At 44.3% G+C, this 71,314-nt stretch overlaps 1 protein-coding gene and 1 pseudogene across 3 annotated transcripts; one reads left to right on the top strand and one right to left on the bottom strand.

Moving 5' to 3' along the window:
* Positions 1-19,671: 19,671 nt before the first annotated feature.
* LOC132646146 (U6 spliceosomal RNA) lies at positions 19,672-19,772 on the bottom strand (annotated as a pseudogene).
* A 13,612-nt stretch (positions 19,773-33,384) lies between these two features.
* Positions 33,385-70,846, top strand: Ssx2ip (SSX family member 2 interacting protein). 3 transcript variants are annotated; one of them, XM_021653143.2, is made up of 15 exons: positions 33,402-33,525; positions 42,809-42,981; positions 46,426-46,580; positions 47,039-47,208; positions 47,896-48,108; positions 52,105-52,215; positions 54,489-54,624; positions 55,938-56,013; positions 56,090-56,267; positions 59,701-59,851; positions 61,236-61,372; positions 61,650-61,823; positions 65,648-65,762; positions 66,284-66,449; positions 67,445-70,846. In XM_021653143.2, exons 3-15 carry the CDS (start codon positions 46,538-46,540, stop codon positions 67,617-67,619), a joined length of 1,845 nt encoding a protein of 614 aa, XP_021508818.1. In that variant the 5' UTR covers positions 33,402-33,525; positions 42,809-42,981; positions 46,426-46,537; the 3' UTR covers positions 67,620-70,846. The 3 variants fall into 3 exon arrangements, with proteins under 3 accessions (XP_021508822.1, XP_021508817.1, XP_021508818.1); XM_021653147.2 differs by lacking the exon at positions 42,809-42,981 and having other exon boundaries at positions 33,385-33,525; positions 61,653-61,823; XM_021653142.2 differs by lacking the exon at positions 42,809-42,981 and having other exon boundaries at positions 33,385-33,525.
* The last annotated feature ends 468 nt before the right edge of the window (positions 70,847-71,314 follow it).

Here is a 71,314-nt window from a genome sequence, read left to right as displayed (position 1 = left end):
CATTTGGTTGGCTGGTTTTTAGGAACAAGAACCCCTGCTTATTTTAATGGGAAGTAGTATTGCAGAACTCCAATCTGGGCACTCAGGAGCTGATAGGGACCTGGGCTGGTCACTGTGCCCCGGATTCACACACAGAACAAGGTTTCACATTGCTGCCCAGGTGAGCCTGAACGCACTGTGGAGCCCACGCTTCCTTTAAGTTTGTACCGATCTTGCATTAGACTCCAGAGTGCAGTGATTATGGATGTGGGCCACCATGCCCAGCTCAGATTTGGTTTTTAAAGATAAAAAAAAAAATCTTCACTTGTTCCTACTGACAGTTTCCACTCAAATACCAAGACTACCCCTGTACTGGCTAGTTTTATGTCGACTTGACACAGCTATACGTCAACTGAAGAGGAAACCTCAGTTGAGAAAATTCCTTCATAAGATCCAGCTGTAATGCAGTTTCTTAATGACTGATGTGAGAGGGCCCAGTCCATGGCCGGTGGTGCCATCCTTGAGCTGGTGGTCCTGGCTTCTATAAGAAAGCAGGCTGAGCGAGCCATGATGAGCAAGCCAGTAAGCAGCACCTCTCCGTGGCTTCTGCATCGGCTCCTGCCTCTAGGTTCTTGACCTGTTTGAGTTCCTGTCTTGACTTCCTCCAATGAGGGGCTGTGGTGTTGAAGTATAAGCCAAATAAGCCCTTTCTTCCTCAGCTTGCTTTTGGACATGGTGTTTCATAGCAGCATGAAACCTTAAGGCAACTAAACCCATCAAAAGTCCTTTCTTACATAGTAAGAAATTGGTGTCCGGGGGGACAAAGGATCATAGGATAGATGGGATAGAATTAAGTAGCATTAGCTCTGTGCCACGTTACCTGAAGTGCAGTGTGAGTGTAACAATTCTGTCACCAGCAACGATGGTCACTGAAAATGGTGAGATCGATTTTTCATGTCGTGCACACTCTCTGTCTTCATATGTAGTGGCTCCATGTCCACTGAGAACCGTCTCTTCAGTGTTCACAACCAGCTGCTGAGGTGATGTCTTTATATAATGGGGTGACTCATTTAGGCTGTTAGATTCATGGTCTCAGAGTTAATGTCTGACAAATGCCTCAGGGGAATGATACGCCTGGTTCCTCGTATGTTGATAGCAGCTTGTATCCTTTAAGGTGAAGGTCTTTCTGCTGGGTATGAATTCTTGGCTTACATTTTCTTTCTTGGAGTGTCTTAAATTTGTCGTTTAATTTTGTTACATCTCTCTAGAGGTCTGAAGACAGCATCCCTTCCCAACCCTTGTAAAGCACATTAGGACACTGCTGTTTGTCTTTATTTGCACTGGTACTCTTCTTGATCCAGACTACTTTTTCTTTATTCTTCACTGAGTTTTTATTCAATCATTTCACTTCTGTGTTCTACTACTTTTAACTCATTTTCTTATGTCTGACATTATTTCATTACTGTGTTTTAACTTATTTCTAATAATGCCATAGCTTTGACTTATTTTTAAATGTACTAGCTGAGCAGGGTAGCTCACACTTGTAATCCTAACACTTTGGAGATGGAAGCAGGAGGACCAGGGACTCAGGGTCATCCTCAGCTATAGAGAGAATTTGAGACCAGCCTGGGCTACCTACATGAGTGGTTATCTCAAAAAGACAAATAATAAATAAATAATGAAGATACCATGTTTCATTTTAATTGTTTTTATACATAAAATAACTTTATATGTTATTTGAGCTCAGTTATTTTGTGCTGTTCATTTTTATTTGAAATTATTTCAGGATAGCTCATATAACATCTGTGACTATTTTCAGGATCAAAACAGAGTCAGCTCTAAAAGAACCTGAAGCCAGGAGGTCATGATGAAGTGTTCTCACACACAATGGCTTGATAATAACTGTCTCAAAGAATCTGCCAGAACCACAATCCTTCAAAAAGTCTGCTAAGCTCTTGAAAATATGTTTTTGTGAGAAACAAACTCAACTAATTGATATTGGAGTTGGCGTCCTCTTGTTATTAGTCCTCATGATCAAGGACCGTTGCTGTAACTATGATATAATCCTTCTCATTTTAAAATTTTCTCCTTCCTCAAGCTTCTCAAGGCATTCCACTGTCCGTACATTCTCTGCCGTCCCATTGCCAGATGCTGCCCTTAGGTTCAGCTGCAAAGAGGAACACAGAGAGCAGATCATTTTCACTGCTTTGTTGAATATTTTTTGCTGAATTAATCTACTTTAGGATTCCTTATGATAAGCAAGAGAATAAAACCACAAGTGTGCACGTTTAATTAGAAATATCATGCCACAACTTTAACTGCCAATATGCAATGGGCAGAAACAGTGCATCTCTGTGCGTCTGAGGCCAGCCTGATCTACATGGTGAATTTCAGGTCAGGCTACATAGAAACAAATAAGCGAACAAAAATATTTATTTAGCCAAGACTGGTGAATCATAATTCTCCATGCTCTTTTGTGTTCACTGGAGACTCACACACCCGGAGAGCTGATTTCCCTGGAACATTTTCCCTTCTACTTGTCTTCTGGAAAATGCCCAGTCCTGTAACTAGTTGAGTTTCTAACTCCCACACACCACTAGAAATGCTGGAGCCAAATTTATAGCGTGCCACTAGCAAACACATAAAAATGTCATGTTATGTTTTATACAATAATCTTTCCTTTGAGTCTGCTATCCTTCCACCTTAGGTTTTTTTTTGTGTTTTTTTTTTTCGTATTCTGCCTATTTTTGCAGGAGAATCAAAGCAATTGACACACGATTGACTATACTCTTGGGGGAGGGAGCGCCCAGACTGTGAGTTAAAGACAAAAACCCCAGGGCCACGTGAGAGCTCCGGGAATGAAAGCCATATTTTAACTTATGATTCTGAAGACGGAAAAGGGATGTGTGGTGCCACATTCTACACTTAGAATGTGAGGCTTATGGCAGAACGTTAAGCTCTGCTGTGATTCCAAGTGGGCATCCTTGCTCTGGGTTTGTAACAATTTCAACCTGCTGCCTTCAGATTCAAGGGGGCATTGGGTCAGGGGTTAGGGGTGGTGAAGTTTCGATAAATATTTTGGCTGTGCTGGGTCCAGATGTTTTCTTAGAGCCCAGGGTAATGGGATTACTGTTAAGAGATAATTATAATTCATTTTTAACCTTGAGGCAGGGTCTCATGTAGAGCTGAGTGTCTTAAACTCTATCTAGCTGGGACTTGCCGAGAACTCCTGGTTCACCTGCTTCTGCCTCTCAAGTGCTGGAATCGCAAGCCTGTGGCTTTTGTTTTCACGCATCCAGAGAAAGATAACCAGAGTGATTTGGAAATAATATAAAATATAAGAATATATTATATTTATCCCTGCCAATCTTTGCTAACAAAAGTGAACAAACAATCCCCATGATCACTAATTACCTGCCAACTTAGAGAGCCTGTTGGGATGAGAAAGACTTGAAAATCAGTGCATTTTGAGTAAGAAATATTCTCTGTCATGAGGACAAACCTCTTCTAACCTAAGTCAGGAGCCTAAATAGAACAAAAAGTCGAACCACTCTAAGCACCAAGGAATTCTCTAGGCTACAAGCCACAGATAGAAATTACACCATCAGCCTCCCCACCCCGCCACCATTGCCACCTCTCTAACTTCCTTTCTCCTGGTAACATTTTGATAGCCTCTGTGATTGCACTTAGTTAAGAAAGTAACTCATAGTCTCACACATAAGAAATTATCAATCTCACGAACGTAGAGACCTGAGGATCATAGAGTGAGGAGGAGCAGAAAAGGAAGTGGTCCTCAGATCCTGAATCTCACTACAGCAAGTCTACAGCTTGAGGGAAAGAGCATACCTGGCTCTTTCTTTTTTTTCTTTTAATTTTTTAAAATTTTATTCACTTCACATCCCAATCATAGTCCTTTTCCTCATCTCATCCTTGTCCCACCCTCCCTCCCTCTTTCCCTATCCCCTTCCCCCAGTCCTCAGAAAGCCCTTCTCCCCTACCAACTGACCCCAACCTATCAAGTATATCAGGACTGGCTGCATCCTCTTCCTCTGTGGCCTGAAAAAAACACCCTGCCAGGAGGAAATGATCAAGGAGCAAGCAACAGAGTCCATGTCAGAGACAGCCCCTGCTCCCCTTACTAGGGAACCCACATGGAGACTGAGCTGCCTATGGGCTACATCTGAGCAGGGGGTCTAGGTCCTCTCCATGCATGGTCCTTGGTTCATGCATCAGTCTCTGCAGGTTCCCATGGGCCTAGATTTGTTGGCTCTGTTGGTCTTCTTGTGGAGCTCCTATCCCCTATGAGTTTTAAGAAGAAGATCTGGGTGTCAGGTGTGGTAGCACAGACCTGTAATGTCAATACATCAGAGGCTGAGACAGAAGGGTTGCCATGAGTTAAAGGCTAGCCTGGGCTACGTCATGAATTCCAAGACAGGCTGGGCTACAAAGTCATATCATGTATCTAAATTAGTTATTTAATTATTTTAAGAACAAAAACAGAGAATGACAATTTGGAAACATCAGTGGGAAGGGGAGCTGAGTGTTGCTGTTGAACAAGCCGGTGGAGACTGAGGTCACTATGCTCAGGCTTGCAGTCACTTGCCCTCCTTTGACCTTGTGTTTGTAGTAAATTCTTCTTCCTCAGATCACTCCTCTGGCCTCTCTGGAAGCTGGGGAACAGGCGTGTGGCCGCGAGTCAGCCCTGTAAAATCAAACCATAGCTGAAGTGAGGAAAATAAAAGAAAGGTGCAGTGAAGAATGGCTCAATTGGCAGGAGATGTGGGAGCATAAGCACAGGATAGCCTGATTCCTGGAGTCTTGTCTCTTCCCTGTTTGCATGAGCTATAGGGACTCCCTGCTCCAGCACTTCACTGTGGTTTACACCTGATTCCTGACAGCATGGCCTACGACACTGATCCCCTGATATTCTGAATATCCTTTGTTAAATAGTTCTCCTAAACTAATGATCATGCTCTGATTTTACTAAGAGCCCTCTCTTATTCAGAGTAAGTATATGAAGATCTTTTGTGTGTCTACAATGCTCATATAGCTGTTTTTAGCTGAATAACAGACCTCCGGGAGCTTACAAACCTGATTTACTTTTCTGAAAGTTTTCAATTTTTCTTTTTTCTGGAAAGAGCAACAGTGCTTGTTCTTAAGATAGTTGGTTTCTGAAAATACCAAGATGCAACTAAAATCAGATAAGAACATGAAGTATGGAACTTTGAGGGTTAAATTAAGAATTCTGTTCCCATCAGCCCAGGCTAACGCTATTATATTTTGTAGTATCACTCAGTGGTTTTCGTCAGAATTCCATGAATGCAATTTTTTTCTTCTAATATGCTGAAAGTCATGAGTCAAAACAATAACATGAAATTAAGTAACTTCAGGTTTGCAAGAGCACAGCTACCAATTTCGGGTCCGACATGTGAGGTCCACTCCAAGCACCTTTGGCTATGTTTTAGAACTGATTAGAAGGGCAGACACTGAGGGGTACGCCTAAACAAAGACATTTCATTGAAGAGTGGTGTTAGTCGGGAGTGCACAGACTTGGCATTTTCTAGGGGCTATTTACCAGAAGCGAGGTTAAAGAGGGCCGGGCCTTCTTCATAGGGCCCAACCAAGCCTGTGTTGTTAGGCTGGCCTGGACCACCAGCCAAGGGAATCTACACCCTCTCTTGAACTCTCTCAGCAAGTGTGCTAGGGATGGATACAGTCCCATCTCCCACCCACTCTTCACATGTTCACAGAGAGAAAGAAATTCTCACCTCCTTCTCAAAAGAGGGGAGTGGGGGATACACTCAGCTGCCTTCTGACCCTTTCCCTCCTCTTCCCTAAGGCAAAGTGGGGAAGCAGGAAGGTGGACCATGGTGGCAAACAGTGTTGGGAGAGAGAACTGAGGATGCCAACTCTCTTCACTCCAAGCAGCAAGGGTCCAGAGATAGAACCTGTCATTTCTCCCACGCAGTCTCTGCTCGGTTCTCTAATTGCTGTTCCAGGCTGTGTGCTTGTGGCAGAGACTCACAGCCAACAGTGACTCCATGGCTAGGTCTTTTATAAGAGACAGGTTTGGTGAAAACTAATTTGCCACAAGTCAAAAGCCTGGTCTTCCCCTACCCGTGTGTGTGTATGCCATGGTATGCATGTAGAGGTTAGAAAATAACTTTGAGAGAGTCTATTCTCTACTTCCACCATTTTCTCTCTCTCTCTCTCTCTCTCTCTCTCTCTCTCTCTCTCTCTGTGTGTGTGTGTGTGTGTGTGTGTGTGTGTGTCTGTCTGTCTGTCTGTCTGTCTCTCTCTCTCTTTCAGGTTTTTGAGACAAGATTTCTCTATTTTTAGTCCTGGCTGTTATGGTACTCTGGCCTCAAATTCAGAGATGTGCCTGTTTCTTCCTCCCAAGTGCTGGGATTATAGGCACGAACCCCCATTTCTTAATCGTTTCAGCTCTGGTTGGACCTAATGCAACGACAGATCTGGGGAGGAGAGGGCCGAGATAACATGCTCAGCAATGGTTGAGTTGGTCAAGTGAACATCTCAACTCATGTTCAAACTGCTAAAAAGAGACCGGCTGGCGCACTGTTGTATGCAGGGTGTGGGGAAGGGAGGGAGCTCTACCAGATGGATGAAGAGAGATGGGCAGAATTTCAGATTTTCAGCCAGAGAACTTGACTTCCTGTATCTCAACAAGCTTAAAGCAATATTATCAAAGGACCAGCTGGCTACAGAGAGGTGATCTGGGGACTGCAGCTGCCCAGGACAAACCGTGCAGAGCCATCCGCAGGTTGATATGAGCACACTAAAGGTGTCCTATCTGTTTACAAGGTCCTCCAAAGATGTACATAGTATACAGAGCAGAAAACTAGGTTGTTGGCCTTTCCTTCATCCACTGCCTTTGACTAGAAAGAAGGAAGGCTCACCACCTCTCCAGTAAAAACTAGAAATAGTAAGAGAGGACTTCCAGATTTTAATTTAAATCTGGTAGGACCATCCCATGCAAAGCCCCTGTTTCTAGTCAAAAGCTAAAAAGAAACTGGAGGAAATTCTCAGGAAGACATAGCCAGCCGCTGAAAATGGAAGCCAGCATGGAGTGGGAAACCCAGCTAATTGGAAAATTAGAAATAAATTAATTTGTTGCAAAGAATCATTGGATGGAACCCTCTCCATCAGGACACCTATGCTTATTGGTGCCACAGCTCTCTATTACTTCCACAGAGCAGTATTTCACAGCTTCTAATTGAAGCAAACCCTTCTTCATTTGCATGCTTTTGTCAACACAGAAACCACAGCTCTCATTTGAAAGGGAATAAGAATAGGTTATTCTGAAGTAACCAGAATACAGAAGCACAGAAACACAAATATAGGCAATCTCAAATTCCAAAGCTGCTAATATGGAAGCAGCTTTATGAAGCTTCCTAGTTTTACAGAAACAAGAAAGCCATGAATCAGGGCACATTTAAAATACATTGGTGTACACATCAGAAAGGCAGGCCCAGTGAGATAGGGGAAGGTTTTCTAGAGGCCTAAGATGCTCTCTGGCATCTTAGCTTCCCGGTTGGGGAAGCTAATGGTCTGCGAAATCAGTGGATTCTAAAAGGCTTTCCACCTGTTAGTCACAGTATGTTAGTTTTGACACAGAGGTGGGCAAGGAATGGCTGTTCTGGAGCAGCTAGAACCAGCCCAAGATCAGGAAATTAGCCTCTCAACCTGCAATATTCCAATCTCTCCACAGAACTAAAATTCTGATTAGTCCATCAGTCTCTGCAAACACAGTTTCTCAGGAGTTTTCCTTCCCACTTTCCTCTGAAAGTTTGCGTAGACATAGCCTTTGCTACAATGTGATCTGAGTAAAAGAGTGATGTGTAAAACAAATAATCTCATTTGCTGTGCCCACAGTGTCATGATGAGGGGAGTCCTGTTTCTCTTTTATTTACAAAGTTCCCCATCTCTAGAAGGAGCTCATTTGAATACTCCCTTTGTTTATATTTCATTTGAAAAGAACTTTGACCCAATAACTGGTCTGTAAATAACAAAATTATAGCTGGCATTGGGGAGTAAAGAAAGAATGACCCTTCCTCTCCCAAAACAGGCTATTTAGCCAATGATTCAATTCAACTGCTTACAAGCTCTGGAATTATCACTAGCAAAAAGAACTTAGCTAATAGTTTCAGCATCTTATATTTCAAAAAGAATATATTTATTTGGAAAGAATCCATTATGTGTAGGGGTGGAGAGGGTTATTTTTTTTTTCCTAATCCAAATAAAGGAAAGTAGTTTGTTTGCCATCAGTGACCCAGTGCAGGTGAGCTCAAGGCCTTCAGACTCCTGACCTAGACTCCTGACCTATGAGAATACAATTAGCGCTTTTTCTTCAGGTTCAAAGAGATGTTTGTTTTGAGTTTTTTTATTGGACTAAAAGTGCAAGCCAGCCTGAGTGTGTGCAGGTTAGAAAGTACAGGAGGCAGTGTGTTTGCAGCAGAATTTCTCTCCTTGCTACTCACCAGATTTGCGTTTGAATGATACTTTTATAGTTCATTAGACCAGCAATAACTCAGTGGCAGGCACAATGCTGCCTCGTTACTGTGCTCTGTTCGCACAGTTACACACCGATAAAAGGCCTTTTCATTCTGTTCTCCGCCTGCGCAATCAAAAGGCATGAACAGCATTTCCTTTCCTCAGTCACGCAGCTCCCAACTACCATCCCGCTAATGTTCCCAGCCACCGTGCTTGATGATTTAGTGGTTTTACAAATGCACAGCCACAGACTGATCAAGTAGAATTAGGAACCAAACTGCTGCAAAGCCCACACGTCCTCAGACCAGTGGCTGGTGGCACGGCGACTCCTGAAAGTGTGGATGGAAAAATGAACAAAACTTCAAGTGTGGTTTTTAAACATGCAGTGAATGGAATAATATGAATCTTAAAGTACATGTATTTACTAGCTGCTGCTTTGTCATTTAAAACTGATCTTCTCATTACTTGAGCATTCTAACTAAAATGATTGGAGATTGGTGATTGGTTCAATGATTGGTGATTCTAACTGGCCACCTTGACACTTTTACTCATTCATTTGGAATAAATTGTATGTTCCAGTTGAATTTGTGTATACTCCAATTGTATATTTCCAAAGGTTTTTGGGAAAACCTTCGTGTACTGTGGGAAGATTGAGCTGTGCCCTGCTTTAATTCCCTTCATATTTTTGTGAAACAGCAGCTTCCTGGTTGTGCCTTGACCCGGTGACTCCACGGTGTAAGCAACATATGGCTCTGTTTTGAGCAGGAACACGGAAGCAGGATGTCACTGCATCGAGCCTGTGTGAACAGACACTGCCGAGCACCACCCGCGAGGCACTGACTGCTAGCTCGCTCCTAAAGGTAGAAGTTGCCACCTGTAAACCACCAAAGTAGGCTGGAACACATGAACACGTGAGTGTATCAAAACCCTATCAAAGAAACCAGGCCCGGAGCCTGTCAGACATAGCACACCAGTGACGGGTCTAGCACCGTTGCTTGGACCCCACAATGAGGACACCTTATGATATGATGGTCACGGCCCCCTGCCAACCTGACCATCTAGTGTGCACATCAAGGGACAGACAGGCCAGGAAAAGAACTCCCAACAGTCCCAGAACTTTGACCCAGGATAGTCTCCACCGCTATCCGTTGTTCATTCTTCCAAACCCATTCAATGCTTTGCATCTGTGGTTGGGAACCTCTATGACTCAGCTTGACCATGCGGCCCTGCTAACTCCGCTGCTTAGCTCTGTAGGCATCTGGCATCCCTCCACTGGGTTCCTCCTTATCTTACCCAACCACCTGCCATGACTGTCTTCTCTACTGCTGCCTCCAGTAAGGCCTCTTTGAACTCTTCTGTGGCTACATGTACACCAATGGATACGTGGGTATGTCAAGCTGTGTGAAGCATAATGTGTAATCTGGGTGCTTATATTAGTGATTAAGACTGTAATCAGAGAACCTGCATTTGCCAAGCTAGATATCAAGCAAATGTATCCTAAACTGGAGCCAACCAAACTGACTTAGCTTGTGATTTATTATTCCACAAACCCTGATATTGTGGAAAGACACAAACGTGTCCATCTATGTTTCTGCCATAGTACGTTGGCATCATTGGCGTGTTTATCTGTGTGTGCCAGGGGCTGAGTGAAGGCATGGCACTCACCCACCCCTCATTCTGGATGTTCTAGAACTTACACAGTTGTCTTATCCATTACAAAAACTTGAAGAATGCCGAGTCACTCTCTTCTGTACACTTTTTCTCCCCTTTGGAGCACTGTTGTGACTGAAGGAGTTACAGATAGATTTCCCTCGTACTTCCTATCTCCATTACTCTGACACACTTTTTCTAACCATTGTCTAGTATAGTGGCAGGTCAGGAGAGAGCATAGAAAAAGGCATCTCTTCTCATTTTACAATGCCTCCAGCACCACCTAGCCTCATTTGAGTTTCAAAGGAGCAGAAGAATAGTCCAGGCTCCATGGCTGAAATGGAGGTAGAATTTTCTTGTTGGAAGGGAAGGCAGGATGGGGAAATGATTGGTAATGCGTAGCTGCTTAAAGAAAAGTGCCCTTTGGGATCAGGTTGGTCTGGGGAGCAATTAAGCCTCACTCAGATTTTAAGGTTCAACAGAAGCAGAAACCAGCATCTTATCTTCCAGAAGCATTCCCACAAGTGAGGAAAATACAGAGAAGCAATGATCCCGAGGATCTCATGGGTCACTGTGGTGAAAGTAGCAGGGTGATTCAAAGGGGATTCTGGTTGGCCTACTTTAAAAAAAAAGAGAGAGAGAGAGAGAAGACCAAGGTTGTGAGGCCCAATGGTTGTCTCGGTGGATAGTCATCAGAAACACTGAAAACTGATAGACTGACCCCAGCTGCAATACTTGTGTCAATACAAAAACCACAGCTCTTATCTTAAAGGAAATAAGAAATATGTCTGGAGGAAGACATTTTGAGTAACTATGGCCCGGAACACATTTAGGTTACCTCAGATTTCATGTTCCAACATGGAAGCAGTTTCACAAAGTTTTATAGTTTTACAGAACCAAGCCAAGTTTAAAATGCATTGGTGAGTACAGCAGAAATGTGATTTCAGCAAGATGGGGGAAACTTCTCTATAGGCCCACAATGCTGTGTGATAACTTTCTTAGTTTTTGGGTTGGTGGAAAATAGTACTTTGCTAGATTATAGATTTCAAAAGGTACTAATCTATTAGTTAGAGGATATTATTCTAACACAGAAGTGGGCAAGAATAACTGCTCCGAGGGCTGAAACTAGATAAGCTAGTTAACATCAGAACCTGCAACAGTCCAATCTCTCTGCTACACTGAACTCAGTCAACCAGATACACCTTCATTTCAGGAATTCTCATTTACCTTTGACTCCATAAGATCTCTCTGATCATGATAGAATTGCTTGAGAGAACCCTAGAACTGAGTTTCCTACCATTCAAGAGATGGTGGGACTGAAAAGGCAATTATGTTCAGGACTAGAAAACAAACCTCTCTGTCTCTTAATCACATGGAGTTTGGACACTAAGCTCTGAACTCACCTTGAAGGCCTGGGGACAGAGCTCAGTGGTAGAGCACTTGCCTGTCATATGCAAGGCCCCAGGTTAGACCTCCAGTGCTGCAAAGTCCTTACTCCATTTACAGTAACGGCAATGACAAAGAGATGTCCCCACCTCAGATTCCCTTCTTGTTCCCAGCCCTCTCACCTTCCACCCCCATTCTCTTCACATCTGATCCCCACCCTTGTTTCTCTCCCCAGTCCATCCTGCCCAGTTCCCTCTCTTCATCCATTTCTGCTGTCTATCCTATTTCCCCTTCTGAGTGACATTCTAGTATCCCCCTCTCAGACCCTTCTTGTTACTAGGTTCTTTGGGTCTGTGGATTGTAGTATGGTTATTATGTACTATAGGTCTAATATCTGCTTATAAGTGAGTACATACCATGTGTGTCTCTCTGGGTCTGGGATACCTCACTTAGGATGATCTTTTCTAGTTCCATCCAGTTGCCTGCAAATTTCATGATTTCTCTGTTTTTAATAGCTGAGTAGTATTCCATTGTGTAAGTGTACCACAGTTTCTGTATCCATTCTTCCATTGAGGGACATCTAGATTGTTTCTAGTTTCTGGCTATTATGAATAAAGCCGCTACGAACATAGTTGAACAAAGTCCTTGTATGTTGGAGCATCTTTTGGGTATATGCCCAGGAGTGGCATAGCTAGGTCTTGAGGTGCTATTCCAATTTTCTGAGAAAGCACCAGATTGATTTCCAGAGAAGTTATACAAGTTTGCACTCTCACCAGCAATGGAGGAGGGTTCCCCTTTCTCTACATCCTGGACTCCATGTGTTGTCATTTGAGTTTTTGATCTTAGTCATTCTGATGGTGTAAGATGGATCTTAGAGTCATTTTGATTTGAATTTCTTTAAGTGCTTCTCAGCCATTTGATATTCCTCTGCTGTGAATTCTAGGTTTAGCTCTGTACAATTGGGTTATTTGGTTTGTTGATGTTTGTCAAGCAGGAGGTCTGTGGCAGTGTAGGCTCCTGGGAGGATATGAGTATGACTGTAGCTGACACTCCTAAAGGGGAGGCATGAAGATTGAAGTGACCACTTCCTAGCCAGGCAGGACTAGTGGAAGGAGGGGAACAACTCATAGACAAAACCTTTGATCCAAAAATTATTCTGCCTACAAGAGGTGCAGGAATAAAGAGGGAACGAAGATTGAGGGAATGTCCAACCAATAACTGTTCCAACCTGAGATGCACCCTATGGTAGAGAGCCAGCCCCTGACACTATTAATGACACTCTGCTATGCTTGCAGACAGGACCCTAACTTGACTGTTCTCTGGGAGGCTCCAGCCAACAGTGGATAGAGACAGATGCTGGGACTTGCAGCCAAGCATGGGGTGGAGCTCTGGAACCTCACGAGAAGCTCAGGAACCTCACAAGAAGACCAACAGAGACAACTATCCTAGTCCCATGTGGGCTTACAGAGACTGAGACATCAACCAAGGAGCGTGAATGGTTTGCACTTAGGCCCCCTGCACATATGGCCGATGGGCTGCTTGGTCTTCATATGGGTCTCCTGGCGAGTGGAGGGGCCAGACTGTTTCTCACATGGACTCTATTGCCTGCTTTTAGATCACTTCCCCCCAGCAGCACTGCCTTCCTGGCTTCAGGGGATGAAGATATGTTTAGTCCTGATGTGAATTGATGTGGTGAGGGTTGATATGGGGGAAGGAGACTCCCCCTTTCTGGGGGGGAAATGAAGAGCAGAAGGAGGAAGAAGGGGAAGGGAGAGACTGGAGGAGAGGAGGGAGAGGCACCCTTGGGATGTAAAGTAAATTAACTGGAATAAAAAATAATTACAGCAATGATTAATCTGAACCTGGAGGCTCTCTGTATAGCCCAGTCTCTCTTTGAAATTTTATTCTCCTGTCTTAGCGTCCTCTGTGATTCTTTATAGAAGTTTTACAGTTAAGGCTTATATTCTTAAGTCTTCAGTCTATTTCCAGTTGTCTCATGAATCTTTTTTTCTCCTTTTTTGGTATTTTTAAAATCTTAATTAAAGTACAAGTACATAATTTTCCCCAATCCCTTTCTTCCCTTGAGCCCCTCCTGCATCTCCCTTCCTCTCACATTTATGCCCTCTTTTTATTATTATTTTATACTCACATAATTATCTATATATACATATTCATAGACATATATGTAATGATGTCATGGCTAACCATTTGGTACTAGGTAAAAAGTTAGGGAACCCATACTTTGGAAAGACTAATTTTCCATCTTCCAGCATCATTAGTTGCCTATAGTTGTTTGTCTGGCTCAGAGAAGCTACACTCATGATCTCAATAAAATGGCTGTCTCATGGATTTTTTTTAATACTTGCTTATTCAAGCTAACATCCAAATAAGGTGCATGCTTTGTATTTGTTTGATACATTTGTTGTGTCTCTTTTCATTCCGTAAATTTCCTTTCCCTCTTTACTTTTCTTCCCTTATGTTTTATTTATTGGAAGCTAGCGATCACCTGCCCTGCAGGTTTTTGTTCATTCCGGTACTGCTGATCTCTATCAGATCATTTATCGTTTAACTAGTCTGCTATCGATGTGCCTACTTCCTGTTAATATTTAGTCTTACTTTTAAATCTTTTTCCATCCTTTCAGCTATCTGCGTGTCTATAATATTCCTGAACCACATCTAAAAACAAAACCAACAAGTAAGAAAGGTTTGCCTGGAGGGGGAAGTTGTCTTTATTTTCAATGACTGTAAACGTTCACCTGTGAGATCCAAATTTCACACACTTCAGGAATGTGCGTGTTGTCTTCTGCAGTCTGAGCAGCCACTGGTTCACGGATGACTCACCATTCTCCCAGATCTTTCCTGAAACGGCAGCAAACATACACAAATCATTCATTCGTCTTGCCTTTTGCTTCCTCTACCCCACTACCCCACCACGGGGTTTCTAATGTCTTTTTGTTTGGCAGACAATGCCTGGTGCTCTGGGACTGCTATCCGCTGATCTACTCCTATTCACGGCAGGGCTAAGGTTTTCCTCAGAGAATTGCTTTCATCTGATTAGACATATTGAATGGCTGACTTATTTCCAGACAGGCTTCCATAGAAAAGCCAGACATGGGCTTTCCTGTGGGAGGAGGTGAGTCTAATACTGGGCAGCATTTGATACCCTTGCAGCTGGGAACTAACTCTGCAAACAAAGCCCAGGGGAAAGAGGGTATCATGTCATATTCAGGGCAGGTAAGAATCAGATAAGCCATCATGGGATGGCGTTACTGACCCTGTATGTGTGAATGCTGGAAGATGCTGCCATCTTTTTAGCTTAACCTTTGGGTGATAGTAGCTTTGGTTTATGTTCTCTTATTTGACCTCGAAATTTTGTCATCCCTGATACTTTTAAAAACCTTTCCATGCCCTGTTACGTAAGGACTATACAAGTGTGTGCTAGTTAGCAAACTACAGTCTTAGACTGGCTTTGCTATAAATATTTCTCAGTTGCATATAACTTCAAATCTTTTCTCGTTTTGAAGAGTACAGTTATTTTTATTGCATCAAATTTCAGTTATAACAAATGAGTTTGCAAGCAGAATAGGGCTTGGAGAAATGCAAACGGAGAATTGCATTACTGGAGAAAGGGTGTTACATACTGGAATGTCAGTCTGTGAAGGGGAACATTGACAGACCAGGAAGCAGAACCTGACAAACATGATGGGAGGCGTTATCCTGACGGGGACACTTCTCAGACAGGATCCTAGGAAAGATGAGATTTGCTATTTAAAAGTAAACACCAGTCTCTAATGCCTTTGGGTTGGACGGGAATGGAAAATAGGCAAGTCTAGAGGAGAGGCATAGATCCTACTTATTTTTGTGGTCTTGGCAGCTTACAAAATGAATTTCTCCTTTAACTGCATGGCAGTCTTGTGTAATGCCATATTATGATCATTCTTAACAGAAACAAATGAGGTAAAGAGAGATTGACAGTCTGGCCCCATTGAATAGCCAGTAAGTACTGTAATAAGATTAGAGCATAGGTGTTCGGGTGCCATCTGCACTTCTGTCTCACTGACCCCACCCCTCTCCACTTTGTCTGCATGTCTCATGATGTGGGCCCCAATGGACATTTCTGCTGAGCTCTGAGTCACTGGACATTTACGGGCATGACACGACCCTTTCTCTTTTCTTCTCTTGAACGTATTGCATGGTGGCTAGCCAGTAACTACGAGGCCTGCTGGGGCAAGTTGCTCCTGCTCCCTGGCTGGGGCTTCATTTTCTCAGTCCTTAAGGTTCCTTTTACTTCTTCAGGCTCCAATTATTTTAGAAAATGTAACTCCCATAAGTGGAGTGGGACAATAGTTATCAGATCTTAAACCCTGAAAAGTTGAGTGCTACACAGAATCTCTTCTATGCATCATTGCCAGCTCTGTACTACCCTGAAAGATTAGCTTCATTTTATAGTAACACATCTAAACCACAGAGATGCTTAACAGCTTTCCCATAGTCCAGGCTGCCCATCCTCTGCCATAAATTGCAGTATAGCTTCCTAACTGTTCATCTTGCTCCCAGTTTATCACCACTACCTCCACTGTCCACACAACCTTTGGAATGACCTTGTTAAACATTTACAACAGATTAAGCCATGCCCTGATGAAGTCCCCTCTCACCTAGCTGACTAAAACTCAGACTCTCTGACACATTCCTTCCTTTCACATTCTGCTTGCTCAAATTATTCTTGTTCTAAAAAATCTAGAACCTGAGTATGTGGCAAAGGAGACATATGCAGCTTGCAGATCTGATTAAGAAACCTACATAGAAGGCCTATATCCAAAATATGCTCAAGTATAAAACAAATACATTTGCTCAACCATATTTGTAGCAGCTTCATTTGTAATAGCCAGAACTGGAAACAACCCAGATGTCCCTCAGTTGAGGAATAGATACAGGAATTGTGGTACATTTACAAAATGAAATACTACTCAGCAATTAAAAACAAGGAAATCATGAAATTTGCTGGCAAATGGTGGGAACTAGAAAAGATCAGCCTGAGTGAGGTATCCCAGAAGCAGAAATACACACATGATATATACTCACTTATAAGTGGAAATTTGACATATAATATAGGATAAACATACTAAAATCTATGCACCTAAAGAAGCTAAGCAAGAAAGAGGACACTGGGTAAGATGCTCAATCCTCTTTCAGAAAGGCAAATGGGATGGACATTGGAAGAGGGTGAAAACAAGGAAAAAGACAGAAGCCTACCACAGAGGGCCTCTGAAAGACTCTACCATAAGGGTATTAAAGCAAATGCTGAGACTCAAAGCCAAACTTTGGAAAGAGTTCAAGGAATCTTATGAAAGAAAGGAGAGATAGAAAGTCCTGGAGGGGACAGGAGCTCCAGACAGGAGAGCAACAGAACCAAAAAATTTGGGCACAAGAATCTTTTCTGAGACTGATACTCCAACCAAGAACCATGCATGAAGATAACCTAGAATCCCTGCACAGGTGTAGTGCATATCAGCTCAATCTCCAAATGGGCTCCCTAAGAAGGCGAACAGAGGCTGTTTCTGACATGAACTCAGTAGCTGGCTCTTTGATCACCTCCCCCTGAGTTGGGGGCAGCCTTACTAGGCCACAGAGGAAGACAATGCAGTCAGTCCTGATGAGACCTAATAGGTTGGGGTCAGATGGAAGGGGAAGGGGACCTCCCCTATCAGTGGATTGGGAGAGGATGAGATTGGGAGGGGACGAGGGAGTGGCTACAGCTGGGATAGAAAGTGAATAAATTGTAGTTAATAAATAAATGAATAAATAAAGAAATAACCATAAAAAAAGAAACCTAGGTAGAGCTGGGCACGATGGCACACGCTTGTAATGTCAGCACTTGGGGAGGCCGAGGAAGGCAGATCTCTGAGTTTGAGGCCAGCCTAGTCTATAAAGCAAGTCCAGAATAGCCAAGGCTACACAGAGAAACCCTGTCTCAAAAAACCAAACAAAAAAAAGGAAGAAAGAAAGAAACCTAGGTAGGAAAAATATCCTGTATTATGTGTGTGTGGTGGTGGTTAGGGATGATGGCAATATAGTCTCAGAGGTTCTTAGAAGAATAAGAAGAGGGTGGGTCAGTTCTGAGGATGGAAGGCCAGACTGAAGCTAAGGCATCCAAGAATCCTCTGGAAGCTGTGAAAACAAGGACTCTATAGAAGGAGGACAGCTGTGCTTGTCTTGAGTTTGTTCCAGTGAATCCATCTTGAACTTCTGCCTTCTGAACCACAAGCTCACACTCTGTGTTATGGTGTGCCACTGAGTCTCTGGTCATTTGCTACTGCAGCGTTTGAAGCTCATCCTCATCTGCTGTTCTCTTTGCTGGAGTGACCTGCCCTAGATTCTCACATGACTGCTGTTCCTGTGGTGACTCCTACCTGTCACTCATGGGCCCATACATTACACGTTACAGATAGCAAGATCAGAAGGAGCAAAGCACACACCTAGACTGAGCTCAGTCTTCTCCTAAGTGCTTGTGAGATGGTCCTGTCACTAAGCACTTCTTGCTCTGTAGACCATTGCTATGGAACCTTGCCAAATTTGGAAACGAGAGGCAATAATCAGAGAAATAATCTACCGTATCCTCCTCCTCATTTTGACATTTGTTGGTTGCCACAGAAGATGTCCAAGAATGGAAACAAAGATCTTTGTTGATGACAGCACCTGGGACATCTTTACAGTGTATAGGACTTTTCTGTTTGTGCAGCAATAGGCAGTTTTTACAGCCTACCATTGCAATGAAAAAACTCAAATGTCCATTCAGCTTCTTTCCAGGAGGCCAAATAAAAACAAAGTTCCAGCCGTTCCTTCTTCCACCTGTGTGGGTGCCAGCAGTGTTTGCTGCCCCACATATACTTAGGGCAGCATGGGTCTCCTGAAAGGTGTCCTAGGGAACTGGCAGAGAAAGCCTGGCATTCAGGCTTTATGGAGTTCAGTGAATCATCTGAGATCATTGAGGGAGCTAGAAAACTCCAAAAGAGATGTATGGTTGAATTTGAGGATCGAGGCAAGAGGCTTCAATGGCTTTTTGCAAGCCTAGCAGCTGGTAGCTAGTCTCAGTGAGATATAGGAAATCTGTCTCCAACCATCAGGCTCACGTGAGGGGAAGGAATGCTGTCTTTTTGGAGTCATACTTCCACAATCCTATACTGTGTCCCTTTGGGTTATGTGTCTATTGCTAACCAACTGCTAAGGCCAGGGAGTGCAGTGTTCTCATTAGCCAAGACTGAGTCTCATAACTACCTTTAAATGTAGGGTTAGAATCGGTCTATCCTAAAGCTGCTTCAAGGACAACTGTGGAGATGCTTCTTCAGGACAATCAGAGCGCTGTCACCAGTAGGGGAATAGGTTCTGGGTAGCCCAAAGAAACTCTGTCTTCTACCCATTCTTGTTGGTCAAGTTGGAGTTTTCAGGCCTCAAGTCAGGAAGATAGTGTTGAAGATTTCAGGGAGAGGAGATCACTAGCTAATGTCGCCTTCCCAGCAGCCCACCCCACTCACAGTAAGACACATCTGATCTGGATTTGTATCTTGTACCCATTGCTGCTTACAGTTCCAGCTTGTGAAGTCGGCTTGCAGCATTTCAATGAACTGATGTCCAAAAACGTCGCCATCATAAACAGCTCAACATGTGTTAGAAATGCAAGCAGAAGTTCTGAAAATGTTGGCCTCTTAAGGCCTCAGCAGAGTTGTTGCTCAACATAGTTGAAAAGGGAAAATAATTGATTATCAACAACTAACCTTCTACTAAGTAAATGACAGAGCAAAACTTTTTTGAAGACCCATTTTTGTTTTTTAAGGCAATGCATGTTTTTGAATACTTTAGAATGTGTTTGTGTGCTTGATTTCTTATACTGAGTCTGTAGAAAAGTATGAAAACAAGTTTAAAGGTTTAAAATTACAGTGTGTGTGTGTGTGTGTGTGTGTGTATGTGTGTCTGTTTCTGTCTTTGTGTCTGTCTGTGAGTAACGTGGGCATCACTTTGTACATGCGGAGGTTAGAGGACAGCTCATGGTAGGCAATTCTCTTTCCATCCTGTGAGTCCCAGTATGTAACTCAGGTTGTCAGCTTTGATAGCAAGCATCTTTACCAACAATTGGATCAAAAAGTTGTTGTTAATATAGAACACTTCATAAATATGCATATCATCCTCATGCGGGGATCATGGTGATCTTCTCTGTGTGTTCCAGTTTTTAGTATGCTTCAGAAGTCAGCACTAAAGGTTTAGTTTGTTGTTTTTTATGAAATTGGTAACCGAAGGTGTTAATAAGATTTTTTCTGACATGTGTCACCAACTCACAACATAAAAATCAGACTTGTTTTGCCTTTCTCTAAAGTTTACTTCTTATAATCTTTGTTTAATATTTCATAAAATTTATGAATGAGCAAGTAAGAAATATTCAATACATTGAAACAAACCTACTTGAGTATGGAAGAAATTGTAATCTAAACATATTTCAGTCATATCTCCTTGGATTACCCTTCAGGAACATATGTTCCATTCAGTGGACATATATGTTATTTTCCTGTATCCTCCATCCCCGTTTTTGTTTTTGTTTCTGTGACAGCATTATCCTTTTATGGCCTCTCTTTTACTCCTGTGTTTCTAGCGGGACTACCAATTACAGCAAAGCTGTCTCTGGCAGGGAATTTCATCGTGACCAAAGCTAGGTTAGCTCTTACCATGTTTCACAGGGCACAGTGATCTGGTTGGGAAGTAACCTAGAAACAGATATGGCCACAGTGGAAAATAGCTTAATTGGTAAAGGGTGGTGCTAACTACGAAGACAAAAAGTTAAAGCAAAGACTTTAGCACTTTGCTGTAAAAAGAAGCAGGAAATTGGTGATACTCGGAGAAAATAATATAAGCAGGAGGAAATTGTTTTAACAGTTTGTTTGCTAATGAGATCAATTCAATGGTGACAGAAACACTTGCACATAAGATATAAGAAAACATCATATGGGGAGTTGTGGGAGAGGAACCCAGGACACAGAGAAGATGGTGGCATCAGGCAGGAAAGTGAGCTCCTTCTCCATCACCACAGGAGAAGCAGAGTATGTGGGGAGAGCTAAAGGGAGAAGGAGCTTCATTTGACTGTAGTGCTGGTGTTTTTTCCTTAAGAAATATGAGTCATGGCCAGCAAAGTAGAAAGAGGGTGATGGGGTCTTGAGAACAAGAGACTAGGAGAATCAAAGAAGACAGTGACTAGAAACACATACAAGGATTGATTGGCAGCACTGAGGGATAGCTTAATATCTGGGGCAGTGTAACCACAGTTTTCTTCAGACATATTGCATTCTAAAGGGTGGTAGGTAAGACAATAAGTGGGAGGCTATTCTAGATTTTTAGATGGGTTTGGGGGGTGGTTTGAGCGAGAATGACCTCCCATGGGCTCACATATTAGAATGCTTAGTCTCCAGTTGTTGGAACTGTTTGGGAAGGATAAGATGGTGTGGCCTTGTTGGAGGAAACATGTCCCTGGAAGCAGGCTCTGAAGTTTCAAAAGCTCGTATCATTCGCAGTTAGCTTTCTCTCTGCCTCATTATTGTGGGTCAAACGTAAGCTCTTAGCTACTGCTCCAGTGCCATCCTTGCCTGCCTGTTGCCATGCTCTCCTCCATGATTGTCATGGACTCTCTAATCCTATGGAACCATGAACCCCTAATTCAACTCTTTCTTTTATAAATTGCTTTGGTGTTTTGTCACAGGTGGAGATAATGCAATGGAAGCATTAGAAAAGTATGAATATATTTGAAGGAGTAATTATAATGAAGGATAATGGAATTGGAGTAGTCAAGAGAGAAGTGGGGGTTCTTAGGAGAGAAACGGCGAAAAGCAGTGGGGCCAAAAGAACAAAATGCTTAGCAAAGCAGACTTTTTAGATCTGGATTATGATGGGATGAGAACTGAAAATGTAGGAGTAGGAAGTCTGAAGTGAGGATTATCTGGAGGTGCAGATCTTTTACGTGTCAAGAGAGGAGAATCCAGAGAAAAGTGGTTGAAGTGGAATGGTAGGAGAATGCTTGCTGGTGATAGAGAGGCTGGTGAATGGGAACCTCACAGGAGTGTCTAGACCATCTATGAGTAGTAACCTTACCAGGAACAATAGCAAAATAAATAAAGGGAGAATGCCGTTAAACCTGTGTCAAAGTCTTCAAGAAAGCATGAAAATGACCTAGAGAAAAAGACAAGAGTGCAGCAGGGATGTCTGGAGGGAAGTTGCCATGGTTTCGATCGTAAGTGCCCCCACCAGAGGGCCACATGGTAGAGGTTGGCTTCCCAGTTTGGCTCTAGAGGAGGTTGCAGCAGTTTTTAAGAGGTGGAGCCTGGTAGAAGATCTCTAAATCCCTGGAGGCATGTCCTCAAGGGAGGAGAGAGCTGCCAGCCCTTTTCTTGATCATTGTGTAAATGGCTCTGTCAATTGCTAAGCCACTTATCCACTGGCCCTAAGGCAATGGGGCCAACAGATTATGGATGGAAACTTCTGAAACTGTGAGCCAAAACAGACCTTTGTTCTGTATAAGGTTGTCCCAGATATTTGTTATGGTAACAGGATGCTGACTATGAGAAACAGTCTGGTGAGAGAAGCTTAGAAGCAACGGGTTTAAAAAGTGAGGAAGAGAGAGTGGTTTAGAAGTGACAGCAAGGAGCCAGGCCCACAAACATAATCTGAAGGCCTGGTGGAACATGACATGCAAGAGGAAATGGGTCACCATTCACAAGAACTGCAGAGAATTCCGTGGCTTTGACAAAAAGCCAGGATCCCTTTAAGAAGATGAATAGATTTGGAATCACCCAGAGAATAGCTTGGTGGGAGGAGATTTTTTTCTGATGACAGGGAGGTAAGAATGTGAGTGGGGAATTTTGACCAGAGAGGACTCAACATTCCTTGGTCACAGAAATAAATATTTACAGGGTCATCGGGTGGTCGCTTAAAGCAGGGAGTATTAGTTCAGATTATTCTTGGAACCTGAGTCAGGCAAATTTGAGAGAAGAGGAGAGTAGGAACTAAATTTATTAAAATCCATTTGAGTCAGGACCCACTCCTCCTTCTCAATGACTTCAGCTGCTTTTCCCCTTAGATCAATGCTGGCTGGTTCCGTCCTTACTGGGGTCCTTGGTACTTCTCTGGGATATTACGGTTGTTTCCTGGTCTCTCACATGGCTTGCCCATCTTCAGCTAATTCTCCCCATGTCTCCAGGGTGCTCTTTGTAGATTGTTAATTTAAATGGGTGCCTCCATTGCTCAAATCCATGTAAGGCTTTCCCAGTGCTGGTGTTTCAAGTCTCAGCACTGTAGTTAATAAAATGGCTTCATGCTCAGAGCTTTTGCTAAACAAGTAGATCACTGTTTCTCTTTCTACACTGAGGGGAACAATAACATTTTTGAGCCAAGTTTAAAGCAAGCATTTACTAAATATTAAATACTGACCAAGAAGAGACTTTGGTCAGGACCGGCCTGCTGAAATTTCCCAGCCAGAATCAAATAACATTAAAAAAAAGTTGTATATTGATGAAATGAATCACCAAGACTAGCTTGGCAAAGAAAAGGGGAACAAAAACTCATAATCTTTACAGAATTTATTAAACCACAGGCAAAATGGGGAAAGCTAAGATTGAAATGGCAGTAAGAGATCTCTACCCAAACTTTAGAATGACAGCCTGCTCTGATTAAAATCTACCAGGAAACAGATCTTAATATCTCAGTAAAAAGTGACCAGGAGGCTGGAGAGCTGGCTCAGCAGTCAAGAACACTGGCTGTTTTTCCAGCGCACTAAGGTTGAGTTCAACACCCACATGGCAGCCCATACATCTGTAACTCCACTCCCAATGCCTTTTCTAGGCTTCCCCAGACCTTGTGCATGCAGTAGCAGGCATCTATGCAGGCAAAACACTCACACACGTAAAATACATTTAAAAACTATTTTTATGAAAGTTAGGATAACCTAGCCTCTGGGTAAAGGCAAACAGTCCTCAGCTGTCTAATGGATGCCCAGGCAAGAAGAGCACCCAGCAATTCATTTTACATAGGAACCATGTTGTTCTATGTATAATGTTTGTGTTAATGATGACCTCAAGCAAATGCTATGTGCCTCAGAGATACCTTCCATACTCTTTGGTTTCGCCACTTGCCTTCATCTTTGTATCCCACGTTTCTATGTTGGCACCTATAATTCTTCAACTCAAGTTTGCATCAGTCTAAATAGGCTGGCCAAAGAGCCCCAGGGCGCCTCCTTCATGCCGGATGACAAACAAACACAGGACCAACCACACTCAGCATTTCACACTGCATCTGGGTGTGGAACTTAGGCCCTCTCCGTCACAAGGCTAGCACTTCCTCAACTGAGCCACATCTCCAGCCCAGTTCCGATATTTTTAATCCTCTTCTCAGTGACACTTTGGTCCCCAATGTTCTTGGCCATTCTCTTTCTCCATGTCAGCAAGACTTTTAATTTTCTTTGTCTCATGTTTCTGGGGACAAAGCATCATGACAGGTGAGAAGGTGGGGAAAGAAGGACTGTGAGGTGCGACTCTGGTGGCTGGGAAGGGAGGGTGAGAAGGAAACCCTGAGCTCCATCTTGGGCAGACTAGGTTAAGGAAAAAAATGTAGAAAAGAGAATAAAGGACATGAAATTGACAGACTCTCTCAAAATTACCTATACTTGTTACCACTCTAAGAGACTTCAATACCTTGAGGCCAGGAGAGGGGGGCTGGGGGGTACTTTGCTTGGTCTGAAATTTTTCGTTAATTAATCAGCAATTCTTTCAAATAGAAGTGCCAGAGCTCAACATCGAAGAGGAAACAGACTGGCCCTGGCACATGGTTAGAGCTCAGCCAAGCCCAGCTCTGCAATGCACTGAGTGGGAACTGTCAACCTCTCCCTGTTAATCCTCGTCTGGAAGGGGAGGCCTCAGTCACGGGGTTATAGGATTAAGTGAGTTGATGGAAAGCACGAAACCGTACTTCAGAGGTTGAAGGTTGAATAAATGAGAACAATACTGGGAACTGATCACACATGACACAAGATGGGACAGTAGCTCCAAATCAGCTAGAGTTTTAGATACACTTTACTGTTACCTAAGGAAACTTGTTTTAGTCACAAACAAGACAAAAGGCATGTTTTCTTTCTTTCTTTCTTTCTTTCTTTCTTTCTTTCTTTCTTTCTTTTTTTTTTTTTTACCTTCTAATCGAAGTTATGTGTCAGGCCATAATTCTTGCCCAGAGTTTTCCGTTTAAGACTGTTACACTGCCCTTCGAAAGACAAATGATAGAAAATAAATTAAATGGAGGATGCTCCAGCTCGAAGACTATTCCTTCTAGATCGAATGTTGGCATATTAGACAGAATTTGTGATGTCCCCATTTCCAGAGTGGTGAGAAGTGTTCATGGGTTTTGCTCTCATCTTCTATAGGCACAGAAATGTCCATTATTTCCATTTATAATGCTTCTTCCCCACCCCCATATTTATGGATATATATATATATATGGATATATATTCAATTTATAAAGGTATTATTTACATGCCATTTTTTTCCTGGTAGGTTCTCTATTACATAAAGCAAGAATTATGGTCTGACACATAACTGCTTTTAAAAGAGAAAAAAAGAAAAAATCATATATATACATGGATATATATATATGAATACATGTATTTGGGAACTTAGTGACATCACCATGGACCCATGTGGACAAACCAAACTTTAAAACCAGGTGTATCTCTGTCATTATTTTCCCTTCCTTGGAGACTGGAATTCTGTTGTGGGCAGAGACCTTTTCTTACATTGCTTGGCACACTGTCGCCATAGAAGATATGTTTCATCCAGCTTTTCACTCTTAGACATTCAGGGCTTTGGCCTCTCTGCTGTTGCTGGGGGAGGGGAGGTAGGTAGCATCAGGAAGATAACCCTTTTATTTTTGCTAAGTGAAACTTGGAAAATTTTTTTGCTCATATTATTTTCTTTCACCAATACTCCCAATTATTTCCACCCCCACATTTGATTCTAAATTGGGGATTGAATATTTGAAACACATCCGAATTGAAAAACACAACAGTGCTTGAAAACCCCCTTCGGAATCATGCTAAGTGCAGGCACAGCTGTTAAGATAAAATAAATCCAAGACAGCCCAGCAACTAAACACAATCGTGTGTCTTCTTAAAGGGACAGGCAGACTTAAATGCTGTCTGAAACAACATTTTAATTGCACAAAAACGTTCACATATGAAATTTTATGTGGTTGTTTTGATCTTGGTGATAGAGGGCGTTCTATTCCTCAGTAATTCAACTTGAGCAGTTATTTACTGACAGTCACTGAGCATGTAAGAAAAGAAACTGCACGTGCCAGATAGATGGCCCAGTAGTTAAGAGTGAGCACTGCTCTTGCAGAGGACTGGAACTCAATCCCCAGTGTCCGCGGCAGGCCACTCATGACCGTCTGTAACTCTAGTTCCAAGGGGATCCAATGCTTTCGACCTCCTTAGGCACCTGCCTTCATGTGCATATTCCCTACCCCATCCCCACATAATTAAGAATAAAATAAAAATTTTAAAACAGAACCTGCCTAATGAAATATAAATCATAAAGTCAAATAAGAATTGCAAATAAGATTAACATTGAATATAACTGCCAATTTGCAGAATAAAAAGGTTCAAATGTTTGGTTGATTCCAACAACTTAGCCTTCTGATTCATCTAGTCTGTCTTGCAGGAAACTCATTAAAATCATCTCAAAAGAGCACAAAACAAAAAATCCCAGTTGTAACTGATGGCAGAGAAAACCCTTTCAAGAGAAACAAGTATTTTAAGAAGGGTTTCTAGCACAGATATATGCTAGACATTTCAGTTCTATCTTGGAATGCTTGTCATGTAAAAAGATGTATCAGTTTCCCTGTAAATATGTGACTTCAATAGTATATTTAAAATTGATTCGGTTTATAAAGGTATTATTTACATGTCATTTTTCCTGGCACATATCTATTACCTAAAGCAAGAACAGGCAAGAAAACAGTAATGTGCCTGAAAAAAAAATACTATTTTGTGGAAGTTGCATTTATAACAAAATTGTTTAATATTTCTGAACTAATTAGAATAATAAACAGGACTGGGGAGAAAGATCAGTGGGAAAACAGCTTTGCCATGCAAGGATGAAGGCCTGATCTCTGTCCCTAGAACCCATGTCAAAAAGCTGGGCATCTTACAACTTGTAACCCTAATGCTGGAGAGGAGAGACAGCCGGGTCACCAGGGTTTACTGGCCAGCCAGTCTAGCTTAATGGGCAGGTTCCAAGCTGCTGAGAGAACCTTTCTTCCCAAACCAAGGCAGACAGAGCACTGAGACTGAGTACACACATACACACTTGTATACCTCCATACAGATGTACACACACACACACACACACACACACACACACACAGAGGGAGAGAGAGAGAGAGAGAGAGAGAGAGAGAGAGACAGAGAGAGTAAATGTGGTTCTGAAAAGCTTTCTTGCCTTCAGTGTATAATTCTAACACAAGTCATAGATCACCCTGTTATGATTTGGATCTTCATTGGAGGCTTGCTCCTGGAACTTCAGGATGTGGGAGAGCTGGGCAAGGTAGCATGCATACCTCTAACCCCAGCACTGTGTGGGTGTAGTGGAGGTGGGGGAGTGGAGACGGGAGGAACTTCCCAGCTGCTACCCCAGCTCCAGGCGCAGGAAGATCCCTTATCTCAAAGGAATGAGGTGGAGAAAGAGCAAAGAGCAGGGCACCCGACACCCCCCTCTGGCCTTTGTGCACACACAGGCACATAGGCCACTGGCAAATTTTCAGAAGAGAGGGCACCTAGTTGGAAAAAGTCAGGTCCTTGAGAAAGTTCCCTTGAAGAGGGTACTGGGGCCCAACCCATCCTTTCTCTTTACTTCTCTGCCACCCTGAAATGAGGAGATTGGTGAGCCACAAGTTCCTTGATATGCTGCCTCACCTCGTTCCCCAAAACAATGGAGCCAAAACCCCTCATGGGCTGAAAACCTTTTTAAAGTGTATTATCCCAGGAACTTTTGTCACAGCACTGGAAAGCTAATACAAGCCCCACGATTTTCCTTCGTAATTACTCGATTCAACCTTCCTAGTTATTCCATTCGTGAATAAGTCCTATTCTGACTTTTGTTAAAGCTCATGACGTTTGTCCCAGTAAAAAGAAACATCACGGCCACAGGTCACAGCTAGAGATTTTGTTGTTGCTGCTATTAGAAAGCTCCCTTGGTTGAGGAACAGCAGCTAACAGTGGCTTGGAATCTTTGTGAGTTAGTAAACAAAGCACCCAGCGGGGGGTGGTCCCAGCAGGTTTGAGAATTCAGTGACATCACCATGGACCTATGTGGCCAAGCCAACCTTTTCAACTGGGTAGTGGAGCTCAGAGTTCAACACGGTCATGATTTTTTCTTCCTAGGATACTGGAGTTCCTGTTGTGGGCAGGTGCTTGGCACACAGTCGCCATTCAGAAAGTACTCACTAAGGCACAAGGTCAGACTAGGACTTGGTGAAATTGGAGGGCTTGTGTACAGAACCAAATGTTTGAATCATTCAAGCTATGCTGGATTGTGCTTTTAAACAGATTTCTGTGTGGCTGAAAGACATTTCAGTTCTTTGGAAGGTCTTTTTGTCAGTTGAGCAAAGCTCTGTATTTAAAAATTTCAAGTCTAACAGAATAGAGCAAACAATCGTTTTGTATTTTAAAAGGCAGGGGAATTTGCTGTTTAGGAAAGTAGCTTTGTGTGTGTGTGTGTGTGTGTGTATGCGCGTGCGCACGCATCTGCATACTTGTACACTGGAAAGGAAGGGGAGACCGAGCAAAAGCTGGGAATCTGGAGGAGGACTGAGAGGAGGAATGTTTGGGGCTAAAGGATGGTGTGAGTAGTAGTTATGTTTTCAGTTCTGTGCTGAAAATTTCCTGAAATGCCAGGGGCTGTTGCTCATGTAAGATAGCTATGTGTCTTCATTTTTGTACACAAATTTGGTTGCCACAACTGCACAGGATGTGCTTGCTCATGCACAGGATGTATGTTCGCCCCTGATTGGCCAAAAGCAGTAAGTACATAGCCTTGTGGGTTTTGGAAGCACTGGACTAATGACTCGTGGCCATTGTCTGGGAATCCTGGGTATGGACTTGGCCAGTGTCCATTATCCTGGCCAGTATTTATATATATATATAATATATAATATAAACACATATAATTTCCAGTTAGCAGAGTAAAGATAGTCCAAAAGTTCTACACCCGTTTCTCTGCTTCCTTGTGACTATTCCCTGGTTGAGAAGACTGAATTCGCTTGGCCCTGAACTCTGCCTGCCCTATATTGCATTTAACTGTTCTCAAAAATAAAATGACCATAAGCACAGAAGCAGATCACTCAGTATTTAGCAAGGCTTATGTTTATCCACCCTGATGTCCTTAAAAAGGCGGACCTGGCCGGAAACCAGGAGTAATAGAAACAGGACCACTAACAGAAGTGACTCAGCTCATAGTCTCATCTGTTCCAGCGCACACAGGCTCTGACAAGAAATGCACCTCAGTGGATCCCTAACTCATTGCGTGTACTGAGCAACCCAGATGGTATGCGCTGCAGCAGAATGCCTCGAGTTGGCCCGTTACTCCCCAGCTCTGAATCTGCATGCCAGAAGCAGCCTTGGACCTGAGTCTCTGCTTGGGTGTATGAAATACTGTCTCTGAGAACGACAGATGAATTGAATTGGGGGTGGCTCAGAAGCTATTTCAGCAGAATTAAGGTGTTTTAAATATCACAATAATACCTACCTCTGAATATTCTTGCATGGCAGTAGTAAGCTGTAGTGTGTGTGTGTGTGTGTGTGTGTGTGTGTGTGTGTTCTACCGCCTGCCTCCTGCTTACAGCAGTTTGGGTAGTTAGCGTAGCCATGAGCTGCTGAGGCTACAGAAATGAACCTGAATACAGCCCTCCTGTTACACCTAGTGGGACGAGACAGACCACAGGAGAGGAAACAGACTGAGAAGGCTGCTCTACATCCAGGTAGGATCTGAATGATGAAAAGCAATCAGTATGGAGCCCTGGTGGAAAGAATCTTCCAGAAAGATTGTCATGGTTTGATCTGAAATGTCCCTCAAACACCCACAGGCTTTTAACAGCTTTGTCCCCAGCCATTGGTGCTATGTGGCGGTGGACAAACTATTGTGGGAGGGACATAGAAAGTTGAATACAGGGATATAGCCTTGAAGTGATTGAAGTGACTTCTTCCTCCCTGCTGCTCCCCCTCCCTGGGCCCACTTGGCTTCCTGGCTACCTTAAAGTGAGCAGCTTGGGTCCACGGGTGCGGCCCGCCAAGGTGATGAGCCCTGACCAGCCCCAAAGCTGCAGGCTCAGCAGCAGCAAGCTCTGAATAATGATGTGTGATAAACCTTTCTTGTGTTTTGCCAGAAGACAAACCAGAAAGCTGCAATGATGATTGCGCAGGTGCAAGAAGCCAGGGGGTTTGTGGGGTGGGGATTCCCTGCTGGCAACTTTCTGTGCTGAGTAAGAACTTCCAGAAATGTCAGTTCAGCTTAAGCCATTTATTCCATGCTAAGCACACAGAGAAGTAATTAATGTACTAAACCAGAGGTTTTATTTATTAAAATCAGGCATATTCTCAAGGAAAGAATTGTGTCACATGAATGCTGAGCACACAGATGTGAGCCACATCTTTGGGCAATGTATAGATTTCTCCTATTAAAGTGCTTACTTTGAAATAGAAAAACCTGAACAGTCACCAGGTACTGAAAACCAACCAAAAGTCCCCGTTACTGAGGACACAGCAAACAAAATGGCTCTTGCTTACTGACCCTTTATTCTAGTAGACCAAACAAGCAGCCAGAAGAAAGGATAAAGTATGGTTAAAGGTTAGATAAGGATAAGAGCAAGGTAATTCGATATTTGGGAACTGGAAGGAATTTTAAGTAAAGGTGTCTAGTTTGGCATCACAAAGGTGGCATTTGTGGAAGAAATACAAACGCTAAGGGGAAAGTGCTTAAACCCAGGAATGCTCAGGGCAAAGGTCCTGAGGCAGAAGTGTCTAGTTAGGCTGAGGAACAATGAGGGGATAGCAGTTAGTTGCTAGTGGGCATGTCTGTTGAATACAAGGTCAGGGTGCTAAAAGAGGTGTGTGCAGAGAGGCAGGTCATGAGAATCTTAGAGCTAGAAAACATTTTGGCTTTCTTGATGTGTATAGAGCCACAGAGGTCACATGATCTATGCTTTGTTAGAATTTTCCTAAATGGAGGTGAGTAGACTTCAGGGGAACCAGGGAGAACATTTTCATGTTTTGGAAAAATAAAAACAGCATTATATTAGCATGTCCTTTAATTTTGCTGGAGAGGGAAATAGCTTAAGCAAAGCTGAAAACACCCCCTTGCCTATCCTACACTTCCCCACCATACCAAATTACCTTCTCTCAAGCCCAGAAAAGCCCCTTTCAGCTCTGAGCTACAGCTATCCTTATTTCAGGCTATTTATCTTGTCCTGTGTATCAGTGAGGATCTTCTTGGTCTAAGTAACCGAATATCTGACCCCAAAAGCTTCAGCAAAGAGCCTTTTACTATTTCAGGTGAGGAACAGGCTGGAGCTACTGTGTAGAGCCATCCAAGGTTAAGTTAGCCATTCAGTGACACTTGGATTTGGGGTCCTCCTGGTGCTTTTGTAAGATGTGCTGCCACAGTCGATGCCAAGGCAAGGGGTAAGGGAAAAGACTCCCTACTGGCTGGCGGGATGGAAAACTTCCCCTGAGCGCCCTGCTCCTTCCTGTTGCCTATTGACTAGGATCAGATCCCATGCTCAGCCCCTCAAGTCAGTCCTTACCAGAGAGGGACAGAGCACAAAAGCGTAGATCAGTGGATCTCAAAGGATGAGCTAACATCCTTGGGAGGGTCTCTCCTAAAGTCCTCTAAAGGGGATCTATGAGTTACTTTTGGTGAAACACTAAGCCATTTGCCTGAATATACAATGGGGTGTTCTAGAGGCTGCCAGAAACAGCGTCACAGACATAATGTAGACACTTGAAAACTTGTATGTCTTCTACATGTAAATAAACATGCAAATTTCTAAATACCATGGGGTTTTTAAAGCAATACAGATTTTCATGAAAGTCTACCATTTCATGTTGACATTGATTTTTGATGTTTTACTAAACTTTAAAATTTTTTCCATAGTGTGGTATTTATCCACAGATAAGACCTATACAAACGAAAGCTTTTGGGAGACCTTGTTTACTTCACTGTGTGAAGCATGTCCCAAAGGCGGAACATCTCTCAATTATTCGGACAGATTGAACTGAATGACTTAGCTAACCCAGGAGTAAGCCAGAGTGAAGTGGGAAAGATGAAGCCCCTAATTGTTTAAAAAACCGATGTCATATTAAGATATTTCTTGGGATAGGAAAAGGAGTGCTATTTTGTAGAGGGGGCAATGGAACTTTCAGAATGCAACATTAACGGGCTGATTTGGGAAGCAAGACAGCCTTGGCAGTGGTTTCTCACTAGCCTCAGCCCTGCGTCCCCAAGATGGGTCCTTTCTGTGTGTAGTCAAGGACATCTAATCTGTGTCCCTCCTCTTCTACCCACTGCTCATTTCTGCACCCTGCTCTTCCATCCAGGATTGAGGCTGTATGTAGTCCTCCTTCCTCTCTCTCTCTCTTGTTCTTTGGTGGCAGTGGTGGGTGTGTTTCTTGTTTTCCTTCCATGGTGTTTTGGTCTCATATTGCTCTCAGGAGCAAATTTAAAACTCCAGCCCGGTTTTCTCCTCTTGAGTAAATACCTGGCTAGAACCTCACCACCCTGCCCTTCACTGCGATGATTTCTCCATCTTCCTTTCCCCAGGGAACTTTAGGCGGACATGATAGGGAGACGCAGAAGGATTTGGCCATGTGCTGCTGTCCTATGTTTTCTCTACAGTGGGGCGCCGAATGGGCCTAAGGAGTTTTTCATCAACTTCTAGTTCACAAGTGCCATGTTTTTTAGTTTCCCCTGCAGCAGTCCCCTCCCCAAGTCCGTTTCTTTGCCTTAACCTTATTTGCCACTGGTGCTTTACTCACACCACCCAGGCTAGCCTCGGGCTCCCAATGTAGTCGAAGATGACCTTGAACTTCAGTTCTGCTGGCTCACCGACCCTCACGGGCGAGTTGCGTGCGGTCCTGGGGACTGAACCCAGGACTTTACGCCCATTACCCTGGCCCTAGTTTTACACGGCTTTTCGTACCACTGGCATGTTCGGCACTCACGATTCCCGAGGCCACTACCTCCCTTCTCCTGGGCCTGACCTAATTCTGGACGCCCGTTGGTGTCTCTCCATTCTGGCGAGCGCACCTGGTCCCCTTGGGAGCCCCGCTTTCGCTCCTTGAGGAGCTGGGGTTCGGGGGGAGGGCTCGGAGGCGGAGCTCTACAGCAGCTAGGACCCTCCCCGTGTCCCCGCGGAGAGCTGGGGGCGGAGAGCTGGGGGCGGGGGGCAGCGGCGGGGTGAGCCCGGGCGTAACAGGTGCGGCGGCCGCAGCTGCGCCGGGGAGAGGCGCTCGGCGTCTGCCCGGGGCTTTTCGGAGGCTCAGCCCTCTCCCGACCAATGAGAGCCGCGGTTGTTCGTCGCCTGGCAACCGGCGGAGCCAATGGGCGGCGCCAGCGCGGGGCGGGGTGGGATGGGCGGCGGGCGAGGGAGGCGGCGGGAGGCGGGCCCGGCGGGCTGGAGGCTGCGCGGAGCGGCGGGCCGGGCGGGGAGCCGCTGCGTGCCGCCGCGGGTGCGGGCCCGCAGGCTGCGGGAGGCGCGAGCCGCTCCCGGTGCCGTGACGGTGAGCGGCGGGATTGTGACGCGCAGCCGTGGAAGGGCACCGGGCTGGACGTGGGCGCAGGCACCAGGGCCGGCTCTCGGCGGGCTCGGCGCAGCCGTTGCGGCGGTTGGAGAGCGTTGTTGCCCGCCGCCTGCAGCGGGAGGTGCGAGGTAGGTGCTGGGGGAGCTTCCCCGCGCCCTTGCAGGGTGCGGGGCACGCGCGGGGTCCCCGCGGGCTCGGCGATTTCTCAGGCTGCCGCAGGACTTAGCGAGTGGTCCGCAGCTGCACGGGTAAGTGCCTCAGAGTGGTCCAGCCCCATGTTCAGGGGAAGAACTTACATCATCGCAGCGGTAGGCTTGGTTGAGGAATTATTTGGCCTCGAATTTTCCAGTGTTGTACAGTGAATGGTGAGGAATCCAGCGCGTATTTCTCCTAGTGCAGAGCTCCGGGTTATGCAAAGTCACCTGGGCCCGGGAAATAAAACTTGCCAAATAATTCCCCATCAGCACCAGTAGAGGAATCTTTACATTAACACCCGCAGTTCAGGCTCCTTCGCCCTGCCAGTCATACTCTTAACTGGCAACGCTGATGCAGTTGTGAGAACCGGGATTTCCTTCTAGAATCTAGACTGTATGGAAGGTGAAGGGCTCCCAAGCCCAAGGGTCAGAGCTTCCTGGATTTGGGATTCCCTTCCATTCAGATCGGGTTTCAGGCCTGGAGTTAGAGGAGAATAGTGCTACCATGGAGCCCACAAGGTTCTGGAAGAAAATCCTTCTAGCCCATAATTTGGTCTTGAACTGGAAAGGCCTGTATATGACATGACACGTTATGAGATTGGATAAAGTTTAAGAAGACCTGGATTAGAAAAATGCTATCTTGAAATGTAGAACAGAGGCAGATTTGTAAACTTCAATCCAGCCAGCAAAACTTAATCCCTCCAATCTCCTTACTCCCCAAGAGCCTGCAGGCCAGGAAGCTTAGAGTGTCCATTCAATCTAAACAAGGAAAAAAGAGCTGTGATCCCGTTCGACACTGTCTTGCCTGGTGTGCACGAAAGTTCCTCACACAAAATGGTTCTCTGAGAGGAGGATTAGGAATGGATAGAATTCAGACCAGGGCTTTTTTGGTGAGTGGTGGGGCCCCAACAGTCTAGTCATTTCACATCTGTACCGTGAAGATAATGAGGTCCAGGGATTAGGTAATGGGGTGAAGCAGCTTGAAGATAACTGCAGAGGCTTGGTTTTTCCAGGATGAAATGTAAAGCTCTCTCCATAACACATTGTGCCTTGTGACAAGACTTGTTAATTGCATAGCACCCTAGACTTGCTGAGGCAAGATTGTACAAAGTGGAAAAGTTAACTGTTTGTATTATCCCAGAGGCCTCAAACCCAGCCCAGTCAAGTTATATAGTTGTGTTCTCTTAAAACCGGACAGACCAGTTCCTTGGCCCAAACCGGATAGGATACAGATTTTGTGGACGTGCCCTCCTTCACTTAGCATTCAGCTAGAAATTCAGCTAGGAAGACTAGAAAACGCTTTGCCACAGTGATTTGAATGTATGTTAAAATGGGAGCCACAAGCCTTGTATGCCTGCTGCTACACAGGAGCCTGAGATAGGTGGATAGCCTGAGTTTAGGAATTCCAGGGCAACAAACAGACTCTGTTTAAAAACAACACCCTCTTGTTCCTTGGGGAACCAGACCCAGAGCCATGCACGTGCTGGCCAAAGGTTCTGTTGCTGAGGTTTGAAGACCAGTGCCCCTTTATTTTGAGGCAGGGTTGCCTTGTTACTAGCTTGCCCAGGCAGGCCTTGAACTTGCAGTTCTCCTGCCTCAGCCTCCCAGGTATCTGGAATTATAGCCCTCTGCCTCTAGGCCCAGCTGCAAAAGCGATTTTAAGTGCTAGCTTCCTGTATCCTTTACAGTAGCTGTGAACATGTGGTGGCTTAGCCATTTGTTCATCCCAAGAGGCTGTGTCTTGTCTGTGTCTTGGGTCATTGTGGTTAGCTGGTAATGAGCATGTGTCTTACCTTTAATTCATGAGCTTATGGGATGATACAGAGAAATATACCATCCATTATTAGGAAAACCTCATACCATTTGATGCTGACCCATTTTGTATAGTGTAGGAGCAGATTTATTATATGTTAATAAATTTATTCTTTGAATAAATATTTATTATCAGATGCTCAGCTGCTACTTTCCAGGCCTAAGGTTAAAAAGATGTGTTCCTCTGAATAGTCTGTACTTAGGGAGTTTTTGTGTGAAGGAAAAAAAATGCAAATGTGGAAAGGTTGTAGAAAAGAAGGCCTTTTTCAGCTGTGTCCTGACAGGTGCCCAACGAGCAACTGTTGCATTGTGTGCAGTGAAGCAGGTGCAGGTTACAGGTGGTTGGTGCCATCCCTGTGTCTGGGGACTGCAGGTGGCTGCTGGAACTGCATTAATGATAAGAGTCAACAGCGGTGCTGTGAACCTTCACCGGAAGGCAGTGAGCAATATCTGAACCGTTTTATTGGGGATTAGATTGCTTCTGATGTAGTATATGTCTGCCCGTCAGTAATTTGCGCAGTCCTCGGGGCTCTAGACTTCTGTGGTCCAGGTAATTAATACCTGAAAGCAGCCGGTTTTTCACAGGTCACGGAAATGAAGCTGACAGGAGCCTTTTAAAAGCAGCAGTGATTTCTGGAAAGCAGGTCTTTGTTGAGTTGTCTTCTGTGCCAGGCCTGGTCGGCAGAGATCAAAGGTGGTGGAGATGCAACCCACCGGTGGAAAACAGTCACCGCAGAACCCGAGGGATGGGAGGCCCCAAAACGTCAGCCTGAAGCCATGTGGGATTTGGAGAGGAGACTCTGGAACCAATAACAAGTTCTTAGTGGAAGTTAAACAGAATTGTGTGACTGTAGTTCTGAACTGCTGCTGCGTCTCCTTCCTTCAGATTCTCTCAGCAATCAGATGCTCCTTTCCACACTGGTCCTCTGCTGGTAATCCAAGAGGGATGCTAACGCTGAGACCTGCTTCCTGGGGTTGTGCTCGCTGAGTACGTGTGTCCTGATAATAGCAGAAGTTGGGAGCCTTTGGAACACTCAGTGTGTGAGAAGTGTTTGTAATTAGCCTATGTAAAATCCTTGCCCTCTGGAGGCTGAGGAATAAGGACTACAAGTTCAAGGCCAGCCTGGGCTACTAGGAAATCCCTGTCTCAAAAACCAAAGCAAAAACCTAAACAAACTGATAAAAAGCTATGATTGAGCTGGGTGGTGGTGGTGGTGGTGGTGGTGGTGGTGGTGGCTGTGGCTGTGGCTGCAGCGGCTGCAGTAGCGCCAGCGCAAGCCTTTAATCCTAGAACTTGGGAAATTTTAATTCCAGCACTTGGGGGGCAGAGGCAGGATCTCTGAGTTTGAGGTCAGCCTGGTCTTCAGAGTGAGTTCCAGGACAGCCTTGGCTACACACAGAAACCCTGTCTCAGAAAGAAAAAAGTTCTGATTGAGGGAAAGGGTTTCAGGCCGGGATAATGGCCATGGGCTTTCCAGCATGCCTGTGTAACTACTGTGTGACCCAACATAAAACCATAAGTACTGAATTGGGGGAGGTCTTATGAGTCTTGTTTTGTTTTTATGTAACTTGATTGTGTGGTTCTCATGAGTGATTGTGAATTAGTGTCAATTCACAGTGTCAAAAGGTTGGCCTCAACTTCAGTCTGCATAGCCTACACTTCCTAGGCATCTCTGGCTGTCTGTATGTTTACACAAACCCAGTTCCATTAACCTTAGTCTTCTGTCCTAAGTAACATGTTGTCTAGTACCAAACATAGGCTTTTATTTGAGAAAACGTGTTCTTTCTGCCTGATCCTGGTGTGTTTCTTTTCTGTCCTCTTTTTCTACCAGGTAGCCCATCATGACCATAGACTTCTTCATTTACTATGTCTTTCTTGCCAATTTTTTATTTTAATAAAAGTAATATGTGCTGCTTATATAATGAAAATTGGGTCTGGGTGTGGTAGTGCACACCTTTAATCCCAGTGCTCAAGAGTCGAAGGCTAGTGTTTATGTGTGGGTCCTGTGGGCGTGGGTGAATGTGTGTATAGCACTCCTGTGTGACAGGTCAGAGGACAAGCTCAGGTTTGAGTCATTGGGTGCTTTCCACCTTTTGTTTGAGACAGGGTTTGTTATTGGCCTGGGATTAGGCCACATTTTGATGGAAAGAACTAATGAGAGAGATTACATATTTCATACTTGTAGTATTTAATCTACAACTACAAACTTGGAGAAATAAAAAACTACTACCACATTCTAAAATCCTCATACATCGTGGCCCACTCAAAATATCCCAGTGAATGATGGGACTTCCCTGAGTCTGCCTTAACATTATAAAGTAGCATAGCTAATGATGGAGTGCTTACGTGACATCCATAGATTTGCCTGTCTCTGCCTCCTATCATCCAGCTCCTGGCTTTTCCGCACATTTCCTGGGATCCAAACTCAGGTCCTCGGGCTTCTGAGACAGTTTACTGATTGAGTCTTTTCTTACCCTCTTAACACAAATTCTTTTGTTAACTTGTTTTATTTATTTTAATAATAAAACAAAGGGGGACTTTGACAATAACCTCTATGTAACTATATAGAGACCCCTCAGTCCCTTTTCCATAAGGCAGTGATCACTGAACCTTGCATCATTCTGTGTCCTTTAAATACAGATTTATCACATTTGCTTCCATATACATATATAATTAAAAACCAGGTGTTACGTTCCTGTCCCTTGTAACAATCTTTCAGTTGTGTCTGCTTTATAATCGATCTGTTGTGTGTCACTCTGTGCTACCTCTTGGGAGTAGGTCCCCTTTTCCCGCTGTGCTGTTGGAGGTGAGTGCTTAGGGGTTGCAGGGTTATACCTTGAGCTGCTCCCCGCTGTTGTGGGTATGTGAGGACTGCCCCACCGCTCCAGACTAGCCTAGAGTGCATGCCTCACAGCCCTCCTGCAGCAGTTCTCGTGGCTGTGAGGACTGCCCTGCTGCCTGCACTGGAGGCTAGGAACATCACTAAGATTGTGTCCCCACATGAAACCTTTTATCATAATTTGCATCCCCACTCTATTTTATTCACCCCTTTCCCAGTTGGGAGATATGATTAGAATCCTGCCTTTGGTGGAAGAGATTGCTCTCATTTGCTGCAGGGCCAGATGGCTAGGAGAGTGGCTGTGTGGGCCGAGGCTGGAATCCTGGCTCAGCTCTCCTCATTGGCCCTGTAACCCTGGCCAAATTGCCTGCCTTAATGGTCTTGCCCATGGAAAGGAGTTAGTGCTGCAACAGAGGTGCCGTGGCGTGGGTGTGTCCTGTGTTCTGGTTGTTGTACTTTGCTCAGTTCTGCACCTGTTTTCTAATCAAGTACCTGCAGCAGTCATAAGAAATAGACATTGTGTCCCTTATCATACAGGCGAGGAGGCCAGCTTGGAGAGATGGCTTGTGGGTAGAGACTAAGCCAGAATAGGATCCCAGACATGTGACCAGGCAAGGTGGCCAGCATGGTTTACACTGCATTCCCTAACAGCAAATCTTCCAGTAGGTTAGCCATAAGCTCAACATGAAGGCAAATGAGTAACGGTATAGCAGTTTTTTAATTTGGGCCTTTCTGATATGTAGTATTATTTTCTTCACAAAGAATTCATGGCTGTTTAAGTGCTGCATGCTCACCAGTTACCTCATGCATCAGGTGCTTCTGAAGAGTTTTATCTGTGGAAAATGTCTACAGCACTGTGCCATACAGGTGAAATCATTTAGATTTTACATTTGTAAAACTAAGAGATTGAATTTAGTCTTTCTGTACTTGTAGTTAACAGAGGAGTTTGTGATAAAATCAAAAGCGGTAGTCTCCTTTAGAATGAAATTATAATTAAAGGTGTTAATCATTTTAAGTAATCAGATTCCATTTTTGAAATTAGTGATATAAATCATGCCTGTAACTGGGTCTTCAAGTTCTATGAGTGAATTTAGAAGATTACTAATGTTTAAGGAGTTAGTTTTAACAATTTTATTTTAATATTCCAACAATCTGGTAACTCAACTTGGTGATATTTTAGCAGACATGTTAGTGAACTATCTAAAAATCATGTTTAGTATTTAGAAGGCCAACTGGCTCCATGTGACTATGTTCCTCTGTAGTAGAAAGCTGTTATTTCAAGGAGGATGCGTATGTCAGAACGGGAAATAGAATAGACAGAGGTAATGGTGGAAGAGTGGGAGCAAGGACCATGAGAGCCAATCAGCCAGGGCCCAGAGGGGCCTATGAAGTCTAAAGCACCAACCAAGGACAATGCATGGTCTGGACCTAGGTCCTCTACTTATAAATACGCAATGAGCATCTTAGGCTTCATGTGAGCCCACTAGTTAGGGGAGTGGGGATTCTCTGACATGGACTATGTTACCTGCGTTTTCATCACTTCCTCCTGATGGGACTGCCCTACCAAGTCACGGGAGGAAGATGAACTCAATCCTCATGTGAACAGAGGTGTCTGGTGTCTGGATAGGGGGGACCCCTATTCTGAGGAAATAGGGGAGGGAAGATGCTGGAGGGTGGATGGGACTGGGAGGAGAGGAGGGTAGGGCCTGTGACAGAAATGTAAATTGAATTAATTAATTAAAAAGGAAGCTACTGTTTTCTGACACTTGATGGGTGTTTGCTGTGGAATTCTGATTAGGTAGGCATGTGCCTTCTCAAGCTTGAAATGCAAGTCAACTTGGAAAGAACATTTGAGAGAATACTGTTTAAAGAGGCCGTAGTCATGAAGGTGGGGATTCTGCCATACTTCTTTTCTCATTGTAGATGTAGGACAGATCTAGGGTGACCAGGACAGAGAAACAGGCACAAGAGAGCAAGCATTGACTTAGCTCCATCATCTTCCCCATTGCTGCTTGCTTCCATATACATTAGCCAGTGTGGACACACTGACTTGTCATGCGTTGTTCTTGACAATTGTGCATTTATGGGTGTACAGAAGTGTTAAGTATGTACTTAGCTAAGAGTGTAACTGCAAAAGATGAAACAAGTAACGAACGGTATGAGAAATCAGAGTAGTGGTGGTGCATACTTGTAAACCTACCATTCAGGGAGGAAGAGGCAGGAGGATCTCTGTGAGTTTGAGGCCAGCCTGATCTACAAAGCAAGTCTAAGACAGCTAGGGCTACACAGAGAAACCCTGTCTCAAAAAAAACAGAGAGAGGGGTAGGGTGGGGTGGAGGAGAGTGTCAGAGGCTAGAATAACAGTACTGTAGAGGCCTCAGGTGCTTGAGGTGATATGTACTGAGTCCTGCTCTGTGTCAGGATGAGGAGACTTCTTACTTCTCCAGAAGTCCATAAACCATTCAATGTAACATCCAGAAACATTAAATAAAATAGTAGATTCTTATCATAAAACAGTCATTTGTATTTGTAGTTCCTGATACCATTTTTTTTGTTCCATTTCATCAGGATGCATATAAATTTTAAAAAATTATTTATTTTTATTTTTTGTGATGCTGTTTAGACTGCATGCATGTGTGAGGGTGTCAGCTCTTGGAGTTTATAGACAGTTATGAGCTGTGATGTGGGTGCTGGGAATTGAACCCACATCCTCCAGAAGAGCAGTCAGTGCTCTTAACAGCTGAGCCATCTCTCCAGCCCCATAAATTAGTTTTAGAGGGGACTCAGAAATGTATCCTTTCTTAAACTTATGTTATCTAGTACTGAACAACAAATTATTCTAAAGTTGCCAGCTTAACACAACAAGCACATACTGTCTCACAGCTTCCACTTAGCAAGAATATGGGCACAGCTTCACTGACTGGCTCTGGTGCTGGGTCTCATCAGAGGCATCCTCTAGGTAGGAGCCAGAGCTCAGGCAAAATCTACTTCCAACTTGCTCCTGGCTCTTGGCAGACCTGGAGTCTTTTTGGCCTGAATGGATATCAGTCCTTGTCACATGGACTCCCAGGGATACTCAGAGCAGGATGGCTTGTTGGGTCCAGAAAGAAACCTGACAGACAGTGAAGGAAAGGTTCAAATGGAGCCACATATTCAGCCTGATTTCCAAAGTGAAATCTACCATGTTGCCTATACTGTTAGAAGCCGCTCACTAGATCCAGTCTATACCTCGGCACAGAATGACCCAAGGCTATCCCAGCAGGTAAAGGACTGAGGGGGTTCTTAGAGGCTGCCCTCTAAAGCTCTGCAGATTGTTGGGGCGTATAAGAACCTTAACCTTTAGAAAGGATAACAAACTTCTCTGGTGAAAAGAATGGGTATACTTAATGAGAACTCAATGATTGTATGAGATATCTTAGTTTTGGTGTTGAATTAGAATTTACCCTAGGACAGAGTATTTATAAGCAAGATGCTGGTGTTTGTGCAGAGGCAGTTCACAGGTGTGCCTAGATTTGAGTCTAAGATGTGCTCTGAGTGAAGTTGCCTTAAATTAATTACAGGACTCAATTTCTTTTTTTTTTAATTTTATTTTTTTCTTATCAGTTACATTTTATTAACTCTGTATCCCAGCTGTGTCCTGCTCCCTCATTCCCTCCTAATCCCACCCTTTCTCCCTCATCTCCACCGTGCCCCTTTCCAAGTCCACTGATGGGGGGGACCTCCTCCCCATTCATCCGATCCTGTTTTATCAGGTATCTTCAGGACTGGCTGCGAAGCCCTCCTCTGTGGCCTAATAGGGCTGCTCCTCCCTTGGGGGGATGGGGAGGTCAAAGAGCCAGTCATTGAGTTCCTGTTAGAAATAGTCCTTGTTCCCCTCACTATGGGAAACCAATTGGTTACTGAGCTACCACAGGCTACATCTGAGCAGAGGTTCTAGGTTATATCCATTCATGGTCCTTGGAGCTCCACAAGGACCAAATATATCTGAGCACAGGGTCTTTTCTGAGGACTCAATTTCTTAAAGACTCTGAGAATCGTTCTGACTTTTCAGCTGCTGAAGGTAGGTTTGAAAGGTGGTGGGTGAAGGAAGGGAGCACAAAATTCTGAAAACTGAGAAACGTAGCCCTGGACAGTCCTGTTGATCTCTCTGAGCCCAGTTTCCAGCAGTTGACATGGAAAAACTAATCATGAACTAAATCTGGCATAAAGAATGATGAGTTTGGAAAACCTTTCTTCCTTAAAAACAAAAACAAAACACAAAGCATTCCTTTGGGCTGGGTGAAGAAGGCAGCGGGAGCGCAGAAGCGGAGTGTGAGGCCTAGGTCCCTGTATAAGAGTTGTATTGAGCCTAGCTCAGTTTCCTGGAGTCCATTCTGATTATGGAGGATTAGTCATTGGCCAGAGTCTATGTGGGCATTCGTTCAGTTTCCAGGTCTTCTAATTGTTGATGGTCAGCTTTCTGCTTCTTCCCAGCCCTGTGTAGATCTCTGCCCAGTGTCCATGTGGACAGCCTGTTACAGGGGGTTAGATCACTGCCCAGTGTCTGTTTGGACTTCATTTTCCAGGTCTTCTGAAGATCTGTGTTCCTCTTTCCTTGAGAGCAGCAGTGACTTCTGCCTGTCTTGGAATCTTGTCACTTAGACAGAGCTGTGTCTAGGTGATGACTGTGGTGCTGCTTTTGGTTGTGATCCCTACTTGCAGATGTGTGGGAGTACATATCCAAAAAGGATCAACTAAGGTAAAGACCCTCATTGAATGGTTAGTTCTATCCCAAAGGCTGGGGTTCCATGGGGAATGAAGGAGAAGGCACGTTCTGGTGGATATTCACATTCTTGTAAATCCACCCCCCCCATCTGTCCCCATTTGGCCATACCCTTCTTCCCTCCCTCTGTCTCTGGTGGGGTGAAATCTCTGAGGCTGTGAGCCCAAAGAAATCCCCCTCGCACCTTGTTTATCCCAGATGTTTGGTCATGGCCATGAGGAAGTTGGATACAATGAACTAATACTAACTCTGGATCCCCTGTGCTAAGCAGTATGATAAATACTTGAATGCATTGTCTCATTTAATCCTATGGAGTTACCAGGGCTCAGAGAGGTTGCTTAGTGGACCTAGAGCAAAGCTGCCACCAACATGTGGTCATGTTTTCTCTTGCATTGTGTTTTGCTTAGAGTTGTGTCTCTGAAGTCCCAAAGTAAAGTTGATGCAGTTTCATCCTTCTTACCTTTTTCTTCCAGGTGCTGGGAATATCCAGTCAGGGATAAGATGATAGGGATACTTTCTTTATGGAACTGCACAGGTAGAGCAAGGTACCAATTGTCTTGGAACTGAATCCACAGCGTTTAGGACTGTGTTCAGATGTCCTCCCCCCTTTGTGTTAGGTGAGACCAATGCCTCAGAAAAACAGCTTAAAAAGAGGGAAGATATATTTTGGTTCATGGTTTTAGAGGTTTACCATCCATGACTGGCTGGTCGTCCTGTGTCCCACTCCCACTCGCAGGCCTAAGGTATGACTGAACATGCAGTGGAAAGCACAAAGGAAAAGCGCAGTACCTTGCTGGCAGTGGTGGTACATGCCATTAATACCGGCACTTTGGAGGCAGAAGCAGGCAGATCTTGGTGTTTGAACTCAGCCTGGTCTACACAGTGAGTTCCAGGATACCCAAGGTTATACAAAGAATTACTGTCTTGAAAAACAAAACAAAACAAAAACAAAGCAAAACAACAAAAAAAGACAAAACAAAAACGCCAGCTTGTCTGTCCCAGATGGGGGTGCAGAGTAGGGCAACAAACAGCCCAAAGACATTGACCCCGCAACTGATTCCTCTAGCTAGGCTCCACCCCTAAAGTTTCCAGTCCCTCCCAAACAGCGCTTCCAGCTGGGGACCTAGCCGGTAACTAATGAACCTCTGAGGCACATTCATGTTCAAACTGGAACTGGCCCATCCCTGTGTAGCTTTCCCTGCCTGATCCAGATAATGTCTCACCCCACACTTTGAGCCTGTCGGGACTGCTTTCTTTGTGGTTCTTATCACCTGCTTCTGCAGTGTCACCTGCTTGCTCTTCCCAGAATGTGAACTTGCAGAGAAGATGGCCTCCTTCGTGCCCAGAAATTGTGCCTGCTCAGTCAGATTTACTCCTCCACCCCTCAGTAAATCATGTCATGTTTTTTGCCCGTGTTAATGATCTTGGGTCTGTGCCCAGTACAGTGATACACTTGATTTGACATGTTAGATGTTAAGTTACAATTTAATAGTCAGGAACATGGACCTTTACTGTACAACTTAATGAATTGTGCATATACCCACATAATCTTAGATCAAGAGGCTTCTAGAACCCCAGAAGGCCATCATATCCGCTATTCACTTTCTCTTCCCTCGGGATAAATTGCATGTTTCTATAAATTGGCTTCGAACATTTAAAAATGGAAAGAATTCATATGAAAGTTGAGAATTCCAACACCTCTAAATACTGACTGAGCTGTTCGCACAGGGGCCGCTGTCCCTTTGGCTGCAGTTCACTGCGGCTGAGACGCAGCTGTCCGAAGCCTTGTACACGCTCTCCCATTTGCCCATGCGCCTCACCCTTCCGCCTTTGCCTGACCTGGAAATCTGTTACCAGTTGCCAGTTACAATTTCATTTGAATTTTCTTGTGGTAGAAATATGTCTCATCTGTTAGAAGGTGGAGACATAAATAGTACACAAACTTAGTCCTCTTTACTCATTGTTTCTAGTCTGTGATATTTCTTAGCCACTTATTAATTCCGCAGTTTTGTTTCAATCTGTACAGTACGCTGTTGAATGAACCAGTTTTCTATGGAACATGTTTCTGCTTTGATTTTCCCTGTTATAAAGAACACCCTGTAGATAAATGTTTGTGCACTTTTCTTCTTTTTTAATATAATTTTTTATTTATTATAATTTATTCACTTTGTATCCCAGCTGTAGTCCCTCGTTCCCTCCCAGTCCTGTCCTCCCTCCCTCAACTCCTCCCATGCCCCTTCCCCAGTACACTGATAGTGGAGGACCGCCTCCCCTTCCATCTGACCCTGTCATATCAGGTCTCATCAGGACTGCCGTTCATAGTCTTCCCGTGGCCTGGCAAGACTGCTCGCCTCTCAGGCAGAGGTGATCCAAGAGCCAGCCACTGAGTTCATGTCAGAAACAGCCCCTGCTCCCCTTATTTGGGAGCAGAGCATTTGTAGGCTGAGCTGCCATGGGCTACATCTGAGCAGGGGTTCTCGATTATTTCTGTGCATGGTCCTTGGTTGGAGTATCAGTCTCAGAAAAGACCCCTGTGCCCAGATTTTTTTGGTTCTGTTGTTTTCCTTGTGGAGCTCCTGGTCCCTCCGGGTCTTTCTAACTTCCCCTTTTTTTTATAAGATTCCCTGCACTCTGCCCAAAGTTTGGCTGCGTTTCATCATCCACTTTAATACCCTGCTGGGTAGTCTTTCAGAGGCTGTCCGTGGTAGGCTTCTGTCTTGTTCCTTATTTTTACCTTCTTCCAATGTCTATCCCACTTGCCTTTCTGAATGAAGATTGAGCATCTTCCCCAGGGTCCTCCTCCTTGCTTAGCTTCTTTAGGTGTGCAGATTTTAGTTGCACTTTTCTTCTTAGGATAAAATTGTGAGGGGCGTTACCAGATCCATATTGCCAGCTCTGTTCTTGGTGTATGAGATGATGTTTGAGATGATGAGTCACGTAGGAATGTTCCTTTCCTGCATCTGTGCCAGACTGGGGTGTAAAATATAAAGATCTGCTAGTTAGGAAAACAAAACATGGGGACACTAGCCAAGAAGGTTTCATCTTCTCATTTACATAAATAAGATCTGTACTTTAAAGGATATAATGTAAAAATTTCCCCTGTTATATGTTATGCTGTACCTTAGAGCCAAATCAGGTACTGCATATCTTGGGAAACCACTAACCTTGATACTCATATATACAATTTATAATACACACACAGTTCCCAGCACTCACGTGATGGCTCAACCATTTTTAACTCCAGTTCCAGAGGATCTGATGCCCTCTTCTGACCTCCATGAGCACAAGGCACACATATGGTGCACATAGATACATCCAGGCAAAGGATTCATGTGCAAAAAACTAAATTAAAAAAAAATCAAAGAACATAAAATTATTTTTTGCACATTGGCTTTCACTGGGTTTCATCTTTTCAATTAGATGCCCGTGTCCCTTGCTTCCTGAGGAGATGCTCACATGGAAGAGTGACAAGCTGTCGTACATTTGTGAGCACTGACCCACCTCCTCAGGTACCCTGGCTCTGGAAACTGCTATGGGAGATTGGATGACTGTTACAGATCCAGGTCTGTGTGCAGGTAATTGAGTCCAGACACCACCGCAAGGAATCTCTGAGAAAAACATGAATTACCACAGACACTGAAGATGAGCTCATACCCGGATCTCATTTGCAGTAATGCTATAAAAAGCCGAGCTGTGCTTTGGGAGGGGGCAATAGATTATTTATTACTACTTTGGAGGGCAGCTTTATGCACTTGGAATATATTTACTGGCTCCTTCAGCCCCTGATCCCTTTCATTACATAAGCTGAGTGGCACAGTGTTAGTCCTGTTTTTGTTAAACCCAGTAGTGCGCTCATTGAACATAACTTCCAAAAAAGAGCACCAGTGTGTTCGTGTCATTTTGCTTATAAAAGTACATAGAGTTCACATAAAAGTGTGTTTGCCCTAACTTTAAAATACTTTATATAAAATTCAGAATCTTTGGTAATGGAGACTTAAGTTTTATAATTGCCTGAATGCTTTTTTATTTTCAGAAAACAAAAATCTCTCTCAATATACCTCAGAAACAAAGATGTCTCCATCAAGTTTATACTCCCAGCAAGTGCTATGCTCTTCAATACCTTTATCAAAAAATGTGCACAGTGTTTTCAGTGCCTTCTGCACAGAAGAGAACATTGAACAAAGTATTTCATATCTGGATCAGGTAATGTGTTTCTTGTAATAAGCAAGCGCATGAGTCATATTTATTATATACTGGGAAATAGCAAGGCTAGAAAAGCATTTGCCAAGCCTGAGTGGCCAGAGACTTGGACATGTGGAGAGCTGCCCTGAGCTTCTGGGCTGACACAGGGCTGACTGCTGTGTCTTGCAGCACCTGGCCTCCTGCTGTCCCACGCTCTGCCACTGGGAGTCCAGCCCTCAACTTTATTGATAAAAACCTGGGTAGCTTATGCCAGGGCACAGGTGACTGTTCAAAAGGGTCTAAAAACTTATCAAAGAACTTAAAGATATTTGTGTTCATTCTTAGAATATTTAATATTAATGATCTAAGAATGGGTTTCTGTTTTCTCTTTTTTTCCTTTTCACTAAGTTGTCTGTTAATCCACTGAAAAACAATTTACATATTGAAAGTGTCAGTTGACAGTATATTATGTCCTGCACAAGGTTTTGAATATGTGTGTATTGTGGAGTGGCTCTGATGTGCCCAGAGTGAGTTTCGTTCTGTGTCGGGGTGATTTGAGGTCCACGCAGCAGTTCTTGAGAACCAGCACATCGTTACTTACTTATCACTTGCAGTGCACTTGCTCATTCGTGCCAAACTGAAACATCCTGTCCTTTGACCAACATCTTCCCGGAGATAAGGCTGCTAAGACACATTTTCTCCCCTCAGGAACTGACTACCTTCGGTTTTCCTTCCTTATATGCGGAACCCAAAAGTAAAGAGACGAAAAGAGAGTTAAATATAGTTGCTGTTCTCAACTGCATGAATGAGCTGCTTGTGCTTCAGCGGAAGAACCTTCTGGCCCAGGAAAGTGTGGAAACACAGAATCTGAAGCTGGGCAGTGACATGGACCACCTGCAGAGCTGCTATGCCAAACTCAAGGTACACGCCTTCATCCTTCTGGCTTCAGTGCTCTGCCACAGGGCATAGCACTCTGGGTGGCTGTGGGCTTCGGACGAGACTCAAGGCTGTGTTCAAAACCTGAAGATCTTTCAGATGTAGGTAAGAGTGATTTTTAGTAATTTTCACAGTGGTTGCTGTGGTTCTTGCTGTGTATGCCGAAGGCCTTGATTTTATTGTTTCGTGGCTTTCCTGAATCTGCAGGAAGAGTTAGGAAATACTCATGTTCTGGGGGAAATCAGGGTTTCCTCACCTCATCCAGCCTTGCTTGGTAAAGGAGATGCTTCATAAACATTGAGCTCTCCCACCCCAAAATAATCCCACGGTATGGTACTTATTATCAAAGAGCAGGGCTCAGGGATGAGCGAGCCAGGCAGCAGCTGACGGGAGTCCCCATGCTACATAGAAACTGTAGTTTCCTGGGACCCCTGGTAACCTTTCTCTGTAAAAGGATCACATGCTTTTCACATGTGATCCTTCCATCTTACCATGTAGGATGCTGTTGCTGATTCCTGCTCTGCTTGCTTTTTCTTCCTTATAAAAATGCTTTTTCATGTTTTTCTATAAAAATATGTTTTCCCCTTAGAAAAGAGGAACAAGCATTTGAATCATGGTACAAGAAAGTTTAACATTATAGTTGCATATTATTAAGGATATAATCCATACAAACCATTTTCCCTCAGTATTCTGTAGAAGGACCTGTTTTAAAAAGTCTTTGTGAGTATGTGTATACTCTTGACATGTTGGTTTTCTTGTGGTTTTCTATCTTTTGTCCCTGGCCCTCTTTCTTGTGTATCTACTTCCTACCCTACTCCTAAGAACAGATAAGGAAAACCAAAGTCGGAACCTTGACTCTGTGTCTCTGTAGGAGATGGTGGTTTCACTGTGACACTTGCAGAGTGGTGGAGTGTGCCGCGAAGTGCATGTGGTGTGCGCTGCCCTGGTGAGCTCCTAGTTAGGGATGCTCTGTTGAAGAGTCACAGCTCCTCCACAGCACATGCCCTTTTAGCCTGTCACTGCCTCGTGTGTCTTGTCTCTCCTCAGAGCAGGTGCAGTAACGCTGTCTCTTAACAGTGCCCTTAGCTTCTTGAACATCCTGTTTGCCTAAAGGACAGACAGGTTATCCCAGTATGTCTTGGCTAGCTGGGGACTGTGTGGGACTGCAGGGCATGCATAGGGCTTTCTAACACTGAACTTTGCATGCTGCATTGATCTGGTCCTTTTACCAGGACCAGATGCTAATCAGGCTGGAAGGCAGTGTTGTTCTGTGTGGCCAGCTGGCCAGTGCCATGTGAGTGAGTAGTGCTCAGCTGTGTAGTTTAATGGTGCAGTTAAGTTGGAGTGACCAAGGCCTTTCCTGTAAGGAATGAGCTAGAACTACCAGGAGCAGGGTGTTGGGCTAGGTTCTCTCCTAGTTTGGATTTGACCTGGGCCAGAATCTGTTATTTGGGTTAACTGAGGACAGAAATTTGTAAGGTTTGTAGGTATGGTGTGTGTGATTAATTCTGTATGTGCTGGGGGCATAAGCCCAGCCCTGCTTATGAGTTCCCAACCAGTGAAGTCCAATAAATGGAACCATAATTATTTCAGTGCCTCAGAAGTGGTGCTTAGTGCAGAAGGAGAAGGAAAGCGAAGCTTTATAGTGTGGTGGCTCTTGATCAAGATTTAAAGAAGCACTCAGAAGCTTGCCGGCCTCTGGGAAAGGTTTCTGAACTTGTGATGTATATGAAGTGCTTGGAGGCAGGAGTGGCCATTGTGTTTTCCAGGAGCCACAGATGGGCTTGTGGAGAGTGTGAGGTTTGCTGGAGACTGAGGTGGGAGGCTGGGCCCTGGTGAGATGAGGAGGCACCAAAGAAGGGGGAGACATGTGTGACTGTCACCTTGCTGAGAGGATGGAGATTTATGGGGCGCACATTCACATCTACATGAGGGTAGAAGGCTCAGGAAGCTCATGACAAAAACAGTTTTTAGGAATTCTTGGCACAACTTTTGGATTATTTTAAGTTTTTGTTAACATACACAAAATAGATTTCATTGTTAAATTTTCATAACATTATTGTGCCTTACTCAAGCCTGCCTCACATGTATTTGCCTCCTCTTCTACCTTGTAGGTCCTCTGCTGTCTTTCCATACATTCCCCTTCTGTTTTCATGCCCTGTGCATATACAGTTAAGTCAGGATTGAAGAAAAAAAAATGTGCCACATTTTGTCTTTGTTATTGCCAGGCCCCTCCCCGCCACACACACTGTCAACCTCTTGCTCTCCATTGCCTGTCAGTATCCTCCTGCCCTGGCACTGTAGTCCACCTGTTTTCAGGCCATTCACACATATGAGAGAAAGCAAGGTATTTGTTGTTGTAAGTCTGGCTTATTTAGCTTAACACAGTTTTCTTTGTTTCACGTATTTTATGAAAACGACAAATTCATTTTTCTGAGTTGAATAAAACTCCATCACTCACAGGCACACTGGGTCACATTTTCTTGCTGCATTCTTCTGTTGCTGTATCTGGGCTGATCCCCTGGCTTGGCTGCTGTGAACAGTGCTGCAATAAGCCTGCAGTAGGTGGCCCTGGGATGTGTTGACTTAGAATCTACTGACATAGCTTAGGAGCGGGGTGCTGGGTTGTATGGTATTTTTGCTTTTGCGTTCTTGAGGAACCTCCATGCTGATCTCTGTGGTGGCCGCCTCAGCCTACCAGTGTGTGGAGTCTTGCCTTTCCTCCCGTCCTCACCAGTATTTGGAGTTGCTTATTTCTTTGAGGCCCTAGCTGCTCTGACTAGGGTGACGTGGAATCTCATTATAGTTTTTAATTCTCATTTCCTGTAGGGCTAAAAATGTTGAATGCTTTTTATATATTTACCACCCATTTTTTTCTTTTGAGAACTAGCTAGTAAGTGTTTGTCCATTTATTGAGTGGTTTGGGGCTTTGGTATTTAATACTTGGAGTGTCTTTATAGATTGTAAGTATTAGGCCCTACCAGACATGTATTTAGCAAAGACTTTCTTCCGTCTTTTACCCTCTGATGCATCCTCTGCTATGAGTACCCTCTTCGACCCCACGTAATCTCACGTGTCCATTCTTGAGGTCAGTGTCTGTGTCATTGGAATCCTTTCATCAAATCTTTGCGGAACCTTCTCTGAAATGTTTTCTCCATTCCTTCCCAGCGGCTTCAGAGTGTGTGGTCTTAGGCTGAGGTTTTTGATCTGCTTGAATTAATACAGAGGACGAGATGAGGGGTCTGTCCTACTTTCCCAGCTACCTGAAGAGGCTGTGTTTTCTCCAATGTCTATTTTTTAGACCGTGGTCAAAATGAAGTGCCTGTAGCTGTGTGGATTTCTTTCTGGGTGCTCTGTTGTATTCCCTTGGCCTTCATGCCTGTTTCCATGGCAGTGCTCTGTGTATTTTTGTTTCTATGGCCATGTTGTGTAGTTTGAAATCAGGTTTTATGGTACTTTCAGCTGTCTTCTTTCTGCGAAGGATTGCTTTGGCTGTTTGGGGCTATTGTGCTTGTATATGAATTTGAGGATTTTTTTTTTTTTAATTTCTCAGAGTTAAGACTTGAAGTCCTCAGGTATTGTGAGGGATAGTGTTCCCAGCCTTCTCACCCTCAGTGGCATTTATTGTTCCCTAAAGCCAAGCGTCCCCCAAAGCATGAAGGTATCTTTGTAGATGAGCGGGTCTTCTAATGTGTGCTGTTAAACTGTAAAAGCCTTAAAGAGAATTTGGGAAACTTCAGTGACAGCAGCATAGAGGAAGAGCCTTGTGAGGGACCCATGTTGCAGTTCTTGTACATAAATAAAAATAAAAACGAGCTGAAATGAGGCATGTGGTTTTATGTATTAAATTTCATAGTAACTGCTTTAAACATTCAGTGTGCCTCTGAAGTTGGACTATAGCTCCCAGTGTGACCTCTGTCGCTGCTCTTCTGGGGATTTTGTGACTTGTCAGTTTTACTCGTGACTAATCCCATGTTCCAGGAACAACTGGAGACCTCCAGGCGAGAGCTGATTGGTCTGCAGGAGAGAGACAGGCAGTTACAGTGCAAAAACAGGAATTTGCATCAGCTACTGAAGAGTGAGAAAGATGAGGTGAGTGTTCTGTCACTGCAGGAAGAGACACAGTGGCCGCTTCACTTGTAAGTCTATTCATCCTGTGTCACACTGGCATTGCGGGTGGACAATCCCATGCCTGTCCTCTGCCCCTGCCCCAAGAGGGCGCATTTTCTTGCCTAGTACAGTGTTGTTGAATATTAATATTTATTATTGATTTATCTTTTAGTTAAGCAGCCATTATTCCTAAACCCAAATCACCACACAGAGACTGGGATTTATTTAATTACCCTAGAGCGCAATGCTGGGCAATGATTACTTCATCCTAAACCTACAAGCCTGCATGGTTTTCTCCCATTCAGATTTTACCCATTGTACTTGATTTTAGTCATATCTTAGGTTCCAAGACCTCTCCTGTCGATCTCTGCTCTCCTACTCCTCCCCCTCGCTTCCTTCTCCTCCACTCTGGACCAGGATGTCCCATCCTAGTCTCTCACTTACTCAGCGTTGTAGCTGGTTGTTTTATTGACATTACAGAGAACAAATGGTGGCATGTTTACACAAACTTGAGACAGGTGATGTTTAGAATTAGCATCACAATAAAATGTCCAGGACTGAAACCAAATAGTAGGGTAGAGAAGTCAGCATTTGAATGAACAGGGTAAATTGTATACATTCCAAAAGAACATTATACCAACAGTACAGCCATCAGTTCATACCTGGCAACAGGCAGTGTCCCCTGTACCGTCCTTCATGTACTCGGGACCACACATTTTTTCCTCAAGCACAAGAGAATGTAGAGTGTGCATCCTTTTGTCTGCACTGTTGTCACAGAGGCATGGCTCCATGCCTCATCCCTTTCACCACCTACCTTGGCTGCGGCAAGGTCTCCATCTGCAGTGAAGGCCTGCCGATCTCTCCCTGGCTTTTGCCTGCCCAGGGCCTCACACATGCTAGGCAAGTGCTCTATACCGAACTGTTTGTTCCCTTCCCCCTAACATGATATTAAATGTAACCATTTTTCATTTAGTCAAAGAACCAACCTGACCAAATGTCTAGAGTGTAGAGCACTTGCCTAGGATGCACAGAATGTAACAGTTCACATTGAACATTTCACTTCTAACTCAAAATGTCATCACTCTGATTTTTGTTTTAATGCATGCCTAGACTTTTGATTTCTAGTTTAGTGCCGATAGCACTATGATGATGAGGAATTATGGAGGTAGTGCTTTGTAGGTGCTATTTTATACTGCATCTGTGAATAAGCCATTGGGTTTCTACTGCTCTGGGTTGTGACCCCTGTCCATATAACAGCTATAAAATATGATTATTTTTAATGTTTTATTCTTTAAGAGGTCGGGAAGGATTCTTTTATTTTATTCTTTTATTTTATGTGTGGGGATGTTTTGCCTGCATGTCTGCACCATGTGCATGGCTGGTACCTGTGGAGGCCTCTAAGGGTGTTGGCTCACGTGGAACTGGAGTTACAGGTTGTTTTAAATACCATGTGTATGCTGAGAATTGAACTCAGCTCCTCTGGAAGAGCAACAAGTGCTCTTAACCACTGAGCCATCTTTCCAACCCCAGGAGTCTTAAAAAAACCCATGAATTCATAGTTATTTTTAACCCTACTTAACTAGTATTTAATAATGGACAATGAATATCTAACCAAACCATATATATATTATATATTTAATACTATATTATTAAATTGTTAAATTAATAATAAATATATGTGTTTCTTGAGTTACTGCATAGGAAATTTTGAGCTGACCTGTCGCTTACCTTTAGTTTGACTAGTTTGTCTTTGGGATGGAGTAAGTTAAGAAACCACACTCTATGGCCAGGCTTGAGAATGGCTCTAAACAATGAAGAGCTCTGTGAGCTGAGCCAGGAGGCACAGGCCTGTTCCTCAGCTGCTGAGGAGATGGGCAGGAAGACTGGGAATCAAGGCTAGCCTGCACAGCTGTGTGAGACCCTGACTCAATGACTCACACCGAGAGGTGTGGGGGTGTGGCCCAGCACTAGCCTAGCACACACAGGGCGGAGGGAGTCAGAGTAGCAGTGCCTGGGCTCAGGCTCCCGGCAGTTGCTGCTCGGAGAGATGACGCCAGCCTGCTGGCAGCCGCTGTGCCACGAAGCAGTGTTGCCCTTCAGGCAGTATTTTTAAGGTGCTTTCCATAAGGAAGGAAGAATCCGCTTGGAACTGAAAAACTATTATGTGGGAAGATGGCTACTAGGGCTTTTGAACTTGTGAATTTTAGTGCGTTTAGCAATTCTTGTTTGATAGAAAGTATTTTTTTTTCTTTTAGGTACAAAAATTACAAAATATCATAGCCAGTCGGGCCACTCAATATAATCATGATATGAAGAGAAAAGAGCGTGAATACAATAAACTAAAGGAACGTCTGCACCAGCTCGTCATGAACAAGAAGGATAAAAAGATAGGTAGGCCCGCCCGCTGGCAAGTGATGGAGTGACGCAGGCATGGGCAGTATGCATGGAAGGGTGCAGGGTTTTCCTGCCCTGTAAGGCTAGCTTCACAATTTAGGTATTTCCATGTAAAGTGCAAGTTGAGACAACTGGCTTGTGGGGGCTCTCCTTTTGGTTTGCACTAGTTACATGTTGCCTTAGTTACTTTTCTGTTGCTGTAAGACAGAGTGGCCAAGGCAACTTAGAGAAGAATGTGTTAGGCTTGCGGTTTCAAAGGGTAGTCCATGGTAGTCATGTTGGGGAGCATGGCAGCTGGCAGGCATGGTGCTAGAGCAGTAGCTGAGAGCTTACAGCTTGAGACAAACTGTGAGGCGAAAAGCCAGCTGGTAATGACTGTGGGCTTTTGAAACATCAAAGCCCAACCCCAGGGACACAGGTCTTCTAACAAGGCCACACCTCCTAATCCTTCCCATAGAGTTTCACCAGCTGGGGACCAAGTGTTCAAGCATATGAGCGCTCATGGGATCCATTCTCACTCAAACAGCACACATGTACTTATTTAACATGACCATATGGAGCTGGTCCATAAGTAAGCCAGACGTTGGTTTCCATAGAAAGAACTGGAGGTAGTGAGCATCAGCGTGGCTTCTGAAGGTCACAAGAAGGGTGATTTTAGAGTTAGGTTAATCAAGCGGTGGCAGCAGCAGGCTGAGGTCTGGGTAGCTGTTTCTTGTCCCAAACTCAACCAGAAATGATAGATTTCATCGTGTTAGTTCCAGAACTTGAATAATGTTTTTTCCTTATGCCAAAAGAGTCTGTATCCACCTGGAGAAGACTATTGAGGGCTTTCAGTCCTTTGAAGATGACAGCAATGATGTGGCTCATAAGGCACAGCAAGCCTTCTCTGCAGTGACCCCAACAATAAGTGTAGCTTGCTTCCTCTGCCATTGTCGGGAACGGTCCTCCAACAGTGTAAATAGGTGGCTGTGGCTGAGTGCTAGGGAAGGCTGATTTTCAAGAGCAGGCAGCCAGCCTGTGGCCAGTGGTCTGTCCTCAATGATAATGAAGTCAATAGTGACAGGTAGCCAAGTACCTACTGTGCGTCAGACACTGTCTCCTTCCATTAAGTGCTTTTACATTGCTTTATCCTTAAGGACTGAAGGGGACTCTCTCCCATTCAGGAAAGAAGTGAGCTTAGCATTTGAAGAACTTGCCAAATCTCAGGGTATGGGAAGGTCTTGATCTATGCACCAGGTCAGCTTCCGTCCCTGGTGTCTCAGGTATGGTAGAGATTGATGAATGATTATGTTTTATGCTTATATTTGTAGCCATGGACATTTTAAATTATGTGGGTCGAGCTGATGGAAAACGAGGCTCATGGAGGACTGATAAAACAGAAGCCAGGTACAGCCACGTAACCCAACAGTGTGGCCAGGGTTTGCTGTCGCCATGTGTTTTCACACCGTACTTTCTCCCCCAGGAATGAAGATGAAATGTACAAAATCCTGCTGAATGATTATGAATGCCGCCAGAAGCAGTTCCTAATAGAGAACGCGGAGCTGAAGAAAGTCCTCCAGCAGATGAAGAAGGAGATGATTTCCCTCCTTTCTCCCCAGAGGAAATCCAGAGAGAAAACAGAGGACGGCGCAGGCACTGTCGTAAGTGTTCCTATCCAACAGCAGCCTCGGCTCTAACCCACACGACTCAGACCTGGGTGGGTGACTCAGTGACGGCACTGTTGGTATTTTGAACTGACAGTCACTGCTCTGCCACCTGTAGTCACTGTGACAACCACAGCCCGCCCCTGTGCATCTCCTACATCCTGGAAAACTGCAGATCATCTGGTACCTCATGAGCATCATCTCATTCATATTTCTCCTGGAAATTATTTCCAGCATTATAATGTTTAAAAAAATAATTGGACTGTGCTTTTTCATACCCATCTTAGACAGGAGCAGCCTCGGGCGCAGTATTGTTCCTAGCACAGTGTACATGGCAGGAATAGGGTTGGATTCAGTATGCACTCATCCTCTGTGCTGTGAGCCACAGCCTTCAGTGCCGTGTTGTCTACTTTCCAGATGGGGGAACTTTTCTCATTTTTGGAACTGTGGTGGTTTGCATAGATATGGCCCCTTAGATTCATGGGCTTGAATGCTTGGCCATAGGAAGTAGCACTATTAGGAGCTGTGGCCTGGTCAGAGGAAGAGGGCCAGTGTGTAGGCAGAGCTTTGGGATCCTCCGTGCTCTGTGCACCCAGTGTGAAACATCCAGTCTCCTTCTGCTGCCTTCTGATCATGATGTAGCACTCTCAGCTTCTCCAGCACCATGTCTGCCTGCACGCTGCCATGCTGATAAAGGACTCAGCCTCTGAAACTGGAAGCCAGCCCCAATTAAGTGTTTTCTTTTGTTAAGAGTTGCCTCGGTCATGGCATCTCTACACAGCAGTGGAAACCCTAACGAAGACAGGAGCTAAAGAACCGTTCAGTCCACACCTTCATTGCAGCTCAGGTTACGTTCTAGGTCTTGAAAAGGCAAAGCTAAGATTCTTACTGTTCTCTCAAGAAGTGCTTTGGGAAGGACAGGCATGCGGGGAAACGTTTACCACATGTGCCAAAGGTGGTGGCTGTTAGGTGCTTAAACAAAGAGAATGACTGTGGAGCAGCCCTTCCAGAATAAATGGGTACTTGATTTCTGCACCTGCCATGTGAACTTGAACTTGAGTTCTGGCTTTTACTGTGTTCACAGTGATTAGAATCTGAAGGTAACAGTTGTTGGGTTTGTGTGTTGCCAGCCAAGTCACCAAGTAGGATCTGTAAGCCTGTGTTAGAAGGTGGTTGTTTTGTAGGCTCTTACGTTGGTCCAGCTGAGAAGCCCATCATATTTCCTTGCCTTTTTTTTAAATAGTGCCTAAAAAATGCTGGACACAATTCTTTGTGTCCCAAAGCAGATGCCTGGAACAACAGGTAGTGCCAAAACAAATCCTATGTGTCCTGTTTTCCCTGTATATACCTATGAAAAAGTCTTGATTTCTAAACCAAATACGATAAGATCAGTGTCAATAACTAATACAACAATATATGGTAATGAATGTTAATGTAATATCTCACAGTTTTACTTTAGAACAAGGGTGCTACTGTGTTCTTATACCTCCTCTGACTTAACACCTGCTCTAAGTTTAGGTTTTTCTCCCAAAGTCTCTCACTTTGAGCCAGTTGTGAACTTTGACCAGCGTAAGTTCCATCACTTAGGAGGTTTCTTGGGTGTTGGCCTGTACTTTACTCAGCGGGAAGAAATCAGGAGTTCCTTCCTCCTGGTCTTCAGCCAGTGGTAACAGCCCCTCACATTTCAGAAGCTAAGGGAAGTCAGAGCGTTTCTCCCATTGTTAAAAGATTGTTTCTACTGCCTTTTCTCTTGAAAATTGAGTAATTTTACCATTCTTTTCTTTCAGAGAAGGGTGTCTGAGTCCTAGGTATCTCCTGGGTTTCACTTATTTTTCGGCTTACTTGCTTAGTAGTCAAAATATGAACCCCAGATTCATGTTAGATGGGTTTGTTTGTTTGTTTGTTTGTTTGTTTTATAAATCTTGTTGTTGTAGATTTGTACCCATTTTGGGAAACATGGTAATTGGCTTTGTTTGTTTGTTTGTTGTTTTGAGTCTGGGTCTTGCTATGTAGCCTAAGCTGGTCCAGAACTTAAAATCTCTCCATGTCTACCTTCCCAATACTGGGATTTCAGGCACGTGTCGTCTACACCTGTGTGTTAGTAAGATTTTTGAATTTTTAAATTTTTATTTTAAAGTAAAAGATACTTTATTGGGGGTGATGGTATGGCAATCAGAGGACAACTGGTGGGAGTCAGTTTTCTTCTTCCACCATCACAGCCTGTGGGTCCCAGGCATCAAGTTCTGTCGTCCAGGTTGGTGGCAGGTGCCTTTACCTGCTGAGCCATCTTACCAGCCTGTGAACAAGCTGTAAGGAGGGCGTAGTAGCATGATCTGAAATAGAGAAGTCCAGCTGCTCCACAAGCTGCAACTTTGATGCTGCCAGTGCCTCCAGTGTACATTTAAAACAGGGTTCGTGTTTAGGCTTACATCCCATCTATCTAAGATACATGCATGTGCACATACACACGGTGGAGTCGGGACACAGACAGACAGACAGACAGACAGACGAGAGATATTACAAAATCCAAAGGCATCTTAAATCCCAAGTGCTGAGCCCCAGGCATTTCTGGTGATGTATGCTCAGTCTGTATTCTAAGCGACTTGGAAACAGGTCACAGGCTTGTAGCTCCTGACAGCTCATGATAGCAAGAGCCAGCCACAGAGCCACACTTCAAGCCTTTACTTACCTGCTCTGCTTAGAGCTGACCTTGGTAACCCAGTGCTGAATCACAGCATCTGTCCAGCTCTCCAGGCTGTTCACTCGTCCCCATTTGTCTATGATTGGGGGAGGGGGTCTGATGACCCTTCTTTAATCTTTTGCCTTTTTTCTCCTGAAAGGCATTTTTTAAAATTATTCAAGTGTTTCAACCTCCCTTGGGTGTTAAGAACAAATAAGAACTATTTTGTGTAGATGTGTTGGGCTGCACTGCAGTACTATTTCTCTGTGTAATTTTTCAACATTGATACATTTTCCTGTAATTCCATGTTACAACAAAAAGACATGTCATCTATGCAATGATCCGAGGAGAACTAGGACTAAGCGTTTGACTCTGTACATGATCTCAAAAGGGTCATTTGGTGAAGCCACCTGATGTAGGGACAAGTTGACCCAACTTCAGATCTTGGTCCTACCTGTTGGCTGTGTAGCCCTGAGCCTGCTTCTCTAAGCTTGGGTTCTACACTTTTGCAGTTTGAGGATTGAGTGTGTGGCAGCCTCCAACACAGCATTGCACAGACAGGGCTTGTCACTCCTCAGACAGCTCTGCCACTCAGATTTGAAGAGATCTGTCTCAATTTGGGAGTTTCTGTGTCTTCATGTTAACTTCTGTTTTCCAAGCTGTTAGGTAATAGATTTTGTCAGTGTGATACAGCTGCCTGGGGAAAGCCATCATAGTTGTTCTTTCTGTTTGTTCTCCCTTGTGCTGTAGGTTATCTCTGATATTGAGGAAGATGCTGGAGAGCTGAGCAGAGAGAGTGTGTGGGGCCTTTCCTGTGATACTGTGAGAGAGCAGCTTACAAACAGCATCAGAAAACAGTGGAGAATTTTGAAAAGTCATGTAGAAAAACTTGATAACCAAGGTAAGTACTTCTCCAGGCCTGCAGAGTGGGCTGCTGCTCTCCAGTCCACGGAGGGCAGTGTCGTAGGCTCACCCTTTTGCTCTGAGGGTCAGACCATGCCTGGTTTGCCCCTGGGTTTGCAGTCACTGAGAGATGCGCTTGGCTTCAGAAGAAACCATAGAGAGCGAGGTCACTCGCACTCCAGGGCTGTGTCCCTGTGCATCTCAGTAGGGAACTGAGTAACTCAGGAGTGTGAGGGCAAGCCATTTTGTATGGATTAGCATCTGCGTGCTTTTAAATAGGAAAGTTAAATTTTGTATTGTGTAAGATCGATTTTTATTATTTTAATTGTGTTTGTGTGCCTGCAGATGGGAATATCATTGAATGTAAGTTCCCATTATCAGAACAGCAAATCTTAATGCAAGTGCCACAGGTTGTAAAGGGAAAACTGCACAATTCTCATTATAGTTCCAGCATTACTGTGCATGAAATGGACTCGTTTCTTGTCCCCGTTTATTAAGAAGATGGCCGGACTCTTAATTTTGCAGGATTGAATGTGCAAGCACACAGTTGGTAGTACTGTGCCACTCTTTCAAGTAGCACCAAAAACAATTTATAAATGTGTGGTTTTGTTAGCATTCTTTTGTGGCTGAGACAGTTGCTCTTGAAGACTGGGTAGCAAGAACCAGAGACTCATAAGGCGCATTACCAACCTCTCATGACAGTCTTGAATAAATGTGGATTATAAACTAAATGTTGGCAACTGCTTATTTGTAAACATACTTAGTCCTAAAATTGTGTAACTGTATAGCTGTCAGAACTTGGAGAACTTGTTTTTCTTTAAAACATTTAATTTTTCTACACTTTATGAAAATGGAAAATGCCAAAGAAAATAACTTCCTTTTATAAAACCTGTGAGAAGCCCAAAGGCAAAAGTTGTGAGAGTCTTTTGATTTTTTAATGTCTGATCAGAACCAATATGAGCAGACAGAGGCTATAAAAACCTGTCTAGTTTCTGGTTGTTCTGGTTAGGGTTTCCATTGCTTTGATAAACACCATGACCAGAAGCAACTTGGGAATAAAGAGTTTATGTTACTGTACAGCTTACAGACCATCAGGAAGGGAAGTCAGGGCAGGAACTAGAGCAGAGGTCATGGAGGAGCGCTGCTCATTGGCTGGCTCCTCTAGCCTGCTTTCTCATATAGCCCAAGAGCAGTTTCACAGCAGTGGCCCACCACAGTGAGCTGGGCCCTCCCACACCAACTGCCGATCTAGACAGTGCCTCACAGACTAGCCCACATCAGTCTGGCGGAGGCGACTTCTTGGTTGAGGTACCATCTTCCTAGATGACCATAACTTGTGTCAAGTTGACAACAAAGTAACCGGCACACTGGTGTTCTGTCAGTTTCGAAAGGACAGTTGGAAGGCCTTAATGATGAGGATGTCATCTCTCGACAAGACCATGAACAAGAGACGGAGAAACTGGAGTTAGAGATTCAGCAGTGCAAAGAGATGATCAAGGCCCAGCAGCAGCTCTTACAGGTAAACGACGTCGGTGCCCAGATGCTGCCACTGGGCCTTCTGGGTGTCTACTCCTTTATCTACTGACATCTGTAGAGTTGCATTTCCCATTTCAGTTGAGTTCTGCACTAGCAGTCATGCTGTCTTACCAAGGGAAGCAGCGCTTGGGAAAAGCCAGTTCTCATTGGCTGGCTGATTCTCACAGTGTATGTCCTTGCCAAACCTTAGCTGTCTTCCTTGCTTTGACTTGAATCTGTGCTTGTAGGTTCCCTGACTTACTGTGCTTTACATTTTATAGCAGCAGCTGGCCACCACGTGTGACGATGACACCTCCTCACTGCTGCGAGACTGCTACTTGCTGGAGGAAAAGGAGCGCCTCAAGGAGGAGTGGTCCCTCTTTAAAGAGCAGAAAAAGAACTTTGAGAGAGAAAGGCGAAGCTTTACAGAAGCTGCCATTCGCTTGGGGTTGGAGGTGAGCGCTGCAGTGCTGCTGCTGCAGTGGGCGGGGTGGAGGGGAGCGCTGCAGTGGGCGGGGTGGAGGGGAGCGCTGCAGTGCTGCTGCAGTGGGTGGGGTGGAGGGGAGCACTGCAGTGGGCGGGGTGGAGGGGAGCGCTGCAGTGCTGCTGCTGCAGTGGGCGGGGTGGAGGGGAGCGCTGCAGTGGGCGGGGTGGAGGGGAGCGCTGCAGTGGGCGGGGTGGAGGGGAGCGCTGCAGTGGGCGGGGTGGAGGGGAGCGCTGCAGTGCTGCTGCTGCAGTGGGCGGGGTGGAGGGGAGCGCTGCAGTGGGCGGGGTGGAGGGGAGCACTGCAGTGGGCGGGGGTGGAGGGGAGCGCTGCAGTGGGCGGGGTGGAGGGGAGCGCTGCAGTGGGCGGGGGTGGAGGGGAGCGCTGCAGTGCTGCTGCAGTGGGCGGGGTGGAGGAGAGCGCTGCAGTGCTGCTGCAGTGGGCGGGGTGGAGGGGAGCACTGCAGTGGGCGGGGTGGAGGAGAGCGCTGCAGTGGGCGGGGTGGAGGAGAGCGCTGCAGTGGGCGGGGTGGAGGAGAGCGCTGCAGTGCTGCTGCAGTGGGCGGGGTGGAGGAGAGCGCTGCAGTGCTGCTGCTGCAGTGGGCGGGTGGAGGAGAGCGCTGCAGTGCTGCTGCAGTGGGCGGGGTGGAGGGGAGCACTGCAGTGGGCGGGGTGGAGGGGAGCACTGCAGTGGGCGGGGTGGAGGGGAGCACTGCAGTGGGCAGGGTGGAGGGGAGCACTGCAGTGCTGCTGAGTCTGTCTCTGGGTGAGCTTTTAAGCACAAAATTCATATCCTGGGCTGGCATACTTCAGTTAACAAGATCAGTTAGCCAGAAGTCAGAAAATAAGGTTAGTACATTTAGAAACTTCTGCAGTACTGTGGGCTCTGATGGATTAGGTCTTTGTTTTCATTTTGGCTGGTGGGGCTGCCTATGTGCTGGGTTTTATGGCCTGAATGGTACTTCCATCATGGAGTCAGTTGTGTTAAGTCTGGTGCCTGTTACATTACGAATAACTGGAAGGAAGGTTGAGCAGATGGATGTCCTTCTGTTAGATATTCAGTTCCTTTTGGGCATCTATCATTGATCCGCTGTCTATATATGTGACGATACCAAGAGCATACTTGTTTAATAGAAAAGACAGCACAGTAAAAGATTTTTTCCCAGCCCTCTCAGAGGAATGTATACATTCCAAGCTGGCAGCTTGGACTTCGAATATACGTTTGTGTCCACAGGTTGCATTCTGTCAGCAATACATTGTCTCCATAGTGCGCTTTCGAAAATTAAAGACAAGGTGTCCCAACATGGTTTTAAAATTCAACCTATACAATACATTATGGAATGAGACAGTGTCCTTCTCATCTCCAGTTTTATCCCTTAGACATAAACACTGCTTAAAAAAACAACAACAACAAAAAACTATTGGACGATAGGTGTGGTGACACACCCTTTTAATCCCATTTCAGAGCTGGTGAGGAGGTTCAGTGGTTAAGAGTCATTGCTGTTTTCACAGAGGATCTGGGCTGGGTTCCCAGCACTCAACCATATGTAACTCCATTTCAGGGGATCTAAAATTCCTGCCTTCATGGGCACCAGACACACAGGTGGTACACATACAAACTTGCGGGCAATCATACATACAGAATAAAAGTAAATCTTTAAAAAGGTAAAATGCTGTAGATTGACCTTAAAATTCTCAGAAAAAAATTACCAGTAGACATTTTATTTTGATTTTTTTGGTAGGACAGAATCTCTCTGTGTAGCCTTTGCTGGTCTGGAACTTGCCATTATAGAATTGGCCCTGAACTCAGAGAGATCTGCCTCCTGAGTGTGGTGATTAAAGGCAAGAGCCCCCATGTCAAGCAGAAATCCTTGTGCAGCTTTTTCCGACATGTCTTGCTTGCCCCTTCACTTTGCAGTTTTATGAGATTATTTTTTTTCGTTGTCCACTGCTACTACTTTTATATTCTGCCCCATAGCATAAAATAAGTATAAATACAGTGGTTTATCTTAAGTTGAGGCCTAAAAATTAAAAGCCAGAAAATAATGTTGATAATATGATTGATTATATAGAGATTACTCTATAAACAAATAATGCATTTGAACACAAATGACAGGGCTTTGAACCCAGAGCTTCATATATTCAAGGTACCTTCTGCCATCTAACGGCAGTCTCAGCCCTGACTTGTCTAGCCAGGAAAGCTGTATCATGCCAGTATTTCCATGGTCTTTTGCTGAGTCAGACCCTGTTCTGTGTGGTTTACAGCTTTTTTTGTAAAGTCTGTGTTACCGCCTTCGGTTCCCCTTGTAAACAGAAGCACTGCATAGCGCTAATCTTCTGAACACTGCAGTATCTAAAACCATATCAGATTGCTTCGCTGTGTGTTTAACTTTTAGCTTTCACCTCAAAAACTGAAGAATTACTCATTTTAGTTTTTGTTGTTTTTGTTGAGGCCATATCTAGCCTAGGTCACTTTGTAGATCATTTGGTAGATCATGTGGAAGTTGATGGGATTCTCATAGTTTCTCATGTTTTCAGGATATATCTTACTTTTTTCATCTGGAAGAGTATTATCTTCACTTAGAGGCGTTTTCTTCTGCTTGGTTCCCCGTGTTATTAGACAGTGCCTGGCCCTCAGGCCTTGTCAGTGCTGACGCTGAGGTCTAAGGTCTGGGCATTCTCTTGTATTCTTCAGCTGTCCTTAGGATCAGTTTTATTATTAACTTCAGTCACTGGCTTCCTGTTTTAGAATTTGTTTTTTGTTTTATTTTTTCTAATGCACATGGTTTCCCTTTTCTTTATGCACTATTATTGTTTTGCATGAATTTATGAGTCTGATGTGTGACATTTTCAGAACTCTTGAAACATCATTGTGTGTGATCAGCTTATATCTGGGCCTTTCTTCCTCTTCTTCCATTGGTTTTCCTAGCTGTCTGGTGATACCTGGCTTCATACACACCTTTGTGAGTGGAAGACTCGGTGTTGGGTATGTTAAGGTGCCAACACTGACTCAGTAGTCATCTTCCTCAGGCAGCAAACTCTTTTTCATGCGCCCTGTACTACCTGTGCCTGCCTGAGCACCTGTGTGCTTGGAGAGGAGAGCCCTGGTGTGAGAAAGCCCTCACCTGATCACGAGGTTCTTGAATGATTTGTGTTGCCTTTTGTGCCTCAGTGGCAATGACCACTGGCAGATGGCTAGAGGACAAAGAAATGCCCCATGTAGTCAAAAGTTCATTTCCAAGTGACTGATTTAGGAACGAGGGTATTTTCTGATGTCAGTTATGGTTGTGTGTTCTTTGTCTTCAAAAGTTCTGCTAATAAGCTGTCCATGTGAAACCCAGTAATTGTTGGCCTAAGTAAATCTATGCTTTTCTAGTATTCAAATTATTTTAAAAGTATCATTTTATGTATGTGGATGTTTTACCTGAATGTATGTCTCTGCACCACATGTATGTCTGTGCACTGCATGTGTGCCTAGTACCCTCAGGGCCAGAAAAGAGGGTATTGCATTCCTTGGAACTGGCATTACAGACTGTTGTGAACCGTCATGTATGTGCTGGGAATTGAACCCAGGTCCTCTGTAAGAGCAACAAGTGCTCTTAACCATTGTACCATCTTTCCAGCCCCCAATTTTTATTTTTTTATTTTTTTCCAATTTTTTTTCAAACATAATTTTCTTGAGTTTTTTAGTTTCTAAGCAAGTATTTCATATAAGAAAAATACAGGTGGCCAGAGAGGAAACAGCTGGAGAAGTTGGAAATGACAGTTGAGTAATTGCGTTTGCTTTTCATCCTAGAGAAAGGCATTCGAGGAAGAGCGAGCCAGCTGGTTAAAGCAGCAGTTTCTAAACATGACGACCTTTGACCACCAGAACTCAGAAAATGTGAAACTTTTCAGTGCCTTCTCAGGAAGTAAGTGCTCACAAAGTGTCTGTGTGACTGTTCACAGGCACAGAGGTGCGTGAGCAGCCTCTGTGCCCAGAATGATCTGTCTGCCTGCGGTGCTGAAGACACAGTCTGTGTGGTTTTTTTCTGCTTTTAATCTTAAATCCCTGCCTGTGTTGAGGTGCTGGTAATCAGACCCAGGAACTCAACCCATGGTAGGCTACCACTCTGCCTAAGAGCTGTATCCCAGGCCCCCAAAATCCACTTCCTGGCACTGAAGTCACAGTCGAGCTCGTAGGAGAGCCATGCATGAAAAGTGTTCTTGTGAGTGTATCATAATGCCATGCTTTTGAAAACTTGTGAGCTTAGAAGTGGACCTTTTTCAAGCTAGCTCCTTTTATTTACAGAATATGTGATAGAGACGGTGGTTAAATTGTTATTTCTCAAATCCCACTCCAAATTACAAATGATTTTATCCTGGTTGACTGTCTTCCTTGTGTTTGATGATTTACCTTGTGCCCACTCTTTCTCTGACTTATAAAAACCAGGTTCTGATCCAGACAATCTACCAGAGCGCTCACGACCACGGCAAAAGAAGCCACATGGCGTGGCTAATGGGGTGCCAGCTTGCACATCAAAACTGACTAAATCTCTTCCTGCTTCACCTTCTACTTCAGACTTTTGCCAGACGCACTCCTGTGTGTCTGAACACAGGTATTTTTTCTTAAGTGATCTTTTCACATACTTCTAAAAAGGATTAACAGTGTAATGCCAGTGTGTGAGGCTTTGTGCTAGATATAGAACTGTAGTGGAGAACAAGGGATCTGGTTTCTACTCCTGTGTGTCTCTACTTTACATTTAAAGTATAGACTTGGGGCCAGCCATGGTGGTGCGTGCGCAGCTTCTATCCCTGTGCTCAGCTTGGTATGTGGTGAGTTCTAAGTCAGTCAGGGCTACAGAGCAAGACCCTGCCTTAAAAGAGACACCAGGGTAATTATGTCAGGAATCACTGAAAAATCTAAGTACTGTAATCATACTGAAGAATGCCATTTTGATAGTTTTTCTGAGTTCCTACTTTGTTTCTTTGGTATGCCCATCTCCCCAGTATTGAAGGGCAAAGAGCCAAGAAAAAACAGTTCCTCATGGTTGATAAAGAAGATTTCTGTCCAAGATGAAAGTAGTAAAACAGCTTATTCTTAGGAAACTCATTTATACATATATATTTATGTAAGATAATTTAGTCTTTTTTGGGGGTCAGTGGTCTAAATATCAGAGAACATTAAACAGGAGGAGGGAAACGAAAAACATGAGCTTTAAAAAAAGTACTCCACATTTGTCTGGGAGCAGGTGATGGAGTCAGTACTGAATGCTAGAAGAGCCAGTCAGAAGTCACTGTTGAAGCTGAGGTGAGAGATGCTTCCTTGGAGCTGGGCCACAGTGGGAACGCACAGCCAGTACGCTACCTTAGGTGATATGGGAGTGGACCTGGAGCTGCAGCGGGAGGACTTGCTGCTCAGTGCTGACGAATGTGGGAAGGTGGAGGTCACGCGTGGAGCGGTTCTCGTGCACCCTGCCTTCCCCCGAGGTTTCCCAACACATACTGTTAGTACAGACATGGGGAAGTCAGACTGAGGCATTCAGGGACATCTCTAAACGATAAGCAAAGAGCATAATTAGTTACTAAGATTTACCTAATTTTTTCCCAACAGTTCAATCAGTGTACTGACTATAACTCCTGGAGAAACTAAACCAAATGAAGCTGGAAGCGAGTGTACAAATCAGAAGTGGAGTGTGGTGTCCAGGCCCAGCTCCCGGGAAGGTTGCTACAGTGGATGCTCCTCAACCTATACAAACTCTCACGTGGAGAGAGATGACTTACCTTAGGTGCACGGGCTGTGGTGTTTTCACTGAAGTGTGTGTCAGAGTTCACACTGAGTTAAAACAGGGTGTGTCATAAAGTCAGTCATCTAACCTAAGATGGTCTGAGTTGTTTGTCTGGACTCCCTGTCTTCCCCCAAAGAGCTGAAACGCTGACTATTTAAAAGGATGCAAAAGCTTTGGTGTGTGTCGGTAACAGAAGCCTTTGGCTCTGTGACTAGAGGGATGTGTGGCGTTGGATGGAAACAGAAGCGCTAGGATGCTCTCCTCTTCCAGGTACTGAAAATAGCACTTTTAGGGGACTGATTATTGTAAACTTTAAATTTCTGTCCCAAATATGGTTGGCATTGGAAGTTTAGCCTTTACTTGAATGTATACTGTAGATTTTTAACAAAGCAAGTTCTATATTTATTATGTTTAGTGTGATTTTGGGATTACCTCTTTCATATGTTTTACAAAAGTGAAATTTATGTCTGTACATATATACGTGATTATGTTAAGAGGCTTTAAAGTTTAAACATTTCACACAATGCTTGAGTATAGTCTTCATGCCATAAAAAGGTTCCAGTGGCACTGTGTTTACAGATGTATTAGGACCACTGCCACGTGACAGTTACGATGTTATTTTTAAGCCATCTGGGAAATAAGAATTCAAAGCCACGTCGTGAAAGCTGAGTTCAGATAATTAGATCTACTAACATTACATTTTTGAGATTTTTAAAACATTATATTTTATTTTATATATGTGAATGCTATAATTTCTAAGAGGAATATTGACTATGGAGGAATGGGGGAGAGACAAAAGTGTCTTTGAATAACAATATAAGAGCATTGGTTTAAGCTATTTGGATGATAACGGATATTTAAGAGAGCCAGATGGTGATATTTTCCTCACCAAATGGGTGCCAGTGCAGGAATATCTGTACCAGCTAGGGCTTTATTTCATTGCCAATACTTTTGTAATTAAGACGTTTTCAACTAGATACTACTAGTAAAGAATGAGACAGTGTAAAACATTGACTTTTATAATTGCGATGTGACACTCGACACGCCTGTGTCGCGTTCATTTTCAGAACAATCTTCAGCTCTTTTGTGTCTGTTGTTTCTGCTGCATGTTTCTTCATGGGAACTATGTTACTATTAATAGTAATGACAACAATAATAAATGTAGACCTAGGCCCAGGCTTCTCCTGGATGGATTTTCATCCAAAAGCTTTTAAGTGCCTCACCCTACTTGTCTGCCCATAGACGCCTATTCAAGTCCTTGCTCGATCATGCAGGTTAGTCCCGTCTGCCTTTCTCTTTCCTTGCCCCTGTTGTGGCTCTTGCATTAAATTCATCATGCTACCAAAAGAGAAACCTTGTGTTGTCCATTTACTGTGTGACCGTGGGTTATGCTGAAGCTGCCATTTATCAGGGGCAGGTACGATAGCACCACCTGAGGAGAATTGCTGCTGAGTAAATGTCCTTGCCACGCTCGCAGTCCTAGGAGCTAGCTCTTGAGTGTGCGTTGCTACCCTGAGCCAGTGCAGGGGCACTTCCTTGCTCTTTAAACTTGGACATTTCAGAGATACTGCTGTGGTCCAGAGGAGGAAACGCAGCTGGCGTATCATTACTTGCTGTTGAAGAAAGGCAATCAGTGTTCTGAAGTAGTCACTGATGATTTTTTCCCACGTTCCCACAGGGGCTGTCTCTGTGACAGACTTTGCCAGATACAAACATTCCTGGTTTTCATGAAAACTGTGCTGCTCTGCATGAGGAGGGTTTTCTGGAAAGGAGCACCTGCTGTTTTGCTGTGGTTGCATCGCAGTGTGGGCTGAATTTTCATACTGCAAAGGCATCCCTGAGACTCTGAAGTGTGAAGGGAGCCATGGAAGAAAGCCAGGTCCCTTTAGGAATGTGCACAGATCTTCCAGAAGCTGTGCATCAGCCCTTGTTTTGCTGCCCATTCCGGTTCTAAAATGATCCCTAATCATCTGCCGAGACAGTCAGGTGCTGCTGTGTTGGAAAGCATGCGTCCACAGGAAAGCTCCTGGGATTTTGTGTCTCTTCTTTTTCAGACATTTGCAATGTGCAGCCAACACAGTCATGCTGGTCTTCATGACTCAGTCATGCCAGTATCTTTTCAATCAAAAGCCTCCTGGTAATCTTACATGCTTTCCTATTTATCAATATGGAAATCTGAAACTTTGTACCTCAAGTTGGTCTGTACATACTGAACATGCTCATTTTGAATTTTCAAAGCCTAAAAATGGCAATAAAAACCTAAGATAGTTTCCTACTATTAAATAACTTATTTACGGTGACTAGAAACTCAATAGAAAGACCAGTGACAGAAGAAATCAAGACTTAAGATTTAAGAAAGGAGTATTTTCTTACAGAAGCAATATATTAAATTACTTAGGTTCCCAGAACTAGCTACCCAAAGTTGTTTGCCTTGTTGTTTACTGAAATACAGTATGTTGTTTGGGAATGACTCTGTGGTTCCTAGCCTAGGAACCCTAAGCAGGATTGCCCAAAGGCTTGTAGTGTTCTGTAGTGCATGATGTGAACAGCGCCTAAAATCAAGTTTTAACCCTCCCCCCCTATGGTAGGGCAGTGTGAAAGGCCTTGGGACCCCAGCAGAGGCTTCCGAAGTGTGGGGGCTTGGAGCACTGTGAGTTAGCACAGGCCTCCTGTGGTTGTCCTGCTGTAAAAAATCTGCCAAGTATTTATACCTGTGGAGGACATGTTCTTGGAACTTCAGTCAATACACTGCCCAGTGTTTGTGCTTGCTGGGTTTGTCCTGTCAGTCCCAGAGGACAGGAGATGGGGGATGGGCACACTGCCCATGGTTGAGAATCCCGAACTGAATGCCAGCTGTATGACCTGTTAGGTTAGTCACGTCTGGGCTGTTCCAGGTCTCCTCGCCCATTTACTACAGTGCTCGGCTTTCAAGCGAGCCCACCAGGGCTTTCTGTGAGATGTGCTGTGGAGCGCACTTACTGCTTCGCAGAGTTTGTTTTTCACAGACGCTGATATGCAGAGCAGATAAGGTCTTCTCCCCATAGAGGAGAAATGATAAGAGAAAAGGCGTGAGCATGTAGGTGAGGATCATGAAATAGGTGATTTCAGTCTTTTTTTTTTTTTTTCTTTTTGTAAATTGAGTGTTTGTTGATGTTTCCTCCTGGAGGGCTGAATGTAAATTAGAATGGAATGGACTATTCATTAAATGATTTGCTCTAAAACCACCAGTTGACTAGTTGCTTTTATTTCTGTGAACCCTTAGGAATAATGCATCTCAAAGGTCTCAGGAAATACCTGCCATTCCGGTGGCACATAGAGACTCAGCAGCGTTCACTGCAGCAGCTTCGGAATCTCTTCTCTGTATCAAGCCTACCGTTTAACCGTTTAACCAGCAGCAGGCATAAGATCTGCCGGGAAGTTGTAAACATTGGTGGATTTAATTAGGCAGCACACACCCTCATTAGAAGGGACAGTGAGAGGCCCTGGCCTTAGTTCTAAAGCTCTGCCTTCTGGCATGGTGGTGTTCTGCCCAGTTCACGAACCCCAAAAGACCAGGAATAAACAGACTCCACTGTAAGTACATGAGGTTCTTTTTATTGTAAATTACAAGCTGCAGCTTGGGCCCACACTCCTCACCGATGAGGCGGTGGGAACCGAGCGCCCCGTGCTCAGGTTAGTTGAGTGATTTAAAGATT

Source organism: Meriones unguiculatus, chromosome 10 (assembly GCF_030254825.1).
Source record: "Meriones unguiculatus strain TT.TT164.6M chromosome 10, Bangor_MerUng_6.1, whole genome shotgun sequence".
NCBI classification, from domain to species: Eukaryota; Metazoa; Chordata; class Mammalia; order Rodentia; family Muridae; genus Meriones; species Meriones unguiculatus.
Note: the sequence above shows the minus strand (reverse complement) of the source record. Positions and strands in the feature narration are given on the sequence as shown.

Bases quoted from the DNA above. Each gene is read 5' to 3' on its own strand.
- Ssx2ip (XM_021653142.2), top strand. From the start codon at position 46,538: ATGGGAGATTGGATGACTGTTACAGATCCAGGTCTGTGTGCAG. The intron at 48,109-52,104 runs GTACACGCCTTC...CCCATGTTCCAG, and splicing joins GCTGCTATGCCAAACTCAAG to GAACAACTGGAGACCTCCAG. The intron at 65,763-66,283 runs GTAAGTGCTCAC...TATAAAAACCAG, and splicing joins TTTCAGTGCCTTCTCAGGAA to GTTCTGATCCAGACAATCTA.